Source organism: Schistocerca nitens, chromosome 9 (assembly GCF_023898315.1).
Source record: "Schistocerca nitens isolate TAMUIC-IGC-003100 chromosome 9, iqSchNite1.1, whole genome shotgun sequence".
NCBI lineage: Eukaryota > Metazoa > Arthropoda > Insecta > Orthoptera > Acrididae > Schistocerca > Schistocerca nitens.
This window is the reverse complement of record NC_064622.1, coordinates 33,514,496-33,586,584: the sequence shown is the minus strand read 5'-3', so window position 1 is coordinate 33,586,584 and position 72,089 is coordinate 33,514,496.

The window sequence follows — 72,089 nt, the reverse complement described above, 5'->3', positions numbered from 1 at the left end:
TGTTAAGTCCCATAGTGCTCAGAGCCATTTGAACCATTTTTTTTTGCTTTTAATAAAATAATAATTTTTTGGGATTGGGGGTGGGGGTGGGTGTGGAGGTGGGAGGACTGAAGATTCCCTTGTCCCTCTCCTCAGATCCACGTCTGTTCGTATTTTACACCAACTGCAGCTGCCCTTTCAATGATGTGCCAGAGGATGTCTATGATAATATACAGGGTGGTTATAGTTAAAATTTAGCTACCTGAGCCACTGTAGAACAAAGCTATTTGCCGTGTGTCTACCCAAATTTGTAGAAAAAATGTTTAGACGGTGCGCTGCTGGTTTTTCATTGTTAGTGGTGTTAGTCACATGACCTGCCGGTAGTCGCCGGTACTGGGACGGCAATGTAGCGCTGAAACACAAGCATCAGTGCTAATTACAGTTGCAGACAGTCGACACTGGTCTGGACTGAGTGAGCAGGGTTTGATTCGCAAACCTGTTTTATCAAAATAACAGCAACAGTATTGCTGTTATTCACTAGTACCGACGCATTTAAAGGAATACGGAGAGATCCTCTTTCCGCACCAATGTTGAAGAGAATAATCCGGAAGTTCGAACTAAATGGCGATTTAGCAACTGCTCATAGAAGGGGCTGCCGCTAATTGCGCCACGAATTGTTGAAGATGTTGCTGTTCCCGTGTACTATCTTCAAGCAACGCACGAGTTGTGTCACGGCAGCTGAAGACTCCATGCACCGTAGAAAAAAATGCGTTTCTTTCAATGATTTATTCGTTATTTGTAATGACTGATGAAATTAGAGGCTCTATTTTGGGCGGCAGTTATGTGGTGGTGAAATTTTTACTCAGGCTTACGTTTATTTAATTTAGAGGAAAAAGCATTTGACGCAAAAATGCTTAATATTAAAAATCGGCTTCCATGAATTAATACTGCAGTCCTATCCAATTACTATGTAATTTCGTACATTTCATTTATTTTAACATGACTAAAATCGTTTAACACGAAAATACATTTTACCTCGTCCGGAAAAGTGCACCTGCATTCTGCAGTACTGAGCTTATCATGATTAACTGGCTTTTTGTTATTGGACTGTTAGGCATATTAGACTTAAGGGCACAGTTTAGGTATAGTGGGGACCAATGAAGTTAAACAGAAACAAGATAAGGATTTTTGGTGTGGCGAATATAGAATTACATCAAGATCAACAAATGATTGTGTAATGGGGTTGTGATTGGTGATGAACTGAAAGGTAGGACTGGGAGTGACTAAATGTGGAAAGTTAAGTAGTAGGTTTTTTCTCAGCAGAATAGACAGCAAACTAACGGCAACAACAGTCGATCAGGTATTGACGTCGAAGTCACAAGCACAGACAATGTGCAAGGATATTGAACGGTAAATGCGGTACGTAAAGGGAGATGAAAGTCTAAAAATCATAGGTGACTGCAACGCTGTAGTAAGGGAAGGAATAGAAGACAACGTCACGGCAATATATACGGGATGTAACGAAGAGGTCTGATCTATTAGGTAAAGCTTTATTTCCGTGTAAGAGATCAATTTCTATTTCTCTTCATAACCACATTAATCATGGGAAGCACACAGGAAAAGAACTAATCAAATGAAATGTTAAAAATTCCCTCTTTGGCAAGGGTACATACACCAACTCGCCGTTGAATTGCATCTCTGATGTCCTGATGAACCCCAGAAGAACTGCGTTTTGATTCACAGCCTTTTCGTTTACCGGCACAAAGACTCTGTTTATTTTGTACCGGGCTTGCATACGCGAGAGCTTTCAGATACTTCCACAAATAAAAGTCTAGTAGGTTTACGTCCGTATAGCTTGTTGGCTATGGAAGCCACCCCTACCGAGGTAGAGGTGGAACAAATCCTTTGCCTCCACACTTGCATCTCTCACTTCAAATAAAAGAAATAAATTACTTTTCGCCTCATCACTAAATGGCTTTTTCTTTACCTATACATCTTTCCAGCAGATTACTTCGAACAACGTAAATATACTACTGGCCTTTACAATTGCTACACAACGAAGATGACGTGCTACAGACGCGAAATTTAACCGACAGGAAGACGATGCTGTGATATGCAAATGATAAGCTTCTCAGAGCATTCACACAAGATTGGAATCGGTGGCGACACCTACAACGTGCGGACATGAGGAACGTTTCCAACCGATTTCTTATACACAAACAGCAGTTGACCGGCGTTGCCTGGTGAAACGTTGTTGTGATGCCTCGTGTAAGGAGGAGAAATGCGTACCATCACGTTCCCGACTTTGATAAAGGTCGGATTGTAGCCTACCGCGATTGCGTATGGCGACATTGCTACTCGCGTTGGTCGAGATCCAATGACTGTTAGCAGAATATGGAATCGGTGGGTTCAGGAGGGTAACACGGAACGCCGTGCTGGATCCCAACGGCCTCGTATCACTAGCAGTGGAGATGACAGGCATCTTATCGGCATGCCTGTAACGGATCGTGCAGCCACGTGACGTTCTCTGAGTCAACGAATGGGGACGTTTGCAAGACAATAACCATCTGCACGCAAAGTTCAACGACGTTTGCAGCAGCATGGACTATCAGCTCGGAGACCATGGCTGCGGTTACGCTTGACGCAGCATCACAGACAGGAGCGCCTGCGATTGTGTGCTCAACGACGAACCTGGGTGCACGAATGGCAAAACGTCATTTTTTCGGATGAATCCTGGTTCTGTTTACAGCATCATGATGGTCGTATCCGTGTTTGGCTACATCGCGGTGAACGCACATTGGAAGCGTGTTTTCGTCATCGCCATACTGGCGTTTCACCCGGCGTGATGGTATGGGGTGCCATTGGTTACACGTCTCGGTCACCTCTTGTTGACATTGACGGCACTTTGAACAGTGGACGTTACATTTCAGGTGTGTTACGACCCATGGCTCTACACTTCATTTGATCCCTGCGAAACCCTACAGTTCACAGGATAATGCACGACCGCATGTTGCAGGTCCTGTACGGGCCTTTCTGGATGCAGAAAATGTTCGACTGTTGCCCTGGCCAGCACATTCTCCAGATCTCTTTCCAATTGAAAACGTCTGGTCAATAGTGGCCAAGCAACTGGCGTGTCCCGATACGCCAGTCACTTCTCTTGATGAACTGTGGTATCGTGTTGAAGGTAGATGGGCAGCTGTACCTGTACACGGCATCCAAGCTCTGTTTGACTTAATGCCCAGGCGTATCAAGGCCGTTATTACGGCAAGATGTGGTTGTTCTGGGTAGTGATTTCTCAGTATCTATGGACCCAAATTGCGTGAAAATGTAATCATATGTCAGTTCCAGTATAATAAATTTGTCGAATGAGTACCCGTTTATAATTGCATTTCTTCTTGGTGTAGCAATTTTAATGGCCAGTAGTGTATAATATTCATCCTTCATCTCAACGCTGCCTTCAAACACCTCGTATATGAGTATATATTACAGCATCCAAACAGACTTTCTCCTTAATACAAGAAATTAGGAAAGATTTTTCGCCTTCAAAAGTACTTTCGGTTCCATTGGAGCCACACCCCAAACCTCAGGGTAGTGACTTGAGCCGTGCGCGACTCGTGTTGGTGCCGTTTATTACTTGACATCTTGTCTTTTCAGTACTGCCGTTCCGTTTCTTATTAGATTTACTGGCGTTACTAAGTTACTGGCCTGCCTGCCCGTGAGTGGACGCAGCAGCGCTATCGATAAGAGCACTGTCGTGCTATCTTTGGAGCGACCGCTAGTATTTCCGTGCCATGGTGTGCGGTGAGTTCAGTCGGGATTGAGCACCAGTGAGGTCCAGCCAGCGATTTCTCGGCCGATCGTTTCCGGGCTCCTTTAGTTGGTCATCTTGCGGGACGTGGGTCGGTTCCTTGCTTGTGCGGAGATGTCGGGTGGCCTATGGCGAAGTGTTCCCTCCACGTGGTTGGGTCCGAGCCAGTGTCTCTGGGTCAGCGTGCGTCTGAGGGGAGTCGGGACGCAGCATCAGTGAGGTCCGGACAGCCATGACTCGCCCAACCGTTGCCGACACACGTCATTTCAGTGGGACGAACTTGGTTGGTCGTCTTATCGGACGACGTGTATTCGGTCGCCGACCGTTTCTGGGCGCTCTGTGCGTGTCGATTAGTGATTCATCCTTGTTGTTCCACAGTGACTGGTTTTAGTATTGTTCGAGTTGTTTGTGGAAGAGTTTCGCGGAACCGTGTGTAGCTTGTGTGATTTTCACTGAGCAGTTATTTTAATGCTGTCTGCGTCCTGGATTGAGTCGGTCGGTTGGGACAGAGCAGCAAGCTATTCCAGGCCGGGACCGCTGGTGGCGTGCACGCGCTGTCGGGTCGTGAGGCACTATAGTTCAATTCTTTTATCTTGGCGGCTCGCGCATGCCCGCCTAGACGCGGGAGATTGCTGCGTTGCCAGTTGCACACGACGCACGCGCCAAGAGAAGCAGCGCCATAGTATAGCATAGTTCGCAAGCTTACGTTTAGGGGGGAGCGCGCAGTTCATGAAGTAAAGCCACCACGGCCGCATTAACCCTTTCGCTGCTACAAAGACGTGCTCCCTGCATTCCGCGCTGTGGGCGATTTTGTCACTGCACTGCTCGCCTGTGCAGACACATTGTGTTCCGACTGCTTTGACACTCTTTATCATTCGATTCCACAAAAACTATTTGGCTCAAAAATTAGATTTTTACCTATCTTCTTGACTGATACCTTCCCCCCATAAATGACTTAATTTTGCTTCGATGTTCAACGCAGTTATTATGCAGCATTAAATATAGTAAACCATTGCACGAAATTTTGAAGAGTTTGCAGAGGTAAAGTCCATAGAGTATACTTTCCGGATGGTCGATTTTAGTTGCCACAATATTGAGAATGAAATGTGGACAAGATACCTATATATTACATTTAATTTAAGTACCACATAAGTGTTGTATGTAATATTGAGAAATATTCCACCTTTTGCGACTGTAACAAAAGTTTTACTTACACTGGGCACGTTTGGCTTTATTTTAAAGCACTTCAATCAATCAAAAGGAAGTAGACAAAATACATTAAACAAAACTGTGGACTTACAAAAACATTAGGACTTGAATATACCGTCTGTCAGTGAAGTGCTCAGAGCTATGTCAAATATAATTTTGTGTGTGGCACACACAAACAGCATTTATTTGCTAAAACACTGATGAGCCAACACAAACGTTGAATATTGTGCTACCGCAGCACAAAACTACGAAAGGTGACTTGGCAATGGAGGACACAAAATACAGTCCTCTTATGATGCTTCAAAAGAGAGAAACGCATCTGGTCTAAATAAGTCGCTTATTACAGTTGCAGAAGAGGGATATATTTCAATACCATTGGTAAAACTGCGACTGTGGAACAAAAACGAGAAATAGAACATGAATACCATTGTGTATGTGCCATACCTTTCACCGATGGAAGTGCTTTAAAATAAAGCCAAACGCGCCCTGTGTAAATAAAACTTTTATTACAGTCGCGAAAGACGGAATATTTCTCAATATTACATACGACACCTATGTGGTACTTAAATTAAATGAGATATTGTTATACAGTAAATATTATATGAAATTTAGGTATCTTGTCCACATTTCATTCTCAACATTGTGGCAACTAAAATCGACCATACGGAAAGTATACGCTATGGACTTTTACCTCTGCAAACTCTTCAAAATTTCGTGCAATTGTTTACTACATTTAATGCTGCACACCAAAACAAAATTAAGTCATTTATGGGAGGAAGGTATCAGTCAAGAAGACGTGTAAAAATCAAATTTTTTGGCCAAATAGTTTTTGTGAAATCGAATGATAAGTGTGTCAAAGCAGTGGCGTGTCTGCAGCAGCGAAAAAGTTAATGAAGAGGCAAAGCACTAGAAATTTCATTCAAACGAATAAAATTCGTGAAGTACGGCACTCCAATATTGTTTTTAAATAAAGAAAATATGAAGCACCTCACAAGGTTTGAACTCCTTTCACTAGGCAGCCCAACACCTTAACCATTCCGCTACCTCGGCTCATCGTACAGTGTAACTCCATAAGGACTCTAACACCTCACATAACTACTTATAAACACTGTTGGTATGACTATGAATTACTCACGCTTCGTCGTAGTACAATAGGAAATAAACAATTACCGCTGTTCTTTATTGCGAAAAAGCAGTTCGTGAGATTGAAACAAACACCTTTCCTTGCTATCGCCTGAATTAGGAGTCTTATTGCTTGTTTGGTTTAATTAATTAACAGAATACGAAGCAATTGGTATAAAGAATGGTTTTTCCAAACTTTCTATAAAAGAAAGTCTGCTATCAATACATTGCTTTTGTTCTATTACTTTCTTTATGACTGAACGTTTCTAAAACTGAAGACACTCGCTCGTCCGTGCTCTGCACTGCAGTCGAGATCTGGCAACGTCGTTCTCTGTTCATTGGCTGACTGTGTTTTGTGACGTCAGATGCGCAGAACGAACGTAAACTCGGCCGCCAAGATATATGACGCGCACTTTAGCTCCGAGAGCAACAAAGTTCGTTGTCCACTGAACCTTGTTGAGTGATCAGTTAACCTTATGAGACCTCAACTATTGTGACAGCTCTTCGTTCATTTGCGGGTTGTTGCCCCCTTGGCCGTTCGGGCTAGCAACAACGTATCATGTGTTGGAGTCGGCGAAATCTTGTAGCCGTCTTCCTATACAGGGTGGTCCACTGATCGTGACCAGGCCAAATATCTCACGAAATAAGCGTCAAACGAAAAAACTACGAAGAACGAAACTTGTCTAGCTTGAAGGGGCAACCAGATGGTTGGCCCGCTAGATGGCACTGCTATAGGTCAAACGGATATCAATTGCTTTTTTAAAAAATAGGAACCCCCATTTTTTATTCATGTTCGTGTAGTACGTAAAGAAATATGAATGTTTCAGTGGGACCACTTTTTTCGCTTTGTGATAGATGGCGCTGTAATAGTCACAAATATATGGCTCACAATTTTAAACGAACAGTCGGCAACAGGTAGGTTTTTTAAATTAAAATACAGAACGTAGAGAGGTTTGAACATTTTATTTCGGTTGTTCCAATGTGATACATGTACCTTTGTGAACTTATCATTTCTGAGAACGCATGCTGTTACAGCATGATTACCTGTAAACACCACATCAATGCAATAAATGCTCAAAATGATGTCTGTCAACCTCAATGCATTTGGCAGTACGTGTAACGACATTCCTCACAATAGCGGGTAGTTCGCCTTCCGGAATGATCGCACATGCGTAAACAATGCGCTGACGATGGTTGTCAGGCGCTGTAGTTCGCCTTCCGTAATGTTCGCACATGCATAGACAATGCGCTGACGATGGTTGTCAGGCGCTGTCGGTGGATCACGATAGCAAATATCCTTCAGCTTTCCCCACAGACAGAAATCCGGGGACGTCAGATCCGGTGAACGTGCGGGCCATGGTATGGTGCTTCGACGACCAGTCCACCTGTCATGAAATATGCTTTTCAATACCGCTTTAACCGCACGCGAGCTATGTGCTGGACATTCATCATGTTCGAAGTACATCGCCACTCTGTTATGCAGTGAAACATCTTATAGTAACATCGGTAAACATTGCGTAAAATCGGCATACATTGCACAATTTAGATTGCCATCGATAAAATGGGGGCCAATTATCCTTCCTCCCATAATGCCGCACCATACACTAACCCGCCAAGGTCGCTGATGTTCCACTTGCAGCTACCATCGTGGATTTTCCATTGCCCAATAGTGCTTATTATCCCGGTTTACGTTACTGATGTTGGTGAATGACGCGTGCAAAAAATCTGTCATCGTCTCGTGTTTTATCTTGTGCCCGGTGGCAGAACTGTACACGACGTTCAAAGTCGTCGCCATGCAATTCCTGGTGCCTAGAAATATGGTACGGGTGCAATCGATGTTTAAGTGGCATTCTCAACACCGACGTTTTTGAGATTCCCGGACTCGCGCAATTTGTCTGCTACTGATGTGCAGATTAGCCGCGACAGCAGTTGAAACACCTACTTGGGCATCATCATTTGTTGCAGGTCGTGGTTGACGTTTCACATGTGGCTGAACATTTCCCGTTTCTTTAAATAACTTAACTTTCCGGCGAACGGTCCGGACACTTGGATTATGTCGTCCAGGATACCGAGCAGCATACATAGCAGACGTCCGTTGGGCATTTTGATCACAATAGCAATACATCAACACGATATCGACCTTTTCCGCAATTGGTAAACGGTCCATTTTAACACGGGTAATGTATCACTAAGCATATACCGTCCGCACTGACGGAATGTTACGTGATACCACGTACTTACACATTTGTGACTATTACGGCGCCATACATCACAAAGCGAAAAAAGTGGTCCAACTAAAACATTCATATTTTTTTACGTACTACACGAATATGTAATAAAAAATCGGGGATCCTATTTTAAAAAACGCAGTTGATATCCGTTTGACCTAAAGGAGCGCCATCTAGCGGGCCAATCATAGCGCCATCTGGTTGCCCCCTGCAAGCTAGACGAGTTTCGTTCTTTGTAGTTTTTTCGTTTGATGCTTATTTCGTGAGTTATTTGGCCCGGTCACTATCAATGCACCATCATTATTGTGATTAATTATTAATTGACTGTTACTTATCAGTGAAGTGCAAGAGTGGTATTTTCTGCCCTGTGGCCGTTAACGCTCCTGTTACCTGCCCTGGTCGTTAGTGTAGTTTGTAGGCAGTGTGCCTTTTCCTCGTCGTTTTCCACGGCGTGTAGTTTGACAGCCTTTTAAGTTGTTTGGTTCATATTTGCTTAGAGTGGTTATTGATGCCCTGGCAGTTTTTAGACGCCAGTTTCTGGAGGCGTAGTGCTGTTCGTATTCTCGTCCTCGGCTGATATTCTCCATCGTCATGCCGTTGGTCGGACGGAATGGAGATTGTTGGACGGTCTTTGGGCCGTCCCAAGTTTGGGTTGCCATCCGATTACCTAACATTAGCTCTTGGCTGCCTGTCTCATCTCACCCTACGTTTGAGCCACCTTCCCGGTCCGATTCTTGGAACACTGAGCACCGCTTGTTCTGTTTGTTTTAAATTGTGATTTTAATTTTAATTTAAGTATTGCGCGAGGCCTTAGGCCTTGTATTAATTCAGTTTTTTAAAAGTTTACAAAAATACTTTAAGCGGTGTTAAACTAAAATTTTGATCATTGATTGTTTTTAATTTTTTTTTATTCTTAGAAATTTTTCTATCTGAAATTATTTGTAATCCAGGTACAAAGCCGATAGTTGTTCCATGTGTTATGTGTGGCCTTCAGCCAACGATTTGCGTGAACCCCTTAATAAGGGCTTCAGCCGTGTGTATTCTCTAAAGGAATTTTTTTTATAAGAAGCAAGGGGTTTATTCTAAATTATTTATCTGACTTGTTGTTCAGGCCTTCAGCCATTGTTTCAAATTTGTTTGTGGCTTTCAGCCGTGCAATAAGTTAATATTTCCGTAATATGGCTCTGGCTCTTCTGTTGTAAGTTCAAAAGGAAATTTATTGGTTAGAAAAATTTTTTATTAATGTGATTTAATTATAGTTGTCATTCAGACGTTTAGTGTAGGCCTTCAGATGCTAATTGTTTTCGTTGCGTGTTTTCTTTAACAAAAAAATTTTTACCTTCTACTTTTAATTGCTTTTGATTTCTCAGCCAGTCCTCCATCCGTTCTTGAGTTTGCTGTGTGGTTTTGGGCCTTCAGCCCGGAAAGCATCTCAAGTTTTCTTTAACTAGCCCTTCTGCGCTATTGTTTAATTGTGATCTTTTAAGCCAATGCCTAAATAAGTGGTTCTTAGAAAACAACGTTGTGTGTTTGATTGTGCAACCCACAGTAACTGTTTATGGCCCCATCCACAACCTTAAACTTATCTTGTGCGCTCACTGGTTACCACGCAACCAGGTTTCAGTGACAATTCATAATGGTTTCATTACCCAATACACTTACCTACGTATAGATAACCATTTCAGCCTTTCTTTAAAAACGTAGAGAGGATAGGTAAAATAATGTGAATACCTCTACCTATTTGGGAATGGTTTATTAATAAGAGGTTGGAGTTGGATTACCCCATTTGCCAGTAATACAGCTGCGATTCTTTTTCGAATACTGGCATATAATGATTGTACAGTCTCCAGTAGAATGTTATGCCACTCTTTCTGTAGTCACGAGGGAGGCGGAAAGCTGCCCCAGAGTCCGTGCTCCAATGCCACCCCCAGGAGTTCAATAATGTTCAAGTCCGGGGACTGTACTGGCCAGAGAAGACGGTGCAGTTCAGTTGCATGCTTCTCATACCATGATTGTACTATCCTGGCTGTCTGAATATGTGAATTATCATCCTGAAATATGGCATCATTAATGCAGAAAAACATATGAATCATGGAGTGGACCTGATCACCTACAATGTTCACATACTCGGTGGCTGTAACACGGCGTTTGAGAGTAATTATGGGACCGACAGAATACCATGATATTGCTGGCCATACCATCACACATTCACCTCCATGCTTAACCGTTGGACTCAAGCAGTCGGGATTGTAGGCTTCTTTTGGCGTTCTCCAGTTACAAACCCGGCCCGATGTTGGAAATAATGAAAACGTTGACTCGTCGGGCCATATGACGTGCTTCCACTGATCAGCCGTCCAGGATTTGTGCTTCTGACACCATGTTTTACTCTCCTTTGCGTTGGTTGTCGTCACCAATGGTTTCGGTATAGCAGCTCGTCCATGAATATTCGCTTTATGAAGTTCTTGACGGGCAGTGCCGATAGGCACGGGGCATCGAAGAGCTTTGCCGTCACTTTAGCCGCCTTAGTTTTGTGTTGTTTTGACACAGTTCATGTTAGTGTACAACGATCTCTTTCATTTAGCTTTGGTCTACGCCAGCTATTACGTATACACGATGATGTTTTTCCATGTTTTGTGTGGGTTGTCATGACTGTTGAAACAGTTGCTCTTGGAACATTCAGTAAGTTAATGAAACTTCCTGGCGGACAAAAATTGTGTGCCGGACCGAGAATCGAACTCGGGACCTTTGCCTTTCGCGGGCAAGTGCTCTACCAGCTGAGCTACCTAAGAACGACTCACACCCCACAGCTTTACTTCTGCCATTACCTCGGTCCGGCACACAGTTTAAATCTGCCAGGAAAGTTCATATCAGAGCACACTCCACTTCAAAGTGAAAACTTCTGGAAACAACCCCCAGGCTGTGACTAAGCCGTGTCTCCACAATATCCTTTCTTTCAGCAGTGCTAGTTCTGCAAGGTTCGCAGGAGATCTTCTGTAAAGTTTGGAAGGTAGGAGACGAGGTACTGGCAGAAATAAAGCTGTGAGGACGGGGCGTGAGTCGTGCTTCGGTAGCTCAGATAGTAGAGCACTTGCCCGCGAAAGGCAAAGGTCCCGAGTTCGAGTCTCGGTCCGGCACACAGTTTTAATCTGCCAGGAAGTTTCATATCAGCGCACACTCCGCTGCACAGTGAGAATCTCATTCTGGATACAATAAGTTGGCTGTCTTGGTTCCTGATGCTCCAGCTAATTGGGGCCCCTCAATCTGCCCTGTTTGGAGCTCTGATAGGACTTTCATTGCACGTCGACATCGGCCTCTGAACGCAAATACGAAGTGTGAACTACTCGTAAACAACCTGCACTGATGCCTAGTCCGTACTGGACAAGCACAGTCCAGTTCGACACGTGCCTTACCTGCGTTGTTGACCGTCAAACACAACTATCCCATTACTACCACCGTTCACATTATTTTATCTATTCCCTGTACGTCTTCTGTAACGGCAGACCAACCATATGCTGACCTGCTCCATACATTAATTTGCTTTAAAGCATTACTTTAGACGTCGGAACCAAGAATAAATCTCCTGCTACGTGTATTTAAGTGATCTACACAGCGCTGTTCATTTACATATAATACCTTTTACTGGTCATTCATTATGTAATTATAGAAATTCATTTTAAATGTACATTAGTCATAAGAATACTAGGTACCTTTTACTTATACCTCACATCAGAATATTATATCTCACATAAAAATATTCTTAGCTAACATTTCAGGATTGTATTCAGTTTTCCTATACTAAATAATCCAATTCAGGCGGCTGAGAGATTTTTCTAAGCAGGTTCACAATAGTGACTGCGAGGATCTGTATTTAAACTGCACTTACTCCCTGCTACGCTAAGCCAGCGATAATATTGTATCAACTGAGGCTTCCGTTAAGGTTAACAGAAACAATTGGAGTTTATAACATCTCTTTCATTACCTAAATTCCAAAACATTTTATATTCATTATTTCATTAAGCAGTAATTATGTAAATGAATAAATAAGCCTGGCTTACCTCCGATTGGTAAATAATTTACATGTAACTGTATAAATGTTGCTAAACACCTTGCAAATTGAATTAAATTACCTCTCCCTTTTCGTCATTCGTTAATATGAGAAGCACCGCAACTGTTATGTTACATGGTGCCTCCGATACCAAATAACACAGCCTCCGACCCAGTCTAGTCAATATCTACAACTCATGTCTTTGCCTTCTACGGTTCCATTAAAGAATCTACTTCTTTTTAGTATAACATATAGTACATCCGTGAGATGTATTATCCGTGTCACATCCAACAAATCTCTAACAATAAACTTTACTACTATGTATGCATAGTACTGCTATGTATTCATACCATCCATATATTCATTCATGTTCAAATACATATTAAAATACTGCTTAAAACCGCTATACTCTTTAGTATAGGCGCTAATAATGAAACGTCCTTCATATAACACTGTGTTCGTAAGTTAAATATTCATCTGAGCAATCATTGTAGGTGAAATATCAGGCTTACTATCTTCATGCAACTTAGTATAAGGGGCAGTCAAATGGAAAGGCGACAGATGCGAAAAAGTAAGTAAACTGTTCATTATTTCAAGAGTAATTGCGATAACTCTTAATACATTTAAGCCTGTGTGAGACAGTACGGTCAATGTCTTCATGGAAAAATGTTTGCAATTGCCTACGGCAGCATGATTGTACCCAGCCGTGCAACTCTTCGCCCACGAATATCTTTCTTTAGAGCTATAAAAATATGGAAATAGCCTGGGGAGTAGTCTGGACTGTTTAGAGAATGTGTAAGGGCTTCCCAGTAACAGAATGATGCCGTCCGTTAACATTCCTGAACGTTTGGACTTGATGGCGCTTTTTAATTTTGGCAAATTCGTTCACGAACTGCTGTGCGTTATTTGTGGCGCCGTGTTGTGTTCCAGAAACGAGCAGTGGCCTCTTGCTGTTAGGGAAGAAGTCATCACGACTTTCCAGAAATGCCTGTTGCTTTGACTATTCTGCAGAAATTTCACTGGTGAAGCCCTTACACATCATAGAGGCCTGATTTCTCCCAGTGTCATTTCCATATTTTTGGAGCCTTGAGGAAAAACGTTCGTGGCCATCGATTTGCTTCGGATGAAGAGGTGGATGCCAGGGTCCATCGCTACTACATAGGGAACCACGAACATTTTTTCGCGAAGGCACTTTGGGATAGAGGTATTAACAGTTATTGCGATTGCTTTTCAAGTACACGATGGGGCATTAAAATTGCTGCACCACGAAGATGACGTGCCACAGACGCGAAATTTAACCGACAGGAACAAGATACTGTGATATGCAAATGATTAGCTTTTCAGAGCATTCACACAAGGTTGGCGCCGGTGGCGACACCTACAACGTGCTGACATGAGGAAAGTTTCCAACCGGTTTCTCATACACAAACAGCAGTTGACCAGCGTTGTCTGGTGAAAGGTTGTTGTGATGCCTCGTGTAAGTAGGAGAAATGCTTACCATCACGTTTCCGACATTGATAAAGGTCGGATTGTTTCCTATCGCGATTGCGGTTTATCGTATCGCGACATGGCTGCTCGCGTTGGTCGAGATCCAATGACTGTTAGCAAAATATGGAATCGGTGGGTTCAGGAGAGTAATATGGAACGCCGTGCTGGATCCCAACGGCCTTGTATCACTAGCAGTCGAGATGACAGGCATCTTATCCACATGGCTGTAATGAATCGTGCAGACACGTCTCGATCTCTGAGTCAACAGATGGGGACGTTTGCAAGACAACAACCATCTGCACGAACAGTTCGACAACGTTTGCAGCAGCATGGACTATCAGCTCGGAGACCATGGCTGCGGTTACCCTTGACGCTGCATCACAGACAGGAGTACCTGCGATGGTGTACTCAACGACGAACATGGGTGTACGAATGGCAAAACGTCATTTTTTCGGATGAATCCAGGTTCTGTTTACAGCATCATGATGGTCGCATCCGTGTTTGGCAACGTCGCGGTGAAGGCACATTGGAAGCGTGTATTCGTCATCGCCATAGTGGCGTATCACCTGGTGTGACGGTATGGGCTGCCATTTGTTACACGTCTCGGTCACGTCTTGTTCGCATTGACGACACTTTGAACAGTGGACGTTACATTTCAGATGTGTTACGACCCGTGGCCCTACCCTTCATTCGATCCCTGTGAAACCCTACATTTCAGCAGGATATTGCACGACCGCACGTTGCAGGTCCTGTACGGGCCTTTCTGGATACAGAAAATGTTCGACTGCTGCCCTGGCCAGCACATTCTCCTGATCTCTCACGAACTGGAAACGTCTGGTCAATGATGACCGAGCAACTGGCGCGTCACAATACGACAGTCACTACTCTCGATGAACTGTGGTATCGTGTTGAAGGTGCATAGGCAGCTGTACCTGTACACGCCATCCAAGCTCTGTTTGACTCAATGCCCAGGCGTATCAAGGCCGTTATTACGGCAAGAGGTGGTTATTCTGGGTACTGATTTCTCAGGATCTATGCACCAAAATTGCGTGAAAATGTAATCACATGTGAGTTCTAGTGTAATATATTTGTCCAATGAATACCAGTTGATCATCAGCATTTCTTCTTGATGTAGCAATTTTAATGGCCAGTAGTGTAACAAATGGTTTAGCTACTATCTTTCTCTTGCCCCTAATACATTCTTTAAGACACTTAATGCTTTCTTTAGTGCCGCTATTATTTTTTTGGCACTCCTGTGAAAGTAGCCACTCTGCTTCACCTTGAGATCCCTACAACGTAGCAGAAGTGCAGCATAGCTGTGGATTGGACTATGGGCTTACTACATCGGTGAGACGCAGAGCATTACTTCGGAAAAACATATCTGTCATTAACAAGCATAAATACTAGTTGATATTAGCAGTAGGCGAGAGCAGTCAAAGCAACAGGCAAGTCCAAACGTCCAGAAATGTTAACGGACGGCATCATTCTGTTGCTGGGAAGTCCTTACACGTTCTCTATACATTCCCGAGCACTCGACATGCTATTTACATATTTTCATAACTCTGAAGAAAGATATTCGTGGCCATAGATTTTTTTTTACGAAGAGCTGCACGCTTGGGTACAATCATGCTGCAGTAGGCAATTGCAAACATTTTTCCATGAAGACATAGACCGTACTGTCTCACAAAGGCTTAAATGTATTAAGAGTTATCGCAATTACTCTTGAAATAATGAACAGTTTACTTACTTTTTCCCATCTGTCGCCTTTCAATTTGACTGCCCCTTATACTAAGTCGCATGATAATAGTAAGCCTAATATTTCACCTACAATGATTGCTCAGATGAATATTTAACTTATGAACACAGTGTTATATGAAGGACGTTTCATTATTAACGCCTATACGAAGGAGTTTAGCGGTGGCAGCATCAGGCAGATGTGACCGCCACGTGTGTCACCACCGGGTTACGGGGCAACAAGCAGCCGACCCCGGTCTGGGCTGTTATCGACAGACTACTTTCCAGAACTTGGTCCACCACGTGAGGATTTATCGCCGGACGACGGATGTACAGCTTCCAAACTGTCTTCAGCAGAAGCCCAACTACTTCCTCGGAGGGCACTGGTTTGTGACCAGGGTCGTCGAGCCGTCGACACACCAACACCAGGGCGAGGGCTCCTGCGATGGCCATTGTCGCCCACTCGCAGCTGGTCTCTGCAACTATCGACGGATCCTCCTCACTGCATGCCTAAAGGACTACGACCGCAGCGTCAAAGCACTGGGGAATATTATAGTGTAACACCGAAAATGCGGATAAAATATCCTCTGCACCATCCAAAATTTTTCGCCGTTTAATATCCTAGAGTGTATTTCTGATTCTGAATCTGTAAGCTTTATTACAGAAACCGTGTTTAATACGTAACAGATGTAATAGTGCATGTATATACGAGGCGTGTTTTTTTTAAGTAAGTACCGTTTTGAAATTGAAAAAAGACATGTTAACATATCTCAATAATTTTATTTTTACATGAAAGCCTGTATCTTAATCTACTTTTCTACATCGTTTCCGTCAATATTGAGGCACTTGTCATAACGTTGTACCAGTTTTTTAATACCCTCACATAGAAGTCTACCGCCTGACTTGTTAACCACTGCATCACCACTGTTTTTACTTCGTCATCGTCTTGAAGACGCTGACCGGCCGTGTGTTTCTTCAAGTGCAGGAACAGATGGCAGTCACTGGGTGCAAGAACGGGGCTGTACGGAGGATGATCTAGAGTTTCCCATCGAAAAGATGTGATGAGATCTTTGGTCTGATTCGCCACATGCGGACGGGAATTGTCTTGCAGCAAAACGATGCCCTTTCTCAACTTCCATGGACTGTTGCTATGATTCTGGTGTAACGTAGGCCACCCATGTTTCATCGCCCGCAACAATTTGACGTACGAAATCATTACTATCGTTGTGGTACCGCTCAAGGAAAGTCAATACACTGTCTAAACGTTTGGTTTTGTGCACATCCGTCAAAATTTTCGTTACCCAACGTGGGCACAATTTTCGGTAATTCAAATGCTCGGTCACAATGCCATACAAAACACTACGAGAAACATTAGGAAAGTCATCCCGCAAGGAGGAAATCGTACAGCGTCTGTTTTCTCTCACCTTATTGTCCACTTCCTGCACAAAACTTTCATTAATGACTGAAGGACGCCCACTCCGTTGTTCATCGCGCACATTTGTGCGGCCATATTTAAATGCTCTCACCCACTTTCTTACCATTCCATCACTCATAACGTTTTCTCCGTAAACTACACAGATCTCACGATGAATATCGATCGCTTTTAGGCCTTTAGCACTAAGAAATCTTATAACAGCCCGTACCTCACAGTCGGTGGGACTCACGATTATCGGAGGCATCTTAAACACTCAGTAAACAACGTAAACAAGGAAGAATCAGACTGTAGTGGCGTCAGTGCGTCGATTAAGGTACAGGCTTTCATGTAAAAATAAAATTATTCAGATATCCTAGCACGTCTTTTTTTAAATTTCAAAACGGTACTTACTTAAAAAAACACGCCTCGCAATTGATTGTATTTATAATGTAAATATTGTAAATTGTTGGGTAGTAGCCAAGGGAACTTCATTTTAATGTATCGATAGCAACGAAGAAGCAGTAGCTGCGCCGTTGCTTATCTTTGCGTATGGAGACTCTCTGTCGCGTTGCGAGCAGGAAGGTATCAGAGCAGCTAGAGCCATGAGAAAGTGCGGAAGTGTTTGTTGGGCGCTCCCTCAGAAGCGGGATGTGGGAATGGTCGCGCCAGTGTAGGCGCACCTAATCCGTTAACCCGCAAGTATTGAGAGCACCGTAGGAGTGAGCAGGCGCAAGAAGTTGCAGTTCTAACTATTGTCTATTCCATAATTATCATTGGCTCTGGAGACGACTCGTGGTTCTCAAACACAAGCAGCAGCCCAGCATTGTCGCCACCTACATTCTTCATCGTCTGCTCACCTGCAACATCGTAAGACTGTTTAACTAATGATGTATAGGCATTACCCGCTGGCATTTCTCTCACAAAATTTAACTTTTAATAATGACATGTAATAATTAAAACTCGTATGGCACGTCAGGTGTCACTGTCCTCAGAGACGATTACCAAGCACAATACTTTTTCTTTCGATGCAACCATCGAGTGTCGTGAAATATGAAAAGTGATTTACTACTTACTGCCAGTTCTGTTTGTTTGCTAAGGACTAGTTTCAATCTACATTTTGTTAGCTCAGTAACAGTTTATTCTTTTACTGCATAACAGAAGCACAACTAATTTGCAGTTTCAAGTATTAACTTCACTCACATAAAGTAATATAAAATTTCAGTGGCAAAACTAATAACTAAAGATACCGCCCAAATTAAGAGTGCACAATTTTATTTATTCTGTATTTAGCTTAGCGAGTGACTTGTTGGTACATAGCTTATAGTTATGATAAAAGTAAATCAGTTGCTCATTTGCTTAAAATAAAGTCAGTACAATGTTTCAATAATTAAAAGTACGAGTACGTTGCTAGTAGTAGGGAGATGAGGGTTCTACAGCACTTTTGATTCCAAATTTATATCAAATTTATTAAATTTATCTATTAATTAGCCCCTCCAAACCATGCTGTACCAAACCCTACATGATATCGTGTGTTTACCTCAATCTGCATGTGGATCCCCGCATCCTCCCCCTTCCCCAGCCACCCTTCTACCCCATTGGAAAGAATTTCGAACTTTGGTGGGAATTTTGAAATTTACTGGGAATTTCTTTTTCCTGGGGCTGTTCTGACGTCCCTGATCCACCCTCCTCGGATTGGCGAAAAATTAAAAATTATGGTACCTTTTCCTGGACTCAAACCACGCCCCTCCTGGATGGAAAGCCTATGTGCACCCTCCCCCTAACAGAAGTATATCACCAAACGCGTACGTAATTAGCGAAAATTGTCCGCCCCCGGTAGTTGAGTGGTCAGCGTAACAGAATGTCAACCTAAGGGCCCTGGTTCGATTCGCGGCTGGGTCTCCGCTCAGAGACTGGATGTTGTGCTGTCCTAATCATCATCATTTCATCCCCATCGACGCGCAAATAGCCGAAGTGGCGTCAAATCGAAAGACTTCCACACCGCGAACGGTCTACCCGACGGCAGGCCCTAGTCACACGACATTCTAGCGGAACATTAAAAATGGCAGTGCCCTTTCCGGGACATGAACGCTGGTCCTCCTGGGTAGAAGCCCAAGTGCACCTCTCAATACAGAAAACTGCCCAGATGTGGGAGAAGAAGGTTAGTTTAATGTACTTTATTAATTTTGGTTGGGAAACCGAAGTAAAACTCGGTCCTAATTACATAATTAGTCATAAAGATTTGGCGTAATTATACAACAATATCCATAGCACTACACGAAGACTGGCTACAATCACAATACAGCTCAAAAATTGACGATGCCACACACTGATGTTATCCTGCTGGGACAAAATTTCACAATACGGCTCGAAACTCGTGGCAGACGCCCTCAAACTCTACCCAACACCTACTAGATGGTAGGAAAAGAGGCTAGCGAGGTAGGTGCTATTTTTATTTTTAAAAGGAAATATATTCAACTGACGAGATGCTGGTATAGGACAGAGAGGACTTTAATAGGTGTATTACATGTAAGCATACAGTTGACGACTGTATCTTTTGCGGTTTGGCATCAGAGTTTACTGCAGACGCATGCTCGTCAATCACCCTGCATCCCAGGTAATCAAAGCCAATACACGCTAACACAACTGATGGAAAATGCATCAGTGTTGTAATTACATATCGAATTTGTAGCGAAAAAGACAGCACTCATAATCAACGGGACGTAATGCAACACATGTACTGGGATTGAGTAGAAAAATCATCGTAATAACACAACTACCGCAGAAACCGACCCCAGAAGATTGTCTGGGGCAACAGTTGCTGCTGTGTCCTAGATGGGTGCTCACCAACAAATCAGTTTGGAGGCAGTCTTACCTCTACCTCCCCCTTCCAGCCACCTCTTCTCTCCTTCTCTCTCTCTCTCTTGACTGTAGGTACAGGTAGAGGCTTGTTCTATTTTGCTTCTGGTGGTCCACAAAGAGATCCTTCTGGTAGGAATGATATACTTTCTCCAGTGTGCAGAAATCAGTCACAGATAGACAAAAAGCAAGAAGATGTCTCTTCTTGCAATCTATTAAACGTATTTCTCGGAAAGGCTGGATCCCTGGAACAACAAAGAAATTCCAGAGAACTCTCCAAATCTCTTTTACAAATGTCCACTGCTTCGAGAACAGGCAAACTGCCTCTGCCGCCTCTGTCGGCCACAAACCCTGCCGTATCTGACAGCAGAGTCTTTCCCAGCTGCGGTCTCAGGGCAGGGAACGTGGCCGCATGTTTAATTCAGCGCATCTTTGCTAACACAAAAGTGAATTTAGTGACTCCCTCCATCTCAACCAAGTGGTTTCAATCAAACTGATCCCTCCCACATTTTCCTTCACTAATCCTCCCTGCAACACCAATCTTATCCATGCCACACATCCAAAAGCACGAAATCTCTCCAGATGCGTTCATGTCGAGGAGAGTGGTACCTCTTGTCGGTGTATAGTAGACGTGAGAATGTTGCGATGATATAACAGACGGTTGAGAAGAAATGTGTGGTTTATACATGACGCAGCTCCAGTGCGATGGAATTTGAAACATTTCACATAAATCAACCGTGCTATCAGTCCCGAAGCATTATTCCACTGTCTGGACTCAGTACCACGAAGGTACTGGCATTAGATAAATGATCGTAGGGCATAAACACACACACACGCTGATGGTTACAAGGTTCTGCATCTAAAAATGCTACATTATTTATGCCATACAGTTTCCAAAGTATTATTGTGCGGAATGCAACACTCTTAATACTTTAATGCAAGACATATTCGTCCAACGTCAGATTTACAACAACCCCGCAAGTTTCCTTCCCCAATCACTATGGTGACAAACTTAAAATGATAAACCTACTTCCTCCTGCACTATCCTAGGGTCTTAGGATGGCATAGTCAGTGTATATCCACTACTCGAGCTGCTTGTAAACCAAATAGAACAAAGTCCAGAACAGTTGTTCTGTCTCCTAGGAAATTAATGTATTTTGTACGTCTTTTTAAGGCAGGCACACGTACCTTCAGTCACACTTCCCGTGTCATTCGTGCATATCATTAGTAGTAGTAGTATCGGTTTTGAGAGATGCGGTTATGTTTCACTAGGAAATAGAGCGAAGAAAAAAACCACATGAATATCTTCGATAGCTGATACACTGAGGTACCACTCACACCCTCCTACACGAAAATGCGCTCGTAGGAAGCAGCCACTTCCTACGAAGGAGCAAGCACTACCATCAGTAGACAAAACCTGGTTGCTGTTTATTAGCATCACCGTAGCTTGGTAGGATTCCTCTTGCACAAGGAAGACCTGGTCTGATGTTAGGTAGTTTCGCTGATGTGAAGGATAATATAGCAATTTCGTCCTAACACCACATCTCTCATGTGTCTCCATCCCCTCACACTATTAAAGGTAATACGTGTGACATTGGTCAGTTCTCAAAAGAATGTTCTTGGGCATCGCTTAAGTCTGATAAATGCATTGAGTCTTCACCTTAATACTTAAGGAATAACATTGTTTATGAGAACAATATATATATATATATATATATATATATATATTCGACTGCATTTTTGAGAACACATTTATGGATTGTGATAAATGTGTTTTGCCTATGTGTAATACTTTGTCGCCTTTGTTGGACTATGTGTTACGAAAACCCACGTAGTTTGCAGGTGGACGGGGAGGGTTAGAGGTGAACGCAGTCAGAGCGTAAGTTTTAAGCTTTTTTCCGTCTTGAGTGTCTGGGTACCTCCAACTCACATCACTTCCCGGCATTTCGTGGAACTTTTTCTCTAATTGTATGTATTCTCACTTAATTTAACTAATTTGGCAAGTTTTTTTCGCGATAACATATTTCGTCGCATTTCCCTCAATTTTACATATTTCCCATCGATTTGTCGTAATTATACAAGGTTTTCCCCGATTTTACCGATTTTATGTCGTTTCTTCACATTTTCTTTTGATATTTTTCAACATGTATGTCGTCATATTGCTGGCGTAGCCATGTGTTATTTGATTTTATATGAGGATATCTGCGTGCCCTACATAGCAGCCTACTAAAAAAATCCTAGGGATTCCACGCTTCCCGATGATCTATATGCATGCATTTTGGAAAGGAAGATCATAAAAAGTATAGCAACACTCCCCTCGTATCTAGATGAGGGTCAACGAGCTGTGCTGATTGGAAACTCGTAGTCTGGAAACAAATGCGAGTACCGCTATCGCACATGAGACAGCTTGTCTGCCATGTGGCATTGCACTTGATGGAAACTCAAAGTATGGCACAGTACTACACGTTTATCTGACTAACACTCTGTCGTGAAGGGAAATGCAGCAGGCAGTTGAAATGTGTACAGAGCTGATTTCTGCTGATTCTACGATATCTTTTTTCGTAAGTGTATGCTCTCATTGCTAAGCAGATTAGCTTCGCTACTTTTGTTTATACTTTCCAACTCTGATGCGTCCCCACAACCATGCCAGGACATCTACAAATTGTAGAGTTAAGGGATTTCTTAATCCTAGTAATAAGTGATTCGTAACTTGTATTCGCGTCGGACCCCCAGCCGGAACATATCGTCATCTGGACACAATATTTTCGCGGTCCACGTGACCGCCATCTTCAGATGTGTAGGTCGTCGCACTATCTCGCCGGAACTGAAATCAAACATGCCGCGGCGACTCCTTTATGCACCGACCGTGGGTCCACGGAACGTGCGCAAACATAGCTGCCCTCTAGCGACAGGCAATTCCCCCTGGCGGTCAAAGCTCCCGGAAACAATAAATCTACATCAAACACTACTGACAGTTTTTGATGACTGAAGTAATGACCGTTGCTTCATAATGCCAAACAGAACAGGGTTCCAACACTTACTTAAAGGATACCCCTTATCTGTGTTTATAATATTGTCTGATAGACGGATTTCAATGGCTTCTTTCACTACATAGTCCCAACACCGCAACGCAGGTACAGCCACTTGTGTGTCATCGTACAACATTTTATGTCCTTCAGTAAGACAATGTTCCGCCTCTGCAGATTTAGAACGATGGATAACTTCGGTTTCAGATGTTTTGGTCTACAGGAGTCATGATGGGACATTAGGACATAGTGTTTATCGTAAGCCCATGCATACGGAACGGGTACCTTCATACATCAACTTGGCATCCATCGTACCAACGCAACGGGGTCCTACGTACATTGGTAAAAAGAGCTTACGCCACAAGAACTGGATCATCTAAAAGCTGTGTTCAAGCAAAATGGTTAGAGTGACAATTAAATCCGTTGTGCTCTACAGACTGGACCTACGCGGAACCAACAGAAGATACACGCATATCGGTGGCATTGCTACGTTCTGCGGCGAGCATATCTTCAAAGGTAGGAAGAATTTTAAATATATTTGATATTAAAAGTGTTTTCCGTCCACTAGCTAAGACCAAAGCTCTGCTGGGCTCAGTGAAGGGTGATTTGGGTTTGAGAATGCCCGCGGTCTGCAAGATTCCCTTCAATTGTGGGAAAGGCTGTATAGGACAGACTATTCGTACGGTCCAGGAACGTTGCGCAGGACGTCATTGTCAAACACGTTTGTTTCAGCCAGAAAAATCTGCAGTGGCGGAACATTTCCTTGCTGAAAGACATAAAATGTACGATGACACCGAAGTTTTAGCCCCTGCGTTACGGTGTAGGGACTGAGTAGTGAAAGAAGCTATTGAAATCCGTCTGTCTGACAATATTATAAACAGAGATATGGGGTATCCTTTAATTAAGAGCTGGAACCCTGTTCTGTTTGACATTAAGAAATGAAATATCGTGTGACCAAGGGCCTGCCGTCGGGTAGACCGCTCACCTGGTACAAATCTTTGTAGGTGACGCCACTTCGGTGACTTGCGCGTCGATGGGGATGAGATGATGATGACAACACAACACCAAGTCCCTGAGCGGAGGAAATTCCCGACCCAGCAGGGAATCGAACTCGGGCCCCTTTGATGGCATTCCGTCGCGCTGACTCCTCAGCTATCGGGGCTGACTGGTATTAAAAAACAGCGGCCCTTGTCTCGGTCATCAAAAACTGTCAGTAATGTTTGATATCGATTTATCGTTTCCGCGAGCCTGTCGCTAGAGGGCAGTTATTTTCGCGCACGTGCGGTGGACCTACGTTTGGCGTATAAAAGGGCCGCCGCGGCGAGTATGATTCCCCCCCCCCTCCCCAGGGCCCCTTTCCCTCTTTCCTCCTTCTCCCAGAGCGGATTTTCCTCTGTCCCCCCCCCCCCTCCCCTGGGACCCTGCATCCCATACTTGCCTCTCTCCTTCCCACATCCCTCCCTTCCTGGCCCTCTTCCACGCGCCCCCCAGTCACCTCCCCCATCTCTTCCCCTCCCTCCCTTCTTCAGGTCTCCCTCATCTCCTAGCGCCTGGCAGATCCTCTGTGTTGCTCTTCATCAGTGTGCCACATCAGTGTTGTTTAGTGCTGTTTCTCGTGTGAGTCAAGAGGTGTGATTTTAATTGTGTCCTGCCTTGAGGTTCGCCGTCAGTGTTACGTTATGTGCTATGCCATACGTCGCTACCTTTATGCTCCAGTCATACTGTGCCTCGTGTTCTTTTAACCGTCGCAGTGTGTGGCTTTTTGTGTGTGCTACTTTTAAACAGTTTTTTATCTCCATTTTAGTCACCCCGTTTTTTGTCTATTGCCTTCCATGATGTTCCCCTTTTTTATATCTATGTTCACCTTATTCTCTCCTTTGCTGTTTTTAACTGTCTTCTATTGTTTTGTTCTATGTCTTTCGGCTGAAGAGCAGCGCCTATGCTGCTGCCAGCCCGCCCCGATGGGGAATTGAAATACAATAAAGGAAAAAAAAAAAAAGAGTATGATTCCAGTTCAGGCGAGACAGAGAGACGGCCTATTCACCTGAAGATGGAGGCCAGGTGGACAACGAAAATATTGTTTCCAAATGACGATATGTTCCAGTTGGTGAGCCGACATGAATACGACCTATTATTACAACGGGAAAGTTTACAGAGCCACAAGTTATTTGTTAGTTGGCATTGTGTCGACTGCAATTACCTCCGTGGTTCGAGTATAATGACTTTTCTGGAGACTAGAAATCTACTCTGTAGGAATCAGCATGGGTTTCGAAAAAGACGATCGTGTGAAACCCAGCTCGCGCTATTGGTCCACGAGGCTCAGAGGCCCATAGACACGGGATCCCAGGTAGATGCCGTGTTTCTTCACTTCCACAAGGCATTCGATACAGTTCCCTACAGTCGTTTAATGAACAAAGTAAGAGAATATGGACTATCAGACCAATTGTGTGATTGGATTGAAGAGTTCCTAGATAACAGAATGCTGCATGTCATTCTCAACGGAGAGAAGTCTTCCGAAGTAAGAGTGATTTCAGCTGTGCCTCAGGGGAGTGTCGTAAGAGCGTTGCTATTCACAATATACACAAATGAGCTTGTGGATAACATCGGAAGTTCACTGAGGCTTTTTGCGGATGATGCTGTCGTATATCGAGAGGTTGTAACAATGGAAAATTGTACTGAAATGCAGGAGGATCTGCAACGAATTGACGCATGGTGCAGTGAATGACAATTGAATCTCAACGTAGACAAGCGTAATGTGCTGCGAATACATAGAAAGAAAGATCCTTTATCATTTAGCTACAATATAGGTCAGCAACTGGAATCAGTTAATTCCATAAATTATCTGGGAGTAGGCATTAGGAGTGATTTAAAATGGAATTATCACATAAAGTTGACAGTCGGTAAAGCAGATGCCAGACTGAGATTCATTGGAAGAATCCTAAGGAAATGCAATCCGAAAACAAAGGAAGTAGGTTACAGTACACTTGTTCGCCCACTGCTTGAATATTGCTCACCGGTGTAGGATCTGTACCAGATAGGGTTGGTAGAAGAGATAGAGAAGATCCAACGGAGAGCAGCGCGCTTCGTTACAGGACCATTTAGTTGTGGCGAAAGCGTTACGGAGATGATAGATAAACTCCAGTGGAAGCCTCTGCAGGAGAGACGCTCAGTAGCTCGGTACGGGCTTTTGTTGAAGTTTCGAGAGCATACCTTCACCGAGGACTCAAGCAGTATATTGTTCCCTCCTGCGTAAATCTCGCGAAGAGACCATGAGGATAAGATTAGAGAGATTAGAGCCTACACAGAGGCATATCGACAGTCTTTCTTTCCACCAACAATACGAGACTGGAATAGAAGAGAGAACCGGTAGAGGTACTCAAAGTACCCTCCGCCACACACCGTCAGGTGGCTTGCGAAGTATGGATGTAGATGTAGATGTAGACAGTTGCCCCTCCCCTTATCTATAGAGTGCGCACTCGCAGAAACGCAATTTGTAGACGAACAGTAAGCAAGTTATGCGTGCGACCGGCAACCGTCCACTGCTGGAAGCTCTACGCACCTTGCAGCTATGCATGCATATTACCAATTCTCGATTACAACTGCTCAGACGTTATTTGCGACAGTGCTGCGGCCCCACAAAGAGCGAAAATCTTTTCGCAAATCGATTCTGTAGTGGATGTAAGCACTGTTAAATTCATCTTGTTAAAGTGCGTAATATTGAATATGCAAGTTATGATGCCTATATTTTGTAGCAATATTTTCTAGTTTCTCAAGTAATAACAACAAACTATGGAATCCTGCTGTGCCTATTACACCTCCTTTAATACTCTTAAAGATCCACGATGACAGCACATAATCATCCGAATTTCGCTATTTTGTGTGTTAGATGTCTGTCGGAGGTATAGGTTAGCCAAGAGCGCTAATGCGTTGCTTCCTGGACTCGGGTAGGCGCACCGGCCCCGGATCGAATCCACCCAGCGGATTACCATCGTCGGTCGGTGTGCCGGCCAGCCTGGATGTGGTTTCTAGGCGATTTTTCACATCCCGCTAGGTAAATACCGGGCTGTTCCCCACGTTCTGCCTCAGTTACACGACTCTCAGACATCTGACCACGCTCGCAGTATTCCATTAATTACACTCGACGCAGACAGCAGGGGTACACTAATTCCTTCCTGGGGGGGGGGGTACAGGGTGGCGGCAGGAAGGCAACCCCTTCCCACTAACCTTGCCAAATCCGTTCCTAACAATGCCGACCCTGCGTCAGCGCGGGACATGGCACCAGTGACAGAAGAAGAAAGAAGAAGATGTCTGTCGGAAAGATGGAGACAGTCAACTGCAGTGCATGTTGCAGTCAATCGTCCCATATCAACTGTATTTTTCCTGTCCCATCCTTTCTCTGTTACGCTGTTTATTACCACATAATGATTGAGGGAAACCACTTGGTTGAATTGGGGGAAGCTTTGGCGGAACACTGGATACCTGCTACTTTTTGCTGTGGAGCATGGTGTTTAATTTAGTTGTCGTCACTTTCAGATAATTGTTTGGAAGTGTTCCTCAGTTCGATAGACTCGTCCTGTTTCCATATTCTGCGATACCCTTCATAAGTTTTCTTTTTCTTTTCATCGGTAAGATAGTAGTATCTCTTCTTATTTCTACAACCTCACTTGTGGTGTGAATTTCATCTTCTGGCTATGGTCATCACCGGATCAGTAATCATGTGCATGACAGCAAAATAAGGAAACAATGCGCTTCAAAATGGGCCACGCCGGCCGAAGTGGCCGTGCGGTTAAAGGCGCTGCAGTCTGGAACCGCAAGACCGCTACGGTCGCAGGTTCGAATCCTGCCTCGGGCATGGATGTTTGTGATGTCCTTAGGTTAGTTAGGTTTAACTAGTTCTAAGTTCTAGGGGACTGATGACCTCAGCAGTTGAGTCCCATAGTGCTCAGAGCCATTTGAACCATTTGAATGGGCCACTGAGACTTCCGCTAGCATCTCACTGTGGAAGACGAATTAACTTTAGAGATCATCACCTTCGGATATCTGTTGGAATCGCTCTGTAACACCGCAAACCTTTCCAGTTTCCATAAGTTGCGATGTCTTCAACATTTCTGTTAATAAGAAACATCGCCTCTCTGTTGTATTTCTACCAACTTGTGTGTTGTGGGAGCTGCATAGTTTACACTGTGCGACATTCAGCTTTCTGTGAGACTCAAAGGATCGAAATGTGTTAATGTCATTTTACCAGCTGACACTGGCCTCAGAGTCATGGTAAAAAAACAAAGTATATGGTGGTGTACAAAGCTGTAGTCATACAATGTCGAAAAAGCAATGCATTAAACTCCTTATGAAGGACCAATACAGGAATCCTCTTTAGGGATTGATATTATGTTTGATATCGTCTTCCTACAACACATTCGACAAAACATTACTCAGATCTGTGCAAGCGACTTCGAGCACAGTGGGACGATATATGTACATGTAATATGCTCGACATCAACGCACAGACGGTATTTTCTTTTCTGATATATTGGAAGAGAGAGACACAGTAAAATCTTATAGAAGGTTCTATCAGAAGGAGTGGTATTCTTTCTTTCTTTCGCTTACGCCATAGTCCCATAGCGATTGCAGGGTTGGCGTGGTTACAACGGATTTGGCAATGTTAGTTTAAGGGGTGGCCAGATGCCCTTCTTGCCGCCACCCTGTACCCCCCAGCAGGATGGCGTCAGTGTACCCCAACTGTCTGCGTCTAACGTAAATCGTGAAATAGTGCGGACGTGTTTCAAATGTCTGCGACGCGTGTAACTGAGGCGGAACATGGGGCCAGTCCGGCATTCACCTAGCGGGATGTGGAAAACCGCCTAAAAACCACATCCAGGCTGGCTGGCACACCGCCCCTCGTCGCTAATCCGCCGGGCGGATTCGATCCGGGGCCGGCGCGCCTACCCGCGTCCAGGAAGCAGCGCGTTTGCGTTCTTAGCTACCTTGGCGGGTTAATCACAAGGAGTGGTGTAACTGGTTAAGATTTATATTCACATAGTTCTCTCAAAACTAAACCAATTTTGCTCATGAAACTAATACAAATCGGCTGTATCTATTCTCGTGGATCATGACTGTTTTTATTATTATTGTCATGACTGTATGTTTAAAAAGTAGGTGTTACCGCAATATGAAATATTTCATAACCTCTAATTATAAAGTAAACACCACTTCAATTTTAGCTTGTTGTAGAACCTAGAAATGATAGTGCCTTTTTTTCTGAAATGTGAGTAGATTACATGAGACATTCTGCGATGACCTAATTGCTTCCAAAACTACTAAACAAGAATCTGCTGTATGACAGAAACTTCATGTACATGTCGGTAGAGAGGAGTTATGGAGCAAAAATGTCAAGCGTAAGCACGGAGATGATAGCCGGTTTCGATGTAATAGAGGAAAGAGACAGAGAGATGTGGTGAAATCTTATAGCAGGTTCTCTTATAAGACATGCTCTCACGATATGTTTACTAAATGCAGGTGTGAGATAGCTTGGTATTGAAAAACAGGATGTGCCATAGTGTACAGCATTGCAACGTCATCTTGAATTATATTGTTGTTGTTGAATGTAAATTATTTTTCTTTTCGACATGTAATCTAATGGCGTGGAAGACTGTATTCTCTGATGTTATTTCATGTGTGTGAAACGTTTGTAATACACATGTTCTTGACATTTACTTACAGACAGTGTCCCTCAAGCTGAAAGAAATTGCTTAATATGGATTTTCTTTTTCTTCAGAGTTTAAATTCTCGCTTTTTCTTTACTCCAATGTCGGATTCGAAATAACGAGGACCTGACCTCTGAATTATGGTCATACGTAATTGGCGGCGGTGTACTTCATAAAAATAAAATGTTTATGAACCCGAAAAAAGTCAGTCCGTAAGTTTAAGAAAACGCAATCAGCAATACAACTAGAATCAGCTTACTTTTTCAAGGACCTCCTCGACAGAATAGAAGGAGTGTCCCACGAAGAAACTCTTCAGTTTCGATTTGAAAGTGCGTGGATTATTGCTAAGATTTTTGAATTCGAGTGGTAGCTTATTGAAAATGGATGCAGCAGTATACTTCACACCTTTCTGGACAAAAGTTAAGGAAGTCCGACCCAAATGCGGGTTTGATTTCTGCCGAGTATTGAGTGGGTGAAAGCTGCTTATTCTTGGGAGTAAGCTAATACTGTTAACAAGAAATTACAGTAAGGAATATATATATATATATATATATATATATATATATATATATATATAATTATTCACGTTTGGGCCCTACTGGACCACGCGAAGTACAATCACGGGGCATTCAGTTATTTTCTTTTAGACTTTCTCTCTGCCCAAATTGTTTTCATTCTCTCGGAATGAGCTCTTTTCCTTTCATCAGACCATGTGGTTCCAGTTTTCTTTGGTTTTTCAGCTTGACCAACTACCCAGTCATGAATTTTTTGCCTAAATAATTTTCTGTCTTGAATTTCATCTTGTTTTATATCTGCCTCTTTCATGTCCTCTTTTATAGCAGCAATCCATTTTATTGTCTCAAATTTAGCTTTACTTCGATTTTCGTAGAATTCCACTACTTGTTTAGTTAGTCTGGTAGCATCCATTCTTTTAATATGCCCATAAAATTTTAATCTGCGTTTTTTCATATCTGAATATATGCTGGTGTATTGTTGAATTTCACTATTTGCTCTTTGCCTGTATGTTCCTTCTTCAGTATATTTTGGACCTAGAATTTTTCTGATTACTTTTCTTTCTCTTTTTTGGATTTCTTGAATGTCCTTTTTTCTGTTTAAAATTAGCGTTTCAGCCCCATAAAGGCACTCTGGTTTTATGACCGTGTTGTAATGTCTCAATTTAGAGTACCTCGAGAGACATTTTTTGTTGTAGATGTCTTTTGTAAGTCTAAAAGCTGTCTCCATCTTTTGACAACGAATTTCATTTCCAATTTTTTCTAGACCAGTCTCTGAGATTGTTTCACCTAAATATTTGAATTGCGAAACTCTTTTGATTTTTCCATACTTAGTTTCCAAAAGTTTGGGTGCCAGTTTGTTGCTAGTCATACACTGTGTTTTTTCAAATGAGATTTGGAGACCTACTCTTTCTGCTGTTTCTTTAAGGATTTCTATTTGTTTCTGAGCAATTTGGATGTCCTGCGTTAGAATAACCAAGTCGTCTGCAAAGGCCAAACAGTCTATTCGAATATTTGTTCGTCCTAATTTCACTGGTTGGTCAATTTTGAACTCCAATTTTCGTTCGCGCCACTCTTGTATTACTTTTTCTAGAACGCAGTTAAATAGCAACGGAGAGAGTCCATCACCTTGCCTCACGCCTGTTCTTATTTCAAAGGATTCTGAAATTTCTCCTCTGAACTTTACTTTTGATTTTGTACCAGTTAGCGTGTCTCTGATAATTGCCGTGGTTTTAGGATCCAGGCCTTGTTCTTTCACAATTTGGAAAAGAGATTGACGATCCACTGAGTCATAAGCCTTTCTAAAATCTACAAAGGTACAAACTAGTTTTTTATTGTAAATTTTTTGATGTCTGAGAATTAGTTTGAGGACTAAAATCTGTTCTGGGCAAGATCTATTTGGCCTGAAACCTGCTTGATATTCGCCAATTTTCCATTCAAGTTGCTGTTGTGCTCGGTTCAGAAGACATTGAGAGAGGATTTTGTATGTGACTGGAAGAAGAGAAATTCCTCTGTAATTATTAACATCAGTTTTGTCTCCATTCTTATGAAGTGGGTGAATCAAGGCGGTTTTCCATTCATCAGGAATTTTTTCAGTTTGCCAAATGTTTTGCATGATTGAAGTAATTTCTTTAACGGTTTTTGGACCAGCTGCCTTTAAAAGTTCTGCAACAATTCCATCTTCACCAGATGCTTTGTTGTTTTTCAACCTATGAATTTCTTTAATGATTTCCTCTTCATTTGGTGCAAGTGAAACTGGATTGCATTGTTGGGGAATTTTTGGTGGAAATCTTTCGGTGGGCTCGGGGCAATTTAGAAGATTCTTAAAATATTTAGAAAGTTCTTTGCAATTTTCTTGGTTGTTAAGAGCCAACTGTCCATTTTCCTTCTTGAAGCAAAGATTCTGGGGTTGGTACCCCTTTATTTTGGTTTTAAAAGTTTTATAAAAATTTCTGGTATTGTATTTCTGAAAATCTTCTTCAATTTCTAAGAGTTGACTATTCTCATATTGTCTTTTTGTTTGTCTAATTAGTTTTGAAGTGTCTTTTCTAGTTGCCATGAATGTATCATATGTTTCTTCTGTCTTGTTGCTATTCCATGCTTTAAATGCCTCTTGTCTGGCTTTAATTGCATGATCACAGTTTTCATTCCACCAAGCATGTTTCTTGTGTTTTCGTAAAGGAATTTGATCTTGAGCTGTTTTGATAATCTTGTGTTTGAGTTGTTCCCAATTTTGTGCACTTGTTTTGTCAAATTCGTCTGCTAATAATGATGGTTGGATTTTACTGGTGTCAAATTCGGGGATTAATGGTGTCCTTTTGTTGAAATTATATATATATATATTGAGAGGCCAATGTCAAAATACCCAGACTCGTGAACAGGGTTCGACAAGAGGTTCATGGGGTTAGACCACTTATTGCCCGAACCACCCGTTTCTGATTCAAAAATATCCTTTCAGAATGGGAAGAGCTACCCCAGAATACAATACCATACGACATAAGCGAATGAAAGTAAGCAAAGTAAACTAACATCCGTGTCGAACGGTCACTTACTTCAGATACCGTTCGAATAGTAAAAATGGCAGCATTAACTCTTTGAACAAGATCTTGAACGTTGGCTTTCCACGACAGTTTACTATCTACCTGAGCACCTAGAAATCTGAACTGTTCAGTTCCACTAACCATATGCCCATTCCGTGAAATTAAAACGTCAGGTTTTGTTGAATTGTGTGTCAGAAACAGTAAAAACTGAGTCTTACTGTGATTTCTTCTCTTCTTCTGTAGTGGCCAATCCAAGGATTGGTTTACAACAGCTATAATGGCAGCTTGTCTCCATTCTGTGCGTCTTTCAGCTTTTCTCTTAATTTCTTTATAGGTGTTACATCCCACATATTTCACGATTTGATCCACGTACCTCAGTCGTGGTCTTCCTCTTGGTCTTTTTCCCCTCGACATGTCGCTCTATGATTGTGTTCAGGAGTCCTTTGTGTGAGAAGTAGAATTGCTCAAGCAAAGGCTGCTTTTAACAAGAAGAAAAACATCTTAACATCTAAGCGCATCAGCCTTGAAATCAGGAAAAGGTTTTTGAAATCATATGTGTGGAGTGTGGCATGCTATGGGAGTGAAACATGGACTCCCGGGACAGAGGAAGACCAGAAGCTGAATTATTTTGAAATGTGGTGCTATAGACGCATGCTCAAAATAAAATGTATCGACAAGGTCACTAACGAAGTGGTCCTGGAAAGAGCACGTGGGAAGAGAAGCTTCTGGAGTTTCATTGTTAAAAGAAGAGTGCAATTTACTGTGATTTAGCGTTAGTTTATTTTCTACAGACCATGAACTTAGGTCATGAACTGCACTATTTGAAGTCGAGCCGATGTCACACACAACATCCTTTACTACCAAGCTAGTGTCATCAGCAAACAGAAATATTTTAGAGTTACCCGTAATACTAGAGGGCATATCATTCATGTACAGTGAACTATTTTCATAATGGTCACTTTCGGTAGCGATGTGGGGACCGTCGAGTTTCTGTGAGATTGCCGATGCAGCTGCACCAGACCAGGGGTCACTGTGTAGGGCGGGTGGTGAAACTGAATTTCCTTTTATGTTAGAGAATAATCGCTGAATTGAGTACCCGGGCTCCGTGCTCTGCCCTGTGGCGCAGTTGGACAGGAGTCTGCTCTAAAGCCGGGTTCACACAGGCAACAAAAGTATCGCCACTGCTAATGGCGAACTGCAGTTGCTCTGTAGTTGCATGTGTGAACTCCTAGTTTTCGGTGGCGCCATTTAAGAAGCGCAACTTTTGTCACGCCACAAAAAGTTGAACTTGGTTCTGCTTTGTTGCGCCATTTTGCCTTCTCCACAATCGAGTAATGTCATTCCATTGCTACCTCGCGGCTGGGATCAAACCTTTCTAGTGCGTATTCGTTCTCAGATAGTGCTTTTGTTTGTGCGTTTGTTATTAATATACAGAAAGAGTGATCAACAGCGACAATTATGAGATTCTTGGAGGTGTATCAAGAACGAGAATGCCTTTGGAACCACAAAAGCGAATCATACAAAGACAGAAATTTGAGAGATGCTGCATTAATTGAAATAGTAAACAGTATGCGTGAATATGTACCTGGAATTGATGTAGCTACAACAAAATTAAAAATTCGAAGCATTCGAAATGCTTACATGAATGAACATAAAAAGGTACTGAAATCACTTAAGAGTCTACAGACGGTATTTATAAACCCAGCCTTGCTTGGTTTGAAGCTGCAGACCGGTTCTTAAAACATATAGTCGAGCCAAGAGAGACGAGAAACACTTTGGTAAGTAATATTTTACATTTATTATGTTTCCAAAACATCTTATTTAATAATATGTACAGCAGTTTAATCAGCTGAGACAGGTGACGCCATTTTGCAAAATGCGCAATTACGAAGAATTTGTGGCGTCCTGTGTGAACGGTAGCTCACAGCGCCACTTCAGGATGACTTGACTTCTGGCGATACATTCGTTGCGTGTGTGAACCCGGCTTAAGATACAGCAGGGCCTGTAGCTAACAGATGTGGTGCAGGTAGTCTGCCAGTTCTAAAAGCAGTGGACGTTTGTAAAAGCGATTTGGAGACTGCTCTGGAATTTCGTTGTTGTTCCAGGGCTTTCCGAGAAATATATTCAACAGATTGCAAGAAGTGACCTCTTCTTGAATTTTGCAAACATAATACTAATTTCTGCAGTCTGGTGACAGTATATCAGTGCCATCAATGTGGAGCACCAGCAGCAAGATAAAAAACGCCTAGCAACGTTACATTCGCGTTCTCGTCAATACGGTACCAGAGCGTTTAAGTTCTACTACTGTAAACACAGAAGATCCAAGATTAGAAATGTCAGAACTGTGTAGTAAGTAGCGGCAGGAACACCACCACAAAACCACGCAGCACTAACACTCCATCGACTCTCGGAGAGAGATTTTAACCGTGTACAACCTAATGTTAAAGTATCGAACTATTTTTCTCCGAATCATACAGTTTGGGGAAAAGCAGTGAGAATAATTACTTTTGGAAACCTTTTATCAGACGAAGCCTGTTATAACAATATACCGCTTCGCTTAATAAAACGGCCGTCAGCCCAAATCTGTCACAGTGTCTACACAAAAAGATGAAGTCAATTTTCGAACTGAATAATTAACTACTTTCACTTACTACGGTCACTTGGCAGTAAGTACTATTAATCCCACTTTCTGTTACTTATGGAATTTATCACTATACTTCAGTAATTATTTAAAGAAGACACACACACGTTTCAAAAAGGCTACAGAAAAATATTAAACTTATAGCTATCATTCATATGACCACAACTATTATTTAACACGACTAAATTTCATTTCTTTAGGACTGTTATTTGTTAACGTTTTACTAACACCGCTATTTGTCAGGCTTTCTTTGACATGGAGAAGCAACACGAATAATTACTGTTAAGATTGTTGCAGTTAAACAATTATGTTACTTTACTTTCAGAAATACTATTGAAAACTTTTCCTCATGGCCACGCAAAGTGGTGGCCCTTAAACTGATACGTGCAAACTTTAGTATTTAATAATGATTTTCAGAATTTACTACCAAAACAGTACTATTGCCAGTAATTAACTATTATTCAAGCTTCAATAAACATCAGGATACTCGGAATAAATTCGTTTAGGTAAGGGCCCTACTGAGGTAAATGACATAGGAAAATCACGGTTAAACACAAAGGTACATTTAATACTTACGTTCCACTGACTGAAGATGGATGGTTCATACTGTGATACACTTCTAAATAAAGTACTTTGCCTGTTACAGATATCGAAGGTGGCGTGAGGCGGTGCTGCGTAGTAATATTGCGCAGTTACGGCTCTTGATGTACATAGCTCTGTCTTCCTCTTGGTGGCGACGATAAAATTGCAAATTTCTGAGCTATTAATTTTTTGCCGTACTGTGCCAATCATGTAGAACACGTCCGAGGCCAAAAACTCAGTCTTGCAGGTAAATTCGTTGCTTCTAGTGCTTGACCAACGTAATGCGTGTTCACCGCTTGCAGGGCAGCTACCGACTGTGTGCTACTTGCGCGCCAATTCTCACTCGGGCACCACACCACCTTTTCCATTCCACTACAGAACAGAGTTCCGTTCTACCTATGATCCCTACACCTTTTCAGTTTACACTTCTGCTTACAAAAACCCTAAGTATGAACCATCTACAATTGCATGACAGCATATACATACAAAATTGACCTAATTAATTGCAGTTGTACTTGATATATTACGTAATTATTTACAAAATATGTTTTAATACATTTATTCCACCTACGTCAAAGAGGATATTTTAAATAGATAAACTACACTTAACAAAAGCTTACCCTCGTTATGGTATTTTCTTAATTTTTCAAAATTATTATGGAACAAAAAAAATTTTTAAATATACGGATTAATGGCAGTATTATATTTACAATAGAATTACAGCCTCTGCCCCTAGCTACAGTCAAGAGGGATGGCGGGGGTTGGAAGGGGGATACCGAGGGATGGGTAGACTGCCTCTACGTTCGTTAGTTCGTGAGCGCCCATCAAGATGGACACAGTTGCAGCTGTTGCCACTCTGCAGTCTTCTGGGGTCGGTTTTTGCGGTAGTTGTGGTATGCTGACGATTTTTTACCAATCCCCAGTACATGTGTTGTATTATGACCCATTGATTAAGACTGCTTATTATTTTCGTGAAAATTTCGGTGTGTAATCAGAACAGTGATGCATTTTCAATCAGTTGTGGTAACGTGTGTTGGTTTTGACTATTTCGGGCTGTAGGGGTATTGTCGAGCAGGCGCCTGTAGTGACCTTTGATGTCAAACCGCATCAGATACAGTCCTCAGCTGTATTCTTACAGGTAATATACTTATGAATCTCCTCTCTGTCCAACACCAGCATCTCGTCAGCTGAATATATTTTACAAAAAAAAATAAATAAATAAATAAATAAATAAATAAATAAAAAAAATAATAATACCTTACACCCCAGACTCTTTTCTGCGAGCTTGTAGGTTTGTTGTTGTGATTTGTTGTGGTAAGATCTTATGGCACCAAACTGCTTAGGTCATCGGTCCCCAGCTAACACACTACTTAATCTAACTGAAACTAACTTTCGCTATGGACAACACACACAACCACGACCGAGGGAGGACTCGAACCTCCGACCCGGGGAGCCGCGCGGCAGCTTGTAGGTGTTTGGTGGAGTTTGACCATGTCTGCCACAAGTTTCGAGTAGTATCGTGAAATTTTTCCCAGCAGGATACCAACAATTGTATAACGTCGTCAATTGTATGGTTCAAATGGCTCTGAGGACTATGGGACTTAACATCTGAGGTCATCAGTCCCCTAGAACTTGGAACTACTTAAACCTAACTAACCTAAGGACATCACACACATCCATGCCCGAGGCAGGATTCGAACCTGCGAGCGCAGCAGTCGCGCGGTTCCGGACTGAAGCGTCTAGAACCGCTCGGCCACCGCGGCTGGCCGTCAATTGTAGCCAGTCCTTGTGTAGCGCTATGCATGTAGTTGTCTAATTACCTCCGATCTTTATGATTAATTAATTCAGTTTCCCTACCAAAATAAATAAAGTATGCTAACATAAACTCTCTCTCCCGCATCTGGACAGTTTCATGTGTTGGGAGGTGCTCTTGGGTTTTCTGTCCAGGAGGACACATCAATTCCAAGCATCTGTGGTGGTATAATTGTGTTAGGGGATGTAATTGGGCTTTCCAGGAGGACCAAGGTTTGAGTTCTGGAAAGGACACTGCTGGTTTTAATTTCCCGCCAATTCCTGGGTAAAGGGTGGAAGATATGTCAGCACAACCCTAGGACAAAGGAATTCCCGCCTCCCGTGGGGGAGGAGGACGGATGGGGATGGGGGAGGGCGCGGGTTCTATGTGCACGCTGAGGAAAACACACCATGTCATGGGGGATGTGGGTGGGCCTGTTTGAGGGGTAATTAATTGATCAATTTAATTAATTTGGATATAAATTTGATATCAGAAGTGTCCCAGGGCCCCCATCTTCCTACTGCTGTTGCCTGTGTTGAACAAATTTTGCATTACGCTATGCTGAGGTAACTAAGTCAGTATTTACGAAACCAAGTTGTGGTTACAGACCGTCATTCATTTAACTTTAGTTTCAGAATTTAGTATTTCAGAATAAGTAACTGCAAACTAAGTGCATTCTGATCCACACATTTTCTAATGAACTGTTGTGTTGTGGAAAAGTGTGACAACCCTCTGTTGCCACGCCAGTTATTATTTGCTTAACATACATTACTATTACACTTCTTAGGATTCTGGATATTCATTACCCTAATAGGGGGCAAGTCATTTAATTATCTTGTTTTGCTAATCAGTACTTCCTTTGTATTCAATATGGTGTTGGCCCACCCTTAGCCTTGATGACAGCTACCACTCTCGCAGGCATGCCTTGAATTAGGTGCTGGAAGGTTTATTGGGGAACGGCTGCCCATTCTTCACAGAGTACTGCACTGAGGAGAGGTATCGATGTCGGTCGGTGAGGCCTGGCACGAAGTCGGCGTTCCAAAACATCCCACAGGTGTTCTGTAGGATTCAGGTCAGGACTCTGTGCAGGCCAGTCCATTACAGCGATGTTATTGTCGTGTAAACACTCCGCCACAGGCTGTTCATTATGAACTGATGCTCGATCGTGTTGAAAGATGCAGTCGACATTCCCGTATTGCTCTTCAACAGTGGGAAGCAAGAAGGTTCTTAGGACATCAATGTAGGCCTGTGCTGTGATAGTGCCACACCAAACAACAAGGGGTACAAGCCCCCTCCATGAAAAACACACCATAACACCACCGTCTCCGAATCTTACTATTGGCACTACACATGCTGACAGATGACGTTCACCGGACATTCACCATACCCACACCCTCCCATCGGATACCAACATTGTGTACCATGATTCGTCACTCCACACCACTTTTTTCCACTGTTCAATCGTCCAATATTTACGCTACTTACACCAAGCGAGGCGTCGTTTGGCATTTACCGGCGTGATGTGTGCCTTATGAACAGCCATTCGACTATTTAATCCAAGTTTTCTCACCTCCCACTTAAATGTCATAGTACTTGCAGTGGATGCTGATGCAGTTTGGAACTCCTGTGTGATGATCTGGACAGATGTCTGCCTATTACACATTACGATCCTCTTCAGCTGTCGGCCATCTCTGTTAGCCAACACACGAGGTCGGACTGTACACTTTGTGCTGTATGTGTCCCTTTACCTTTCCACTTCACTATCACATTGGAAACAGTGGACCTAGGGAAGTTTAGGAGTGTGGAAATCTCGCGTACAGACTTATGACACAAGCGACATCCAATCACCTGATCACGTTCGAAGTCCGCGAGTCCCGCGGTGTGCCCCATTCTGTTCTCTCACGATGTTTAGTGACTACTGAGGTCGCTGGTATGGAGTACCTGGCAGTAGGTGGCAGCACAATGCACCTGACATGAAGAAAGTATGTTTTTGGGGGGTGTCCGGATACTTTTGATCGTGTAGTGTAATCTGCTACGCTAAAACAATTGTATGAAGCTATGAATTGTATATATTTGCAGAAACACACGTTTTGTGACGCACCAGGCACTATGGACGTCTCTGTCATTGAAGAGAGATGTTTTTTCCGTTGAAGCAGATAGTGTGCTTCCACGACTAGACATTTTTGTTTCTGTCGGAGCCACCCATCTACGAACACTAAACAGGGCAGCTGTCAGAGCTACCCAGCTACGAAAACTAAACAGGCGGTGGTGCTACTGTTTACTTGTGCTCGCAGAGTACTAGCGCTTGTGACGTCAGCTCCCCATACCACTTCAGTTCGGAGCTGAGACCGTGAGCGTTCATGCCCTCGGAGCACTTGTTGAAACAACCGGCTGTACACCATAGTGGCCCCCCGTTCCTGCGCCACAATACTTTGGTGTCAGAAGTTCTTGCAACACAGTGGGGTGAGTGAAAATACTATTGTTTTTCTCATTAATTTTTCTTTTTCTTGAGTAGGGAACGTGGTGTCTACACTCGAAATTGACCAGTCTAAGAGGGTAAGTTCGGTGCAGTCACCAGATACAGATAATGTTTCTCAGTTCCGTACTATTACCAGAGAACAATATTTGCGACCTATGAGGTGTAGTCAGTGTAATTTACTAGGTGATTCTGCACTGATTCGGTGGCAGCAGATTGAATTGTCGTAGGGATGCTCGTTTGGCTAGACACTGCACTGATAAGAGATGGCTCACGAAGACACGTAGGTTGTAACTAATTCATCGTAATATGTAAGTTACTGTTGCTTGTTGTTCTGTTTCAGTTAGTGTATATTGGAGATTTAGGAACTGCAACAGAATATATTGCCACTAGGTAAAAGGCCATCAGCTATTGCTCAATAAGATAGGACAATAAAGGGCGTATACAACAGAATTAATTGAGCAACTTGCAGGTATGGATGAGCAATCAGCACTAGGCGTGCAATCTGCCCTTCTAGTAGATTCAGCCATAGCCAGTTTGATCGGTTCCTTTTGTGGAAATTTCACTGATATAATATATTCCTTGGAATATCCTATTAACAGCTGCGATTGAAGAGTGGGCACAGGATAAATTACTGCAAATAGCAAAAATAAATTTGTTAGGAGAAGCAAAAACCTATTTTACTTGTGCAGACGGATTAAGAAACTCACAGTGGTTTAAATACTTGAAACAAGGCCTCCTGCACAGTACAAGAAACACAACAGCGCCAGATTATTCCACGAGCTGTTGAGCAGTTTAATGAAAAAGCGCAGTAAGTCGGAGGAAAATTTTAGAGATAGATTACGCACAATTAATCTACTAACGACCGAGGTTGGGGAGAGAGGTGGGGCAAACAGTCTTACACCAGGAAGCCGAACACAGGGGCTCGGCTCTGAGCACTATGGGACTTAACATCTACGGTCATCAGTCCCCTAGAACTTAGAACTACTTAAACCTAACTAACCTAAGGACATCACACAACACCCAGTCATCACGAGGCAGAGGCGAACACAGGGCATTTGATGCCTTTTTTAGGGGTCTGTCACCCAATACGTCTAGATCGGTCACGATGAGTACGCCGAAATACTTGTACCCAAGTGTCTGGTTGGTTACGGAGTCTGAGTGACATGAAATAGCAACAGGATTACATGATAAGTGTTACAGATGTGAAAGTGCATCCTCGGGATAGTGTTGTGGTGTAGCTGGATACTATAAAAACGACTGTAGGTACAATAAGAGGAAAGAAGGGGGAAATAGACAAGTTTAAACACAAGAGGGAGCCCCAAATCCGCTGAGAGGCGTTCTGGGTAAACAGGATCTCACAACTACGTTTAGAGAGACGGAATGAGATAAAGTGGAGTTGTGAGAGTCAAGAAGGATTATTTGGGACACAGTGGCGCTTGTGTCAGTCACAAGTGTAAACCTTGTAGGACCCTGGCAATTGAACCCACAGCTCTATAATTTACGTGGGGATGGAGACAATATTATAGAATCTTTGGATTCACTAATATTGAAGTCCCAGGTTGGGGCTGAACATTTTAAGCAATGTGTAGAGGCCGTGCGTCCTATAAGTGAAGGTTATTCTGTGATATAGGGTTACACTTCCTATAACACAGCATGCCAAAATTGACCTTAGGCAACATGTGGTAGAATTTAGAGGAACAATATTCCAATTACGAGAAACTGTTGCAAGATCCGTCTATCGTAAAGAGTGAACCGTATCATCTGTGGACAACAACTGTAAGACTTAATTTGCATGACACTGTGCTGCAAGGGACCGGGGAGTTGCTCGAATGAGTGTGGAACTGGAGTGATCAGTTAACACAAGGTGTTTGGGGTACAGCTGAAGATACTGTGATCGTTGGCACCTTAATATGTACCCTCGCCAGTGAGATAGTTGTACAGCCTTAATTTACGATCAGATGTTTTCTGCATCGTCCTAACTGCACCACTAAGTGGACTGTGCCTTTCTGTACAGACTAACCGTTTTAATCTATGCATCCAAAAGCAACAGCTGCCCTACTGCTCAGGAAAAAGTAAACATTAATGGCTTGCTGTTTCCACGTGTAGGTGGAGATACTAACCAGCCTAAAATCATACTACTTTTAACAGCTATACTTGTTCACCTGCAAATAAATACTGATGTAATGTTGTTCAGTACACTGCCCTGAGTCATCAAGAAAAATTTGTCTGTATACCTCCAACACTCCGTATGTTTTGTGTATTAGAACCGCTTGCAGAAAATGGTGTATTGGATGCAACAAGTTTTGTGAGAAGAAGCATTATGCACACACAGGAGAAACGTGTCGGGAAAATGGTACCTGTAAATGTAGGTAACTATAGCGCTGATAAGATAAAGCTGACCAATGGATTGTTGGTAGCTGGTCTGGGTATTCTAGATGAGGGTGACTGTGAAATTGCAAGTGTGCACCGTGATCCGACGCAGTTCGCTTTAAAACTCTATTATGTAAGACGATAGAGCATCTAAAAGGAACGAAAAATGTGGGAATGGACTAACTTTTATAATAATTTGAGGATTTATTATTTCCTTAAGGCCTTTTGCACAGTAACAGCTGTGACGCAACATCGAATACCTGTAGGGAATGAAGCACCAGACAACGTAAACCATACCGTATACCTAAGTATTTGCAGACAGATTGTTGTTGTTGTTGTTGTTGTTGTTGTTGTGGTCTTCAGTCCTGAGACTGGTTTGATGCAGCCCTCCATGCTACTCTATCCTGTGCAAGCATCTTCATCTCCCAGTACCTACTGCAACGTACATCCTTCTGAATCTGCTTAGTGTATTCATCTCTTGGTCCCCCTCTACGATTCTTACCCTCCACGCTGCCCTCCAATACTAAATTGGTGATCCCTTGATGCCTCAGAACATGTCCTACCAACCGATCCCTTCTTCTGGTCAAGTTGTGCCACAAACTCCTCTTCTCCCCAATCCTATTCAGTACTTCCTCATTAGTTATGTGATCTACCCATCTAATCTTCAGCATTCTTCTGTAGCACCACATTTCGAAAGCTTCTATTCTCTTCTTGTCCAAACTATTTACCGTCCATGTTTCACTTCCATACATGGCTACACTCCATACAAATACTTTCAGAAATGTCTTCCTGACACTTAAATCTATACTCGATGTTAACAAATTTCTCTTCTTCAGAAACGCTTTCCTTGGCATTGCCAGTCTACATTTTATATCCTCTCTACTTCGACCATCATCAGTTATTTTGCTCCCCAAATAGCAAAACTCCTTTACTACTTTAAGTGTCTCATTTCCTAATCTAATACCCTCAACATCACCCGACTTAATTCGACTACATTCCATTATCCTCGTTTTGCTTTTGTTGATGTTCATCTTATATCCTCCCTTCAAGACACCATCCATTCCGTTCAACTGCTCTTCCAAGTCCTTTGCTGTCTCTGACAGAATTACAATGTCATCGGCGAACCTCAAAGTTTTTAATTCTTCTCCATGAATTTTAATACCTACTCCGAATTTTTCTTTTTTCTCCTTTACTGCTTGCTCAATATACAGATTGAATAACATGGGCGAGAGGCTACAACCCTGTCTTACTCCCTTCCCAACCACTGCTTCCCTTTCATGTCCCTCGACTCTTATAACTGCCCTCTGGTTTCTGTACAAATTGTAAATAGCCTTTCGCTCCCTGTATTTTACCCCTGCCACCTTCAGAATTTGAAAGAGAGTATTCCAGTCAACATTGTCAAAAGCTTTCTCGAAGTCTACAAATGCTAGAAACGTAGGTTTGCCTTTCCTTAATCTTTCTTCTAAGATAAGTCGTAAGGTTAGTATTGCCTCACGTGTTCGAGTATTTCTACGGAATCCAAACTGATCTTCCCCGAGGTCGGCTTCTACTAGTTTTTCCATTCGTCTGTAAAGAATTCGTGTTAGTATTTTGCAGCTGTGGCTTATTAAACTGATTGTTCGCTAATTCTCACATCTGTCAACACCTGCTCTCTTTGGGATTGGAATTATTATATAGGGCAGATTTCATAAACCAGCATAGCACATGTAATAACAGGGCAACACTAGTCAACCGGGAGTCACCGTGGAGATTGTGCCAAAGAAGTCACCCGATGGGACTAAGAAATATAGGTTCTGCAGTGACTATAGGCATTTCAACAATAAGACAGTGATAGATGCATACAGAACACAATCGTCACGGAAACGGTCGACAACCTGGGACCGTGCAGGTATTTGTGTGCCATGGATCTATGGAGTGGGTACCATCAGTTAGAGATATTTCCTAAAGGCAGGCCAAAGTCAGTATTATCGGTCTTCTGGGATCATTATCAGCATCTAAGGATGCCATTTTGGTTAAAAAAAGATAAGGCGCCGGCAACATTTCAGTGGTTGTTAGACAGGGTGTTAAGAGGGATGAAAACCCAGCAATGTCATAATTGTTTTCGAAAGGATGTGACGGAACATATACACTGAAGAAACTGGTGTAGGCATGGGTGTTCAAATACAGAGACATGTAAACAGGCAACGTCTATATAAGACAAGTGTCTGGCGCAGGTGTTGGATCGGTTACTGCTGCTACAATGATGGGCTACCAAGATTTAAGTGAGTTTGAACGTGGCGCACGAGCGATGGGACATATCATGTCCAAGGCAGTGATGAAGCGGAGATTTTGCCGTACTACCATTTCAAGAGTATGCCGTGCATACCAGGAATCCGGTAAAACATCAAATCTCCGACATCGTTGCAGCCGAAATAAGGATCCTGAATGAATGGGTCTGACGACGACTGATGAGAATCGTTCAAAGTGACAGAAGTGCTACCCTTTCACAAATTGCTGCAGATTTCAATGATGGGCCATCAACAAGTGTCAGCGTGCGAACCATTCAACGGAACATCACCGATATGGGCTTCACACCTCGCCTGGGCCCGTCAACATCGATGTTGCACTGTTGATGACTGGAAACACATTGGCCTGGTCGGACGAGTCTCGTTTCAAATTGTATCGAGCGGATGGACGTGTACAGGTATGGAGACAACCTCATTACTCTATGGGCCCTGTACGTCAGCAGGGGACTGTTCAAGCTAGTAATTCCACAGAAGCACTGCTATCCAATTTTCGTAATAGTTGTGTTCTTCGAATCAGTCAAAATCTTGTACAGCATTTTAATTATCTAATAAAACATCGTCCTTAAACATTACCACGCGTGTATCTGCAAATTACTAAAGGGAACCACGAAATACTGTGTAGCGCAATTTTAAATGCATTCTGAAACGTTTTCGCACACACGCAGTATGCCTCATACTCTCTATATTTAATCATTTAATATTGACATTCAATTCAATAAATCACCTGGCTTAACACAACGTAAAATCATTACGTCAGTTAGCTAGGTACACAGTGCAAAGACTGGCATGTAAAAAAGTATTTCATTGTTGCATCAGATTTCATTGGCCCCCAAACGTTCCTTGGTAGTCAGTTCCAATGTAATGCTGCCATCGACAAGCACACTTCCATGCGCATGTATGAATTCTCAGTGACGAATTACTGCGTGGTGGCGTTTTAATTTACTAAAACATTTATCACAAGCATTGATACAAAATTTATCCCCAATTTGTATCTTAATCCTCCCACGCAGTAACATTCTTTTCTCACGTCGTTCTCAACGGATAGATGACATTCCTCTGGAGTTTCACTGGAGCTATAGCAACGAAAGAAGTGTTCGAGTTGGCCTTCAGAATCGATGAGTCTGGAGATTTATCATCAAACTTCCGGAAAAAATGTCATTCCAACATCGCTGAACATATGAAAGGCTGGTACTTGCTGACAATAATAATGTACAGGAGAAGGAGAAAGAAAAGGAAGGTCTGTTAGATGACAATTGGTCAGGATTTTAGGAAAGGCATCAGAGAGGTCATTATTACATTGCACTTGATAACGGAAGCAAGACCGAAGAAAATTAAAGACGCATTCATAGCACTCGCCGATCTGGAAAAAGCGTTGGACATTGTAAAATGTAGTAAAATATTCGAAATTCTAAGGAAACAAATGTAAGATACTGTGAAAAACGGTTAATATAGACCAAGAGGAAGCAACAAAAATGAATGATGAAAAACGAAGTACTTGATTTAAAAATGATGTAACACAGAAGTCCCTGTTTTTCAATCTCTACATCGAAGAATCAATGACCAAAATGAAATAAAGGTTCAAGAGTGGGATTAAAATTCAGGGTGAAAGGATATCAGCGATAACATTCGCTGATGACATTGCTAACATCAGTGACAGTGAAGATGAATTACAGGATCTGTTAAAAGGAATGAACAATGTAATGAATACAGAACTTGCACTGAGGGAAAATCGAAAAAAAACAATAACAAAAACACGTAGCAGAAATGAGAGCAGCGAGAATTATGATTTGTATAACACAACCGAAGGATTACAATAACATTTAACTTGACCTGATTTTCACACCGGATATGAGTATTTTCAACGAGAAACCCCAACAAATCAATGCAGTGACTACTGAAATGTAGTGGCAGGAAAAGATATTTACAAGCAATATGCGCTCGTCATATAAAATAACCTCTTAAAGTCATATTTGATACCATATAAAATGAATGATATTGGAACTGACATAACAATGGTAAATGTCAGTAAAAATTATAGCTATGTGACATAGCACACTGTACGCCGCTAAGATCTGTAACAGGAAATAGATGCTCAAGCTGGCATCAGACTAGGAGGTCCGCAGGCCGAATTTGCCTCGACGTGGACACGAAACAAGCCTCGCCAATCTATTAACAATCGAAAAAATCAGTTGCTTAGGCTAATAAAAATATTTTTCATAGCCTAAGTTTCATCTCGCAACTTAACAGTCAGTATTATGCGAAATAAAATTTATGCAGGACAGTGCAACACCAAATATTTTATACATTTTGTGTGAAAACGAATTAAAATGTAATAAATTAAAAGGAGAGAAGAAGACGATATTTTAGAGGGTACTCTGAGGAAAATGAGAAATCAATTTTAGAAGTTTCTGAATAAGGGCATTACATCATTAAAGAAATTTTATTACGTATCTGCATCTGTTCATTCAGAATGGAACCGTCACTAAGTGAAAGGTGCTTGAAAATTTCTAACCAGTAGAATATTAGGTCTAAAGATTTTTTATTATGTGTACTGGATACTGATGTCAGGAACTTCATTAGGCCTTTGGACTGTAACTAATAAATGATCAACAAAGGAAGAGTTATATTTGTACCTTTTTTCCGTAAGAGATGTTCTTTAAATCTAACACCAATTGATAGTCCTGCTATTCTTTGTAGTAGGCTGAACATATGTCAAAGCTAATTTTGTAGATATCTGAGTTTTGTAATGGAGAAAGGATTCAAATTATGAATAAGATTATCTTTCAAACAAATGTTAGCAGTTTTTTTTTTTTTTTTTTTTGAGGAGACGCTGAATCCATAAAATTGGTACAGGAAATGTTTTTCTTTTTCATTACATTCGGTATTGGGGGAAGAGCCAAGAGTGGTGATTCTATTATTGGTTTTATTTTTGAAAATATTTCCAACGTATTTATTTGTCTTTATCAGCCTATGTATTCAAGGCTGCTTCCTAATATAAAGATTTTGTAAGGTGGAAATGTCATATTGATTTTTGTAAGTTGTCAATGTTCATGTCAGAGTGAGATTACCTACGCTACTGTTAAAACAATCTGTGGTCTTGCTGGGGCACAGTCTTAGCCTCTGCCCAGTCTGACACATTCTTAGTTGAGGTGTGATAGGTGAAGGTCGTATTTTGTACTCCTATATAGACTTGTGATTGTATTTGTTAGATGAAGAATGTTTTTTTGTAAAGGACAGCAACGATGAATAAGATGTATATGTTAGAAGGCGAAGAGAATATAAATTTTGAAAGTTGATATTATTGTTGAAGATTAGTTTGAGGTAAGACTACAGCACTGCGCATCTAATTTGTAGAAACGATTATTGAGAGCTAGTTAACTTTGTTCATTTGATTCTCGCTGAAAGAAGAACCAGCCCACTTTCCTGAGTTATTATTGACGTAGTAACTGATTAAGCTGTTTGATTTTTATAGAAATTCTGTTAACATTGTTCCCTCTTTAAATCATTGTTCACTTTGTTAAGCATACTATTGTTCTGACGTAAGTTATTTGCGAAGATTACCGAAGTTTCACTCTGCATTTTTGAATACATACTTCACTCTAAAATCGTTGTCTTGGAATAGTGACTCTACCAATTGTTTATCATTACTCATTAGCACATAGAAAAGTTTGATATGTATTTAATAACAGAAATCTACCTTAGCTGCTGCCTGCTTGCTGTAACCTGTTGTGCTTTCTAGAAATTTGCAATGTTGTCAAGACGTGAGGAAAGTAGTAATTTTGACTGGGACCAGACAATGGTTTTACTTCTGTAGCACATTTAATATAATAAAAGTTGAACTTGGATCAGTTAAAGTTCAATTTAAATCAGGTTTTGTTTAGTCCAGGGTTAGCATAAGAGCTTAAGTTGGATAACAGTTTGTGGGGACATGGTTTTGGTAACACATAGATTTTATAGAGTTGGTGGTAAGGCTAGGTTCAATTTAATAAAAAACTAATATAGCGGGGAAGTTACAACATAAGAAAGAAAAATTTTTAATAAGACACGTCTGTCACTAAAATTTGATAAACGTTGTGAGGAAATGAAGCTTGTGACAAGTTACATGAAGGCGTTTTGAATTTCAAGCAATGGAGAAAGAAACCGAATATTTTCAGACATTTAGTACCAAAAATAATTTTCAGAAAAAATGAGTACTCTTTAGGTAACGAAAGACGCTTTAAATGGTGAAGCCTACTATCTGTATTTAGACCTAACCAAAACTTTTTGTGTACATGTCAATTTCCAAGTTGATGAATATTAGTCACATCAGCGAAAGCTTAGATAAGTGTAAGGAAATCACCCAGATTTCGAATGAAAATAAGCTTTCTTGCCTTCTGCCTGTAAAAAAAAAAAAAAAAAAAAAAATTGATGGTAATAGCTTCCGAAAAATGGGGAAAAGTTTTGTAACCGAATTTTAAGTACAGCTCACATTAATTATACAAATAATGAAGTTTCCTTTTTGTAAAAGGGTTTGAAATATTATGTAGTGCCTAATTCACCTGATGAAAATGTTATAGGAAATCTGATCGTAGACCTAAAACTGGTCACGATGACATAAGAATTCAAATGTCTAGCCAGACAATGGTGTGTGGAATATTACAAGCCGTAATTTAAGTGCTTTTCAAAGTACAGTTAATTGTGACAAAAAGTTAATTAAGAGAATTAACGTAATAGTTAAAGAAAGTAATGCACTAATAACGACATCCGATAAAGGCAATACACTAGTTGTTGCTATCTAACAGGAGTATGCAACGAAAACATTAGTTTTTGAGAGAAACCATATTTTAGAGCTACTTGAATATCCCACTGCAGTTTTGTAACAGAAATTAGATCCGCTATTAATGATGCTAAATTTCTATTCAGATCGTTTCATAAAAGACGGCTGATTCACATGAACCCTCAACTCCGTAAGTTACGTCTCAGTTTAAAGTACACTAAATAGATAATCGAATTGGCCCAATTGCGAACAATATGAATTACGACATAACAAAGTTTCGTTATGACAAATTAAGAAAAAATCTGACGTCCGTCAGAACGATTATTCGATTTCCAACAGTCTAAATCTCGTTAGTAAAATAAAGGACTTACATTGCTGACAGCATGCATCTCCGGCAGCGCGTCTCCTGGGCTCATGGCGATACCGCTTAGGCGCTAGACGACTGGAAAACTGTGGCCTCGTCAGGTAAGTCCCGATTTCAGTTGGAAAGCTGATGGTACGGTTCGAGAGTGGTGCAGACCCAACGAAACCATGGGCCCAGGTCATGAAGAAGGTATTGTGCAAGCTGGTGGTGACGCCATAATGATGTGGGCTTTGTTTAAATGGTATGGACTGGGTACTTTTGTCCGATTGTACCAATCATTGAGTCAAGATGGTTACGTTCGGCTACTTGGAGATCGTTTGTAGGTAGCCATTCATTGATTTCATGTTCCCAAACAGCGATGGAATTCTGACGGATGACAATGAACTATGTCACCAGGCCACAACTGTAAGCGACTGGTTTGAAGAACATCCTGAACAATTCGAGCGAATGATTCGGCGACCCATGGAATTTTATGCGCCGTAATCGAGAGATCAGTTCTCACGCAAAATCCTACAACGGTAACATTTTTGCAACTATGGAAGACCAGAAGGCTCAAAATTTATGCAGGGGGCTTCCAATGACCAACTGAGTACATGTCATGTTGACTAGCTGCGCTTTGCCGGGAAAAAGGTCAGACACAATATTAGAAGGTACTGCATGAATTTTGTCAGTGTATATAACTTGTACTTTGCTGATCATTTATCAATTACAGGCCATAGGCTTAAAGAAGATCATGGCGTCTGTATCCCGCAATCAGAAAAGAAAGGCTTTACACTTAATATCTTCGCCGAATTAGAAATTCTTAAACGCCTTTCCCTTAGTGACAGTTTCATTATGAATGAACAGTTGTAGATACGTAATAAAAAATTCTTTGATGGTATAAAACCCTTATTAGAAGTTGACCATGTCAAACATTGGCCTGTTTTAAGAAAGCCATTTCCAGGAATGTATGTTCGTAGTACAGCGTTGTCTGCAAGTAAATCATGCATTGCGGGAAATTAGGAAAAGAAACAATTTGAGCGTTTGAGATGTGGTGCTACAGAAGGATGCTGAAAACAGATGAACTGATAAATTAAGTAAAGGGGTGGTTCTCCGCAGAATCGGCGAAGAAAGACTGAACAGGAGGATAAGACCTGTGTGGAGAATCAGGGAATAACTTGAGAGGCACTAGACGGACGTATAGAGAGTAAATACTGTAGAGCGAGGCAGTGACTGCATCACATCCAACAAATAATTAAGTGTGTTGATTGCGGGTGCTACTCTGAGGCGAGAAGCTTGGCGCAGGAGAGGAATTCGTGGGAGGTCGCATGAAACCAGTTAGAAAATTGACGAAAAAAAATGTACAGCTATCCTGGCTACCTCGGAACAATCGCAGTGTTTTCCTTAATCTCTGTCTCCCCTGTTGCCTTTCCAACGTAGGCAGACACTTCGATTTCTCATCGATCTTAACGCTCACGTCTGAACAACACAACACCCGTTCCCATCTTAGAAAAATCATTTCTGCTCCAACTATTCACTCAGCCGCTTTCGTAATAGCAAGAACCCGAGTCTGGAATAGCCTACCTCATTATATCAGAGAACCGAACAACAGCTCTTCTTCGAAAAACCGTTAATGAAATATCTGTTAACACAACAATAATATAGGCACTCTATTCCCAATTGCAACAAGGTAGCCTTCCATCCAGACAAATCTTCTTCATTTGGCAATGCTTTCAGCTGATGCAGACCACCTAAAGTTCTCTCCCTCGAAAATATAAATAAATTCCTTGTCTGCCATTATCATTATTATTGCGAGGGATGTTCAGTAAGTAACGCAACACATGTTTTTCTGCCAATTTTCGTTGAAAGAACGCCGAATTTGTTGTGGGACATCGTTGAATATTCCCGCTTGGGCCCCCATAGTTCCATGAAGTTCCGGTAAATGGCGGCACTATACTCGCAAGTAGCTTTGAAAGTGGTGTCTGTAACGGAGGTGCATTTCCAACATTGAGTTTCTTTTGGTAGAAAACAAGAGTATCACAGATATTCATCGGCACTTGTAGAACGTCAGCGGAGACCCGGCAGTGAACAAAAGCACGGTGAGTGGATGGCGAAGCGTCTGTCATCATCGCGAAAGGTCACACAAACCTGTCCGATCTCTCGCGTACCGGCAGGCCGCACACAGCTGCGACTCTGGCAATGTTGGAACGTGCAGACACTCTCATTCGAAGTGATCGACGGTTCACAGTCGAAAACCTCGTTGCGCAACTGGACGTCTCATATGGTGGCGCTAAAACAGTCATCCACTAATTGAGGTACTCAAAGATGTGCGCCCGCTGAGTTACTCTCCGCCTCATAGAAGACCCTAAAAGACGAACGAAAGACCGTCTGTGCGGAATTGCTTGCGCGTTACGAGACTGATCGTCACAAGTTTTTGTCGAACATCGTCACAGGCAATGAAACATGGGTTCATCATTTGGAACCGAAAACAAAATGGCAATGCGTGGAATGGCGCGACACCAACTCCCCCCGAAGATAAAGTTCAAAGCCGCACTCTGAGCGGGTAAAGTCAAGGCGACAGGTTTCTGGATCCCTGAACGGGTTATTCTGCTTGAAGTCGCCTCTTTGGAGCAACGATCAACTCGGAAGTGTGCAGCGCTACGCTCAGGAAATTGAAGAAACGACTTCAGCGTGTTCATCGTCACTAAAGTGCAAACGAAGTTCTCCTCCTCCATGACAACATAATGCATCACACAAATCTGCGCACGATAGGAGCTGACAGAACTCCACTGGATTGTTCTCCTTTATCCATCCAACGGCCCGGATCTTGTGTCGTGTCTTAAGAATCCCATCTGTTGGGCCCAATCAAGGAAGCACTCCACGGGACGCTGGGAGGTTACAGCAGCATAACGGCTCCTAGGTCGACCAGTAGAGTGGTACCGTGAGGGCATATAGGCCCTGTCAGTTAGGTGCCGTAACGCCGTCACATTGAGCGAAGGTTATGTTGGATTTGTAGCCAAAAGAGTGGGGAATAATATAATGTACTGGAATTCTGAATAAAACCAACATGCTTTCGGAAAAAAAATGTGTTTCGCCACTTACTGAATCCCGTCGTAGCAGTAAAAGTGGAGGGAGTAGTAGTAGTAGTAGTATGGTACTGTTAGTATTAACGTTATGGGTTTTGGTAAGCACTGTTATTCTCATTATCTTTAGACACTTCCAGATAATTTCTACCGGTTAATAAACTTTTTTGTATTATTCATCATCTTGAAATAATTATCATTTCTTAAGCAACTATCGTGCGAAAAATACTGTACGAGACAAATTCTGGTCTGACGTAAGTGAGAGTCTTATGGCTCTAATTTGTTGACGCTGAATTAATAAACACGAAAAATATTATTTTTAACGTTCTAAAATTTCTGTTTTATGATGTGCTCCTAATGTTTCAATTCGAAACTACTAATGGTTAATTTTCCCGCTACTAACTGATAGATGTAGTGCTGGGACGCTGTCAGCACGGAGCTCTTAGCTTGTGCTGCCGCCTTCGCATATTTGGTTGCTGTTTCAGTGAATATAATAGCATTTGGTGATGACACTCAGCCCTCAGAATTCACTGTGCCGCTCAATAACTTACAACAAAATAGTGACTGACACAGTAAGAAAACATTATTCATACATCCGCGTTTCACTAAGTAAGCTCCTTTACTATCAAATTACGACGAGAAATTGTGTCTCATATGGCAGGGCTGTGCGGAACACAATCGTTGCTCCAGTTTTGCCGACGCTGACTCTGTGCGCGTAAAATTAAGTTTGCTGACAGGATTTTATATCTCAGTCATCGTCGCAGAAAGCTTCGATTCCAATTTCGCCCCAGCGACAACGCCGCGTCCATATTTTTTGCTTATTCTGTGCGCCAAGCTGGCGCAGGGGGGACGGCGATTGGTTTGTCGTGCTGCGCAGAACGGCGCCGTGCTAGCTGCACAGTGGCGTGCGCCGCGGGTAGCGGCAGTCGCAGGCGCCCCATTCAGAGCGCGCCGAAAACAATTGCGGAGCGGCGGTGGCGGCGGGACCACGTTGCTCTCGCGTCTGCCGTCTGGCTGCTGCTGGCTTTGTTCCCGGCTCCCCGCCTCTGCTCTCTGCTACTCAGGCTCTCCTTTTACAGATATTGCCAACAATTTCTTACTCGCTTCTGTATCTGAGAGCGCCACTACTCTCAGTTGCTCGCTCTCTGTTTGGCTGCCGCTTTTATTCCCCGCCCCCTCCCTCCTCTCTCCCCCCTCTTCTTATTTTGTTCGCGAAAAGTTTTCTCCGGCATCTGTTCCCGTGATACTTCGTCCTGTTCGGCGATGGGGGTTGGACTGAGAACTAGCAGGGAACTTTCTACATTCTTGTTCTCACGTTGCACTCAATTCATTTCGCCGTGTTTGCAAGGTATGGGTCACGTAGTGAAAAATGGAATGATGGAGTTTCTGGAAGCGGGGACTTATTGTAACGGGACACCTTCAGAAATTAAAGTGCTGTCAAAACACGAGCCCAGCGCAACCCATCGTATTCACAAAATCTGCCCTTTAACAGCACCCATACGTTATAATCCTACACCAGATACCAGGCCTTGCTGTGTTAGAATACAATAACTGACCGAAAGAATAACAGTAAGCTGCGAGACTACATTTCCATTTTTGTGCTTCATTCTATGCAACAGATGTCACGACAGTGGGTGGGAAAATTGACCACAGCTACTAAATAATCCGAAAGTAAATTTTATAAGCACGAGGTTCCAGTAAATAATTTCCCACATGTTTCCTGGCAAAGCATCTAAAAGCATAATGCTGGCCAATTTTTTTAAAGCGTAGTTGTGTCATCAACTGTACAACTGTACGTTTATTCTCTAACAGCTTTAGTTATTACAGCCATCTTCACAGGAGACAAACCGTGTACGTCAATGGATCAAAAATATATTTTCGTCAAATATGACCCAACCAAATGTACAACACTGATGACCATTTGAACCAAATAATACTGTCATAGTAGTCTATCGGAATACAGGTCATATAAACGTGCTGTACCTTGTCACAATTACAGTATGGTACACATGGTGATAATACTTAAATTGTCAATTACTAAGTGCAGCGTTATCACCAAGTGTTCATTACTCCAATTACACCAAGGTGCAGCACGTTTATATGGGCTGTGTTCAGACTACTATGACAGTTATTTATGTTCTACATTCGGATGGGTCATATTTGACGAAAATGTATTTTTTATCTATTGAAGTATGCTGTCCTTCTCATATGATGACGGCTGCAATGACCGAAACTGGTAGAGAATAAACATACATTAGTACAGCTGATGGCACAAATATGGTTTTTCAATGGCCATAGACAGTCACGAAAAGTTTGAAATTTTTTTTTCAATTGCATCGGGTTTCAATAGTGGGTAGATTTACCTAATATAGGGACGATAAATTCAGAACTACCTCTAAATTTTCTGTACCACTTCACATATATGAGACACAAAATAATGGTAAAATCACATCTGTTTTATTTCCATTATATAATGGTCATCAATGAAACGAAAGTGTGATACACGTAACACGAAACTTATTCAGACTCTTACATAAATCATCAAAGAAATCATCATAATATACAAAAAGTCACATACCCTATCGTAACTGGACACGATAATGTTCTGCAATGTTTCATGTCAATGTATTTGAGAAAATGAGATGACAGAACTCTTTCTTATGTCTCCTCCCTTGTTCTAACCAAAACCAAATGCTATGTGTCCTAAGTTTCGGCTACCATTGCCCTTGATAGCTGTGTTCCGCTGTTCCGTTGTGACATTGTCGTGTACTAATCGATCGCCGTCGTTTTCCGGGAGAAAATCAAAGTACGATTATAAAGCGTGTGTGTTAGTGTCATTGGAAACCCTACATTTACGTAGTTATCCAGCAGTGCAGTCACTATAGAAACATAATTCTTTTCTCTTGTGTTGCCATACACACCATGCACAACTGTTCTGAAAGAAGTCCATGTATATAACTCGCTATTCGAAAGTTTCGCACCAAACGTCTCATCGATTAACAATTATCTTCCTTGTGGTCCGCTACTCACAATCTTGGCACCGCCAAGAAATCATATTATTTTTTCGAATATAAGCGCCATCTTCTTTATCAAGACGCTTTGTAAAGTTCTTCGTCAGGCCTCACTTAACATGAAGCAGAGGCAATATCACTTATGCTCAACAACTAGTGATACCTCTTTGTAGACCACACCCATGTCTCGGGTCTTTGTCTAGTAATCAAAATCTCCTGTGTCTCATCTTCAGTCCCAGCCATGGCTTAAACTCTGAATAAGAATAATCAACAATGGTCGTCAAACAATTTCGGGGTAAGGTGTCGCCTCGTTTTGATGACAGCCACTTCAAAGAGGGCAGAGGGGCGGGCAGAGTTTCACAGCAACATGTTGGGGTGGGAAATCTGCTCTAAAAGGTAGAAGGATGAACAATGATCAACGACATGAGGATAAAGAAGTCCGTGGAAACCACTGAATTACATATTGTGTATCCACAGGACTTGTAGACTGCAATTGAAAAAGTTTCATGATGATACCTTCATTGGCAGAAGGTACATTATTAGTTTTCCATTCGGATCCACAGAAGGGGACTGCCAAGGAGGAGGTAACCACGAGAAGAAGTTTAAATAATCAAGGGAAGGATGTAAAGCTCCGTGGGTGTCTTTTATTTTTTATTTTTTAGATTAATATTGGGGCTATGGAACTATTGGAGTCGAGTATGGATCTTTACATAGAAAGCACGCTTCGTTATGAAATAAAGCTAATATGTATATATTACGAATATGTGTGTCTTATACTTTTCATATCTTTTGGTTATTTAATTGAAAATGGAAAATATCGCGTTGAAGTAATAACAGTACCAATCAAATTACTTTGTTTTATTGCCCCTTTAGCACGTAACAAAATTCCCTAACGATGACTAAACTCATTATGTCTAGTATTAATAGTTATGCTTCTTTCACATTCACGCTGAAGTAACCATTTCTACGTAGCGTTTCCAGATTAAATAAGAAAGTAATCACTGTTTGCAGAAGCCTTTTCATTTACGTTCAACAATCAACACCTTTCTCCACGACATTTACTGATTCGTAAACACTATATTGTTCCAGTTAGATATAAATCTCATGATCAATCCCTGCGCATTTCCGCGGAATAATTGAATTAGTTAAACACTTTCGTACCACGATGCGACAGAGCACTTTCAAGTCTTAATTATCTTCCTACCAAATTATCCATACTGTTTATCCGCAACACAACAGTGCACTCAACACTGACCCTCCTTTTACACACGCTGGGGCATTGTTGTCATTATGTAGCGAGACAGCTCTCCCTTAGAGGAAAGGCGGGCTCGGATTCGAAAGACCAAAAGCCAGCGACAAGTAAGTGGTGCAATATCGATGCGTTTCAACATCAAGGATAGCAGTATTCCTTATAAGGATAACATTCTACGAATCTGAGTGCGGAATGTAATACGTTTGATCGTGGTAATGAAGCTAGAAAGTCAGAAAAGGGAAATGCAAAGGTCGAGTCTTACAGTCTAGATTGGATGAAGGTAGAGAATATGAAATGCGTAAGGCTGGTGCCACTCTTCCATTTCAATTTTGATTAGTATTAATCATCTTTGATCATGTAATTCATATTTTCTTTTTCCCTTGAGTAATGCAAGCTTTTACATTAAACTAGGACAAAGGTTATTTATTTATTTACATGCTATTTTATTTTAGTCTGTTATATATAAAGAACAGACCGAATGTTGCACATAAACTGACATGAATAAAGCACATCATATTTTAACATGATCTCAGATGTGTTATTAATAACTAAGCATTATGCTGTCTAAAAGGGGAGGGGGGGGTGAATCTACATAGAATAGCTACAGTAAAACGAATAATGATAAGATTAATAATAATATCAACAAAAGTCTGAATACTTCCATTTGGCCATCTGGTGCACAGACATATGATCATGAGAAATCCAGAAGGCACACACTACTCGTCTATTACACTATGAGGCACTGGTAGTCACAAATTTTGTAATTTATAATTCTGGACTACAAATGGTTCAAATGGCTCTGAGCACTATGGGACTTAATATCTGATGTCATCAGTCCCCTAGAACTTAGAACTACTTAAACCTAATTAACCTAAGGACATCACACACATCCACGCCCGATGCAGGATTCGAACCTGCTACGGTAGCAGTTGCTCGGTTCCGGACTGAAGCGCCTAGAACGCTCTTCCACCGCGGCCGGCTCTGTACTACACTACTATAACAGTATACGACACAGCACTACTTTGCAAAGCATTACACTACATTACTGTACTTGGTATTAGAAGCAAACTGCATCTTTCATTAGTCTGGATGGTTAACACCCGACGCGCTTCGGTGCAACTCAGGATTCACAGGGGCTGCGCTGCTGAGACACCCAAGGTAGAGAGACCGGGAGACGGCTGTGAGGTTCTCAGGAAGTCTTTCCTGGTCCTACCCGAGGCTCTTCTCCTCATTGTTTCCAGAAGTGTTGTTGGTGGGTGTTCTTCCATGGCACGTCTCGTTATCATGATGTTTCTTGGTTGTCTATCAGCCACGTAAGCTTGCAATTCATAAGCTGATATCTTAGCTGCAACGAAGTTCAGCAAACGCCACAGTTCCTTATTCCATATTATATTACAGACCGTTGCATTTCCAAACGCGTTCCTGTCCTGGTCTCTAACATCTTGTCTACCGGAACACTCCCATTCGATGTGATCTGGGATACCGATTGCTCCACTTTCGTAAGTGACTGTGGTGCACTGTCTTACTTTTAGTAAGTAGCTGGGATACGGACCATTTACCAACAGGTAGCGTATAGTTCCCTTGGTTGGAAGGAAGTACATCACTCTTGTTCTTTCTTCTATGTTAGGAAGGAGCTGGCAGGTTCTCCTCCATGTTTCTGCCCTGTTCCAGATTTTTTCCGTTATCTGTCAATGCATTATTTTGTTTCTTTATTTAATAATGCTCTTGTGACCAGTATCTTATTCACCGTATCATATTCGTGCTTTTTGAACCAATATTGTGCACCTCTCTTTCTTACTGCTAGGTGTAATTATATCAAACGTAATATCACCAGCAACACCTCAGTCAGTGTTGTTCTACAAGTGCCTGTCAGGCGCAGGAGTACACTGCTCTGTGCTCACCGTATAGCCTGTGCTGTCTGTACCTTTCTGGCTCTATGAGTCCAAACGCTCGAGCCGTAACCCGCAATAGCGAGTATAGTTACATTGTGGTACATTCTTACTGCACTGGCATCTGAAAACTTCTTTGGCCAATTGTTGCTATTTTATGTATGATTTTAATGCATCTCTGGCAGACTATTTCTATATGTACGTTGTAATACGTTCGACCGCGGCCACTTTCGCCAACGCGCTAGGAGCAAGGAGGAGGAGGAAACCATACACCCTGGGGCGAACCCCTGAGGACAGGACACTGCAGTGATTCTGCGAGCACTCAGCAGGAAGTTGGGTGGACACCCTCGCCTCGCTCAAGGAGGGACACATTGCGAAGGGCCTGTCTGGCAACGAGAAGAATGCCGAGAACTGATGGACACCTGCAGACATTAGGACGGAATGCCAAGAATGTAGGCAAGAAAGCATCTGAGTTCTTCTGGCCCGGTGGAAGTCATTTTACCTGCCTTAGAAAGCACCAATGTGGCGACATTTCCAGCACCCTATGGGAAAAGCGAGGAGCGTACACAAAGCGAGGGGAATTGGTGCAGGGATGAATGTGAAAGTAGTCAGCGTTCTTAATGAGACGTTTTTCTCGACAGTGAGGATATTCCTTATACCGGGTGATCAAAAAGTCGGTATAAATTTTCAAACTGAATAAATCACGGAATAATGTAGATAGAGAGGTACAAATTGGCACACATGCTCGGAATGACATGGGGTTTTTATTAGAACCAAAAAAATACAAACGTTCAAAAAATGTCCGACAGATGGCGCTTCATCTGATCAGAATAGCAATAATTATCATAACAAAGTAATACAAAGCAAAGATGATGTTCTTTACAGGAAATGCTCAATATGTCCACCATCATTCATCAACAATAGCTGTAGTCGGGGAATAATGTTGTGAACGGCACTGTAAAGCATGCCCAGAGTTATGGTGAGGCATTAGCGTCGTATGTTGTCAAAAGCATCTGTAGAGATGTCGGTCGATCACGATACACTTGCGACTTCAGGTAACCCCAAAGCCAATAATCGCACAGTCAGAGGTCTGGGGACCTGGGAGGTCAAGCATGAGGAAAGTGGCGGCTGAGCACATGATCATCACCAAACGACGCGCGCAAGAGATCTTTCACGCATCTAGCAATATGGGGTGGAGCGCCATCCTGCATAAACATCATAGCTCCAGCAGGTGTTTATCAGCGAGGCTGGGGATGATGCGATTCTGTAACATAGCAGCGTACCTCTCACCCGTCACGGTAGCAGTTTTGCTGTCCAGCGCCATCTGTCGGACATTTTGTGAACTTTTTTTTGTTCTAATACAGCCCCATGTCATTTCAAGCATGTGTGTCAATTTTTACCTCTCTATCTACATTATTCCGTGGTTTATTAAGTTTTCAAATTTATACTGTCTTTCTGATCATCCTGCAAATAACGGTCGCCGGCAGTTTTTGAGACAGAACCCAAACTTGAGTCTATCCAGAGCTCACGCAGAGAGAACGGTTATAAAGAAGTGGTGTGTAGCTGTTCTCCCAACTGCCTCGGAAAGCAGAAAAGCATCTTAAGAATGCGAAATCGTGAGGAAGATGCCAATTCACGAGGCACACGCCAGCCCATGTCAGATAGGAAATTCTCATCTCGCACGGAGAGGCGTGGCTATGAAATGGCGATCTGTCATTGGACTGCATTAAAATTTTTGTCCGCCAATGACAAAGCCGAAAGGAAGATTATTCCGAAGAGGAGTTGAGCTGAGAGATGGATGAGAAGGGAGAAGGATGAGTCGTGGAGACACCGTGGATGCGACTGGACATGGGCTCTCCTCCACCCATCGCCAGCATCCGCCTTCGAACACCATGATAGCACAGTTCCGGCCACGTGACCATCAACTGTCACACAACGCGGAGGTCATACCTGGGCCACGCTACAACGCCGCGATGGCTGATGGGGCAACCGATTCGCGCAGCTCAGTTGGGAGGTGATGCGCCATACTGTCGTAGCGCCTGCCACCAACAGCAGTATACGACGAACGATGAAGAATGGCGAGCCGATTTGTTCCCTCCTACTGCCCCTTAATAACTGAGTCGTTTCCACGCTCAGTCAAATCAGCCCTCAGTTTGTAATTTATTTTTTTTTGATTTGTGTAAACAGCACGAAAATAAATACGTGGTTTGGTCATATAAGCAAACTTGTACATTCATACATGAACACCTTAATTTTGTACCCTTTGTGTTTGATTTCATTTAATTATTGATATCAATTAATTTTTGGCTCCTGACGTGGAGCAATCTGCTCGTCGTTTCAAGTCCGTGTGAGGTAACAGACGAATTGTGGCGCCCTGGAAATATTAGTTACAGTTATAGAATAGTTATAGTTGCAGGATAGTTATGAGTTGGCGTGGCTGCGCGCAGGCCTGTCGGTGGGCTGTGGCATGTAAGGGGTCTGCAGGCCCTTACTACTAAGTTTGCACTCACACAGGTCGACAGGGCAACTATCGATTAGTGTATCGGGTCGCGAGAGCGAGAGGAGAGTTGAGTTAGTCAGTGTGTGTTGTAGGTTCCCGCGAGGCGGGCAGAGCTGTGCAGAAGCCAGCAGTTGATATAATGCAAAGTTTATCGACAAAGGGAGTGGCCATCGCCGCGGTTTAACCCCTTTGTGTTAGTATTATACGGGAAAGTGAAGAAGTTTAACTACGAGTGTGATCAGTGGTATTTATGTGCCGTTATTGAGATCCCGCGTCTACCGCGCCGGCATTTTTTGGATTACAGTGTTGGATTACAGTGATTGAACTTGCGTGTGACGATTATGAATAGCGAGGAAGCCTGTGTCGAGATTAGCCGTTATTAAAAGTGTATGACGAAGGCAGTGGCTGTCTCCTTTTGGTGTTTTTGATACGAATATAGGTCTTGATTAGTGAAGCTGTGTTGTTGTTCTCTTGCCACCAGACATTTCATTATTACAGCATTTGAGAAGGACAAAATGGAATGTAACAACTCCGTAGCAGTCCAATCCGATTGCCAGCCCCATTAGGTACACAGTCACATTAATTAATACTTATGTGGGCTGCTATTCAGATCCCGAACGAACGGGCTATAATAGAATAAAATAAGGGAGTGTTACACCCTTGGCTTACCGTGAAAGGACAAGTGCAATTTTCGGACGAATCGTAAAGAATAATAGGTAATTTTACCTTGCTTAACGCAGGAAAGATTTTTTTTCAATTGGATCGGGACAGAGCATAAACTTTAAAATCGCGACAAGAATGCATTTTTGAACAATACGAAGTAATAATATCTTACGGTTGTGACTAAACTTTTTCTTGCCATATTAAATAAGAACAATAGTGTCAATAAACTGTGTTATAATGTGCAAACGCGTAAATCCGCACGAAAAACTGTGAAAAGTGGACACCAAAGAAAGACACGAGTGAACATTAAAATAGCAAAACGAGCCAAGAATTCATCAAGAAAGTTGTTAAAAAATGTTTAGTGGTCGTATTTTGACTGAAATTGCCTTTTGAACAGTGAAAATCGGACAGTTTTATGTGGACCTATAAACTGTTATGCAGACGACAATTTATTGTGGCGACGCAATTGTTGAGTGACGTCACGCAGACCCGTGTAGATGCCGCACCAAAGAGCTTCGATCCGCGAGGTGATTTCACACGTCATCCCAACTACCTGTGCAAGGAGTAGTTTAAGCACAGACGCACTACACCGAGCGCCGTCCCGGTATCTAGCGGCCAAACTACAAACTACGCCCGCCTGCAGCGCCACGGAGCGGCCGACGGAGAACTACGACGACTCGGCAGCGCAACTTCACGCAGCTCCGGCAGCAGTGCAGCGCCACGCCCACTTCAAACGTCAAAACATCGCGAATCGCGGTAACGTCAGCTGGTGAGTGAAGACGACTGGTTGACCTAACATTAAATTGCAGTGTGCAGTCTTCGCGATAAATAAACAGTTTTTAACTGAATTTCACATTAGGAAAAGTGTCCAATTACAGTAATTTCCGAAAAGTTTGCGGAACATACTTTGAAATATTGCATACTTATTTATGCACACTGCACTGTCTAAATGGTAATTGTTTTTGGGGATTTTACATTTATAGATTTTATGAGTGTTGTGATTTATCTTGTTTAGAACATTTTACATAAACTGTGTATGTGAAAATTGATATTTGAAGTTATTAGGTTTTGAGAGTCGTTATGTTCAGTGTTCATACATGTTGTATCAATTTTGGGATTAACTGAAAAGACTGCAGGTACTGTTTCATTAGTTTCATGATAATTAGGAGTGTTTTGGGTTACTAGAGGTTATTTGTATTACTTGCCTGTGCATTAAAAATAAACCAAACATGTCTACTGAAGATAAGCAGGTCTGTGAGGCAGTAGTTGAAAGGAAAGGGATAGGACAGGAAGACAGAGATGATTCAGGAATTAGTGATTGTGGATTGCCATTAGGAAGCCCATCAGCACATTCAACTAGTTATCCTGAGACACCAGGACAAACGATGAGAGCTAGGCCAGTTTCAGAGGATGCAGATATGCGATCGATGTTGGCAGCCTTGCTAAAAGAAACTAGAGAGAGGGAAGAAAAATTCCACAAATCATTAGAGAAGAGTTCACAAGAAGCTAGAGAAAGGGAAGAAATATTCTGCAAATCAATAAAGGAAGATTTGCAAGAAACTATCGCACAAGAGATCAAAACATCGTACATGAAGATGGAATGTAATCTGAAGAAGGAAATGCAGGAGTTACCAGAACGACTGAAGATGAATGTCGACGAGAGAGAGCTACAGAAAAATATAGACCAGGTCCAGGGAGACGTGGAGAAGATGGAAGGAAAGTTAACAAAGAAGATAGAAGACGATGTTGAAGAAACTAAAACCGAATTGGGAAAAAGGATCACCGAGGTGACGCAGATGCAGAAACAATGCAATGATGCGGTTAAGGGGATAAGAGACAAGCAAAACCAATTGGCTGTCAATCTGAGAAATGCTATAGCCGTGCAGCGAGAAGAGGATAACCAGTGGGTTGCAATAGAAGGTGAGGCCTTCACTTGGGGAGTCAAGAAGAAGAAGGGACTACTAGTTGTGATCCGTTTGAAGGAGGATTCTTGAAGAAATACTGGTCCAAAAGTCATCAGTGTGCAGCAATTGAGGACCTACTACACCGCAAGTCACTTAGTACATGGAGAGGAACGTCGAAAGAGTTTGCCGAGCATTTATGGGAATTGAACGAGACCTTGGAACAACCCCTGAATAATGGCGTAATGGTATCTGCGATAAAAAGAAGATTGAATCAGAGAACGCAAGAAACGGTATCCGGGAGCCTAATTAAAGATAGGGAGGCCTTGATGGAGATAGTGGAGCAGTTGGAATCTGTTCAATCACAGGAACACAATCAAACTAATGATCAAAACAGAGAGCGAAGTAATGACCCAAGGAATCATTTTAATCATTCATCTGATTATAGAGGAAGAGGTGGAGGAACCGAAAAACTGAATGACACTCCAGGTGAGGTCCGGTCAAGAATGAGGGCTACAAGGACCCGACCAAACCTGCTAAGATATATTTAGGACATTTAATTATAAAATGGACATTTGAAAAAGGAAATGTTTATTTACATTGTGTTTGGTGATGTATTATAATTAGAATTGCATCTTTCATATCGATGATTATCTAAGAATGAGTATAAAACCTGTAATAACTATTTTGTAGTATAGTAATTCATATAACATGTGTTCAAGTAGTAATTTTTGAGTGTATGTTGTGTGTTTCATTCAATATTGGACTAGAGAGGACTATTGCTGCTTGATAAAAAAATTGTAATTTGGACAATACCATATTTATGAGATGTATAACATTTTGTAGAAATTATTGTGGAGGCAGCCCACTACCGGACTCGAGGGATTATTTTGATGAATTGTAATTTCATTAATTATTTACACTGTATGTTTGTTCAAATGTAGCAATGTTTAATTCCCTTGCCGATTCTTTTTCGCCTGCGGCTCTAAAGAAGTTTTCGAGGACGGGGATGTAAGGGGTCCGCAGGCCCGTACTACTAAGTTTGCACTCACACAGGTCGACAGGGCAACTATCGATTAGTGTATCGGGTCGCGAGAGCGAGAGGAGAGTTGAGTCAGTCAGTGTGTGTTGTAGGTTCCCGCGAGGCGGGCAGAGCTGTGCAGAAGCCAGCAGTTGATATAATGCAAAGTTTATCGACAAAGGGAGTGGCCATCGCCGCGGTTTAACCCCTTTGTGTTAGTATTATACGGGAAAGTGAAGAAGTTTAACTACGAGTGTGATCAGTGGTATTTATGTGCCGTTATTGAGATCCCGCGTCTACCGCGCCGGCATTTTTTGGATTACAGTGTTGGATTACAGTGATTGAACTTGCGTGTGACGATTATGAATAGCGAGGAAGCCTGTGTCGAGATTAGCCGTTATTAAAAGTGTATGACGAAGGCAGTGGCTGTCTCCTTCTTTTGGTGTTTTTGATACGAATATAGGTCTTGATTAGTGAAGCTGTGTTGTTGTTCTCTTGCCACCAGACATTTCATTATTACAGCATTTGAGAAGGACAGAATGGAATGTAACAACTCCGTAGCAGTCCAATCCGATTGCCAGCCCCATTAGGTACACGGTCATATTAATTAATACTTATGTGGGCTGCTATTCAGATCCCGAACGAACGGGCTATAATAGAATAAAATAAGGGAGTGTTACAGGCAGTAACCACGTGGTGCTGAGCGTTAGCTGAGCATGAGGGGTAGCACCAGTGCGCGGTCGAGCCGTGGATTCCATGGTGATGCTGTGTCGATGAAGGAGACACAACGGGAGTGCCGAAGATGACGGACTTTGTGAAACCTCAATGGTAGACATTTCGAAGTTTGTATAGAAATTAATAGTAGACAGATGAATTATGAAACCTCAAAAAGAAACGTGTACATTACCATTATTTGCATGACGATTCTGATGGTGTAATCACATTTTTCAATACCTGTATTAGTGTAAAGTTTAGTATCTGACTGTAAATTATACAAGTTACACCCAGCAAACGAATTTCCAAAATCTAAATGGTTTATCCGATTTCGTCGATCGACGTGTCTACCTGAATTGGTATGAATTACAGGCATGTAACTTGAATAGTACATGAGTTATTGGAGGACAAAGTGGCCGACTACTACTAATCGCATCAGGCCATAACTACTCCACAGTCACACGAAAAAACGGTAGCAGCACGCTAATAAATATATTTATTCGTCTATGTCTTTCTTTATATCCGATATATATTATTTATGAAGAAATTGGTTAAAAATCTACTGTGATTTAGAAACCACACAAACATTGCGCTACTGGCCTACCTTCTGTTCTATTGCTTTGATATAAGTTTATTCAATTTCTTTATGTGTCCAATACTTTACTTCTACATACATACTCCGCAATCCACCATATGGTGCGTGGCGGAGGGTACCTCGTACCACAACTAGCATCTTCTCTCCCTGTTCCACTCCAAACAGAACGAGGGAAAAATGACTGCCTATATGCTTCTGTACGAGCGCTAATCTCTCTTATCGTATCTTTGTGGTCTTTCCGCGAAATGTAAGTTGGCGGTAGTAAAATTGTACTGCAGTCAGCCTCAAGTGCTGGTTCTCTAAATCTCCTCAGTAGCAGTTCACGAAAAGAACGCTTGCTTTCCTCCAGAGACTCCCACCCGAGTTCCTGAAGCATTTCCGTAACACTCGCATGATGATCAAATCTACCAGTAACAAATCTAGCAGCCCGCCTCTGAAATGCTTCTATGTCCTCCCTCAATCCGACCTGACAGTGATCCCAAACGCTCGAGCCGTATCAAGAATAGGTCGTATTAGTGTTTTATGAGCGGTCTCCTTTACAGATGAACCACATATTCCCAAAATTCTACCAATGAACCGAAGACGACTATCCGCCTTTCCCACATCTGCCATTACATGCTTGTCCGACTTCTTATCGCTCTGCAATGTTACGCCCAAATATTTAATCAACGTGACTGTGTCAAGCGCTACACTACTAATGGAGTATTAAAACATTACAGGATTCTTTTTCCTATTCATCTGCATTAATTTACATTGATCTATATTTAGAGTTAGCTGCCATCCTTTACACCAATCACAAATCCTGTCCAAGTCATCTTGTATCCTCCTACAGTCACTCAACGACGACACCTTCCCATACACCACAGCATCATCAGCACACAGCTGCACATTGCTATCCACCCTATCCAAAAGATCATTTATGTAGATAGAAAACAACAGCGGACCTACCACACTTCCCTGGGGCACTCCAGATGATATCCTCACATGCGATGAACACTCACCATCAAGGACAACGTACCGGGTTCTATTACTTAAGAAGTCTTCGAGCCACTCACATATTTGGGAACCAATCCCATATGCTCGTACCTTAGTTAGGAGTCTGCAGTGGGGCACCGAGTCAAACGCTATCCGGAAGTCAAGGAATATGGCATCCGCCTGATACCCTTCATCCATGGTTCGCAAGATATCATGTGAAAAATGGGCGAGCTGCGTTTCGCAGGAGCGATACTTTCTAACGCCGTACTGATGCATGGACAGCAACTTCTCTGTCTCAAGGAAATTCATTATACACTCCTGGAAATTGAAATAAGAACACCGTGAATTCATTGTCCCAGGAAGGGGAAACTTTATTGACACATTCCTGGGGTCAGATACATCACATGATCACACTGACAGAACCACAGGCACATAGACACAGGCAACAGAGCATGCACAATGTCGGCACTAGTACAGTGTATATCCACCTTTCGCAGCAATGCAGGCTGCTATTCTCCCATGGAGACGATCGTAGAGATGCTGGATGTAGTCCTGTGGAACGGCTTGCCATGCCATTTCCACCTGGCGCCTCAGTTGGACCAGCGTTCGTGCTGGACGTGCAGACCGCGTGAGACGACGCTTCATCCAGTCCCAAACATGCACAATGGGGGACAGATCCGGAGATCTTGCTGGCCAGGGTAGTTGACTTACACCTTCTAGAGCACGTTGGGTGGCACGGGATACATGCGGACGTGCATTGTCCTGTTGGAACAGCAAGTTCCCTTGCCGGTCTAGGAATGGTAGAACGATGGGTTCGATGACGGTTTGGATGTACCGTGCACTATTCAGTGTCCCCTCGACGATCACCAGTGGTGTACGGCCAGTGTAGGAGATCGCTCCCCACACCATGATGCCGGGTGTTGGCCCTGTGTGCTTCGGTCGTATGCAGTCCTGATTGTGGCGCTCACCTGCACGGCGCCAAACACGCATACGACCATCATTGGCACCAAGGCAGAAGCGACTCTCATCGCTGAAGACGACACGTCTCCATTCGTCCCTCCATTCACGCCTGTCGCGACACCACTGGAGGCGGGCTGCACGATGTTGGGGCGTGAGCGGAAGACGGCCTAACGGTGTGCGGGACCGTAGCCCAGCTTCATGGAGACGGTTGCGAATGGTCCTCGCCGATACCCCAGGAGCAACAGTGTCCCTAATTTGCTGGGAAGTGGCGGTGCGGTCCCCTACGGCACTGCGTAGGATCCTACGGTCTTGGCGTGCATCCGTGCGTCGCTGCGGTCCGGTCCCAGGTCGACGGGCACGTGCACCTTCCGCCGACCACTGGCGACAACATCGATGTACTGTGGAGACCTCACGCCCCACGTGTTGAGCAATTCGGCGGTACGTCCACCCAGCCTCCCGCATGCCCACTATACGCCCTCGCTCAAAGTCCGTCAACTGCACATACGGTTCACGTCCACGCTGTCGCGGCATGCTACCAGTGTTAAAGACTGCGATGGAGCTCCGTATGCCACGGCAAACTGGCTGACACTGACGGCGGCGGTGCACAAATGCTGCGCAGCTAGCGCCATTCGACGGCCAACACCGCGGTTCCTGGTGTGTCCGCTGTGCCGTGCGTGTGATCATTGCTTGTACAGCCCTCTCGCCGTGTCCGGAGCAAGTATGGTGGGTCTGACACACCGGTGTCAATGTGTTCTTTTTTCCATTTCCAGGAGTGTATTCGAACTGAGAGTGTGTACGAGAATCCTGCAACAAACCGATGTTAAGGTTAATGGTCTGTAATTTTGAGGATCAGTCCTTCAACCCTTCTTAGATACAGGCGTCACCTGCGCTTTTTTTCAGTCGCTCGGGACTTTACGTTGGGCAAGAGATTCGCGATAAATGCAAGCTAAGTAAGGAGCCAATGCAGTAGAGTACTCTCTGTAAAACCGAATTGGAATCCCATCAGGACTTGCCAATTTATTTATTTTCAACCCATTCCCTGCTTCACAACCCGTGGGATGTCTATCACTATGTTTTACATACGGGAATGTGTACCAGACTCAAACGGCGGTATGTTTGTACGATCCTCCTGCGTGAAACCTTTTTCAAATGCTAAATTTAAAATTTCAGCTTTCGTTTTGCTGTCTTCCGTTGCCAGGCCAGATTGATCAGTGAGTGACTGGATGGAAGCCTTCGACTCGTTTACCGATTTTACGTAAGACCAGAATTTCCTTGGGTTTTCAGCAAGATCTTTTGCTAAGGTATGAGGGTGGTAGTGGTTGTATGCTTCGCGCATCGCTCTTTTTACAGCAGCACGAATCTCTACTAATGTTTGCCTGTCCTCATTCTCCCGATCTTTCTTGTACCGCGAGTGCAACTGCCTTTGCTTCCTGAGCATTCTCCGAATTGCGCTGTTAAACCACGGTGGCTCTTTTCCGTCCGTAACCTACTTTTTGGGCACATACTTCTCCAATGCGTGATTTACTGTGTGTTTAAAATTTGCCCATAATTCTTCCACGTCCATCGTACCGGAAGTACATGAAGTCGATTCATTTACTAAGTGGGATGCTAACAACTGCTTATCTGCTCTTTCTAGTAAGAATACTCTCCTAGCCTTCTTGACCGACTTTTTAACTTTGGTATCCGTAGTCGTAATAACAACATCATGATCACTAATCCCTGTCTCAACACTGACACCGTCGATGAGGTCTGTTAGTGACTACCAGATCTAAAATATTTCCATTACGCGTTGGCTGTCGATTTAGCTGCTCAAGACAGTTTTCGGATAATGTGTTCAAAAATAATTCACACGACGGCTTGTCTGTACCACCTGTAATGAATCCATAGACATACCAGTCTATACTAGGTAGGTTGAAGTCGCCTCCGACTAATATAGCAAAATCCGGGTACTTCTGCAATACAGAGTGTAGACTCTCTTTGAATGATTCTAGAACTGTCACGGTGGCCGGTAATAACACCCAACAATTAACTTTATTTCTCCTAGCCCTGTTAAACGTGTCCAGATAACTTCACAATCACACTCTTCTTCGATCTCAGTAGACACAACATTTTTGTCAACTGCAATGAGGACACCTCCTCCTACGGTGTCTAATCTGTCTTTCCGATACACGTTCCAACCGTCACTAAATATTTCAGAACTTCCTATCTCAGGGTTCAGCCAGGTCTCAGTCCCGAGAATAATTTGCGCGCCACACGCTTCCTGGAGGGCAGTAAATTCAGGAACTTTATTCCGAACACTCTGAAAATTTACTGCTGATATTTTGATAGCTGAAGTGTCTTTACACTGAGCGCGTCCTGATTTCCCTACCTGCACGTCGACTGGTGAGTGTTCATCAGGACACCTCGCACTATTGCCTAGCCTAAAAAAAACCCCATGTGCACGCCACAAGTACTCTGCTACCCGAGTAGCCGCTTCCTTTGTGTAGTGCACCTCTGACCTATCTAGGGGCGTCCTACAATTCCCCAACCAAGTGCGCAAGTCTAGAAATCTGCAGCCAAGACCGTCACAGAGTCGACGAAGCTTCTGGTTGAGGACCCATGTGTTAGAGCGTGTTTATGGTCCAACCGTAGGAATATTTATTTAACTTCGAGTTATTTAAAAGTAAATCCAGTATTTCGAATGTGTTTCATTATGTTCGTGTGGGTGCGTTGGCTTGAAGACATGGCGCGAGCGCTCTCGCCAATCACAGCTCTCGTGAATGGGAGACCGGATGGAAGCGAGAGAAGAGTGCTTTGCAGGAAGGCACAAGCCACGAACAGTACAGGACAGGGCACGCGCTGGAGCGGCACACAACGGACGCACGGTCGCGGGAGAGACTCGGAGAGTGTGGAGCGGTTTTCGCGTGGTCGCGGCAGATAGAAATGCTTCGGAATGCCGACTAGTGCACTTGTGAGATTTCCGTGGCTTCTACAGTGAAAACGTAGTGTGTGTTTAGAAGTGAATATCTCGCGAGCTATGTTGTTGTTGATAACTAATTACGTGCAGTAGGAATCTATTCTTTCCCTCTTATTCAGCTTATATTTTATTTAATTGCTGGACCATGGACACCAGTAAGTTTTTGCAGAAATATACCGCATTCTCAAAAGTACTTCTGCTATCGTACTCATCATTTAAAGTCGTTATTATAGTACCTGCCCATTTTATTTAATTTCTGCGTTACATTCGCAATTGACGAGTGATAGGAACCTTCGACCATTCGATTCATGTGTATATTCATATTGTATACTGTAGACTCAGCAGTATTCGGCTTGTAATGAGGCAAATACGCATCCCAGTCCCTAGTCAACGAAACCAGCCAAAACTTTTAATATTTGAACACTGAGTGTGAGGGTACATAGTTGAGGGCCACAACACCTCATTATTAATTGAAACCCCGCATTCGACAGAAAACGGAAGAATTCACGGTTCACTACATTTTTGGCGCCCAGCATGGGGCGACCTGTTCGGTAATTTTCATGGTACCTGATGTCACAAAGCAATTTCTCGATGTCACTACATTTTTAGCGCTCAACGTAGGACTTCGATTTGACTTCATTCTCACGTTGTTAGCGTGA